We start from the raw sequence: 72,089 nt of genomic DNA, 5'->3' as shown, positions 1-72,089 counted from the left end.
AAATTCCCTAAAGAAATTGAACGGGTTGAGTTAAATCAGCATGTCTGGATGTATGTATGCTTCTTGGCCATGGTAGGTGATTCTTTCTTGGTCTTGTTTGATAATATTGGAGAAGAAGAGATACCTACTCTCTGCTTGATCTTTTACTGAGTGTGACGTGTTGTTTGTTGTGCTGGATAAGTTGTGTGATGCTCGACCTATTCCAGTGTGTTATTGGTTTAGCAGCAAAGTTGTATTTTTATTTATACTCTATCAAATGGTTTGTTAGGTCCTGTTTACTTACTTGAGAGCAAATTGGCAGTGCTTCAACTGGAGCTTGGTATACCTAGCTTGACTTTGTTCTGGTCTGGTCCTTGTTAGACTGATGTAGTACAATCAGTATTCAAACTAAAGTATTTGTCGAAGCCAAACATGTCAAAGTATTTAAAACTAAGGTTTCCAGAAAAACCATGGTATTCTCCTAAAACTCCAAAAATACTAAGCACCCAAACGCAGCCTTGGTTTAGTTTAATTAGTTTGGGTTTTTTTTTTCTGTTTTTTAAGAATAAACAAGAAAGATGAAAAAAAGAAGTAAAAGAAGAAGGGGAAGAAGAAGATGATGAAAAAAAAGAACAATAAGTAGAAGAAGAAGGAGAAGAAGAAGAAGAAGAAAGAAGAAGATGAAAAAAAAATAAGTAGAAGAAGATGATGAAAAAAAGAAGTGGGAAAAGTAGAAAAAGAGGGTCGCCGAGTGGTCGAGGGGTCAAGGATCGAGGGGAAAAGGAGTCGAGGGTCTAGGGGTCGAGGATCGACGTGTCGAGGGTTGAGGGGAAAAGGGGTCGAGGGGTCGAGGATCGAGGGGAAAATGAGTCGAGGGTCTAGGGGTCGAGGATCGAGGTGTCGAGTGGTCGAGGGTCGAGGGTCGCCAAGGGGTCGAGGATTTGCCATCCCGACCACGACACCACGACCCCCTGACCCTGACACCCCGACACAACACCCCGATCCCGCCTCGACACCCTGACACCGCGACCCTGACACAGCACCCCGACCCCGACACGACACCCACGACCCCGACACAGCACCCCGATGCTATTATTCAATTAGTTCATGTTATTAGGTATTCAATTTTTCATTATGTTTATGATGATGGTACACACTTAAATATTTTATTATGTTTATGTTGTACTAATTTCGTTTACTCTTTGTCATTGCAGGTGTTGACAGATGGTGGGCGCGGGTCGAGAGCGCTCCGAGCCTCCTTCCTCGGCGCGTGCTGGGAGGGGTGCTATTATTCCACCCCAGCACCTTCGAAGAGCGCTGGTAGATGATAACCCACAAGTATAGGGAATCGCAATAGTTTTCGAGGGTAGAGTATTCAACCCAAATTTATTGATTCGACACAAGGGGAGCCAAAGAATATTCTCAAGTATTAGCAGTTGAGTTGTCAATTCAACCACACCTGAAAGACTTAATATCTGCAGCAAAGTATTTAGTAGCAAAGTAGTATGGAAGTAACGGTAACGGTGGCAAAAGTAACAGTAGCAGTTTTTGTAGCAATCGTAACAGTGGCAACGGAAAAGTAACTGAGCAAAGATCAATATGTGAAAAGCTCGTAGGCAATGGATCAATGATGGATAATTATGTCGGATGCGATTCCTCATGCAACAGTTATAACATAGGGTGACACAGAACTAGCTCCAGTTCATCAATGTAATGTAGGCATGTATTCTGAATATAGTCATACGTGCTTATGGAAAAGAACTTGCATGACATCTTTTGTCCTACCCTCCCGTGGCAGCGGGGTCCTATTGGAAACTAAGCGATATTAGGGCCTCCTTTTAATAGAGTGCCGGACCAAAGCATTAACACTTACTGAATACATGAACTCCTCAAACTACGTTCATCACCGGAAGTGGTCCCGATTATTGTCACTTCGGGGTTGCCGGATCATAACACATAGTAGGTGACTATTGACTTGCAAGATAGGATCAAGAACTCACATATATTCATGAAAACATAATAGGTTCAGATCTGAAATCATGGCACCTAGGCCCTAGTGACAAGCATTAAGCATAGCAAAGTCATAGCAACATCAATCTTAGAACATAATGGATACTAGGGATCAAACTCTAACAAAACTAACTCGATTACATGGTAAATCTCATCCAACCCATCACCGTCCAGCAAGCCTACGATGGAATTACTCACGCACGGTGGTGAGCATCATGAAATTGGTGATGGAGGATGGTTGATGATGACGATGGCGACGGATTCCCCTCTCCGGAGCCTCGAACGGACTCCAGATCAGCCCTCCCGAGGAAGATTAGGGCTTGGCGGCGGCTCCGTATCGTAAATCGCAATGAATCCTTCTCTCTGATTTTTTTCTCCCTGAAAGTGAATATATTGAGTTGGGTTTGAGGTCGGTGGAGTCCTAGGGGGCCCACGAGGCAGGGGGCGCGCCCTGCACCCTCGTGGACTGGGTGTGGGCCCCCTGATGCTGATTCTTTCGCCAGTATTTTTCATTAATTCCAAAATGTGTCTCCGTGGATTTTCAGGTTATTCCGAGAACTTTTATTTCTACACAAAAATAACACCATGGCAGTTCTGCTGAAAACAGCGTCGGTTCGGGTTAGTTCCATTCAAATCATGCAAGTTAGAGTCCAAAACAAGGGCAAAAGTGTTTGGAAAAGTACATACGTTGGAGACGTATCAACTCCCCCAAGATTAAACCTTTGCTTGTCCTCAAGCAATTCAGTTGACAAACTGAAAGTGATAAAGAAAAACTTTTACAAACTCTGTTTGATCTTGTTGTTGCAAATATGTAAAGCCAGCGTTCAAGTTTTCAGCAAAGATTATGAACTAACCATATTCACAATAACATTTAGGTCTCATGTTTACTCATATCAATGGCATAATCAACTAGCGAGCAATAATAATAAATCTCGGATGACAACACTTTCTCAAAACAATCATAACATGATATAACAAGATGGTATCTCGCTAGCCCTTTCTGAGACAGCAAAACATAAATGCAGAGCACCCCTGAAGATCAAGGACTGACTAGACATTGTAATTCATGGTAAAAGAGATACAATCACAGTCATACTCAATGTAAATTAATAGCAATGCATGCGAATGACAGCGGTGCTCTCCAACTGGTGCTTTTTAATAAGAGGATGATGACTCAACATAAAAGTAAATAGATAAATAATAATAATAGGCCCTTTGCAGAGGGAAGCAAGGATTTGCAGAGGTGCCAGAGCTCGAGTTTTGAAATAGAGATAAATAATATTTTGAGTGGCATACTTTCATTGTCAACATAACAACCAAGAGATCTCGATATCTTCCATTCTACACACATTAATTATAGGTGGTTCCCAAACAGAATGGTAAAGTTTATACTCCCCCACCACCAACAAACATCAATCCATGGCTTGTCCGAAACAATGGGTGTCTTCCAACTAACAACAATCCTGGGGAGTTTTGTTTGCAATTAATTTGATTTGATTTGAGCATGGGACTGGGCATCCCGGTTACCGGCCATTTTCTCGTGAATGATGAGCGGAGTCCACTCATCGTGAGAATAACCCACCTAGCATGGAAGATATAGACAGCCCTAGTTGATACATGAGCTATTCGAGCATACAAAACAGAATTTCATTTGAAGGTTTAGAGTTTGGCACATACAAATTTACTTGGAACGGTAGGTAAATACCGCATATAGGAAGGTATGGTGGACTCATATGGACTAACTTTGGGGTTTATGGAAATGGATGCACAAGCAGTATTCCCGCTTAGTACAAGTGAAGGCTAGAAAGAGACTGGGAAGCGACCAACTAGAGAGCGACAACTGTCATGAACATGCATTAAGATTAATCCACAATGAGTGCAAGCATGAGTAGGATATAAATCACCATGAACATAAATATCGTGGAGGCTATGTTGATTTTGTTTCAACTACATACGTGAACATGTGCCAAGTCAAGCCACTCGAATCGTTCAAAGGAGGATACCACCCTATCATACCACATCACAACCATTTTAATAGCATGTTGGCACGCAAGGTAAACCATTATAAACTCCTAGCTAATTAAGCAAGGTATGAGCAACTATAATCTCTAATTGTCATTGCAAACATGTTTCATTCATAATAGACTGAATCAGGAACGATGAACTAATCATATTTACAAAAAAAGATAGGTCGAGTTCATACCAGCTTCTCTAATCTCAATCAGTCCATCATATATCATCATTATTGCCTTTCACTCGCATGACCGAATGGTGTGGATAATAATAATAATAGTGCATGTGCGTTGGACTAAGCTGGAATCTGCAAGCATTTAATACGAGGGAGAAGACAAGGTAATATGGGCTCTTGGTTAAATCAACAATAATGCATATGAGAGCCACTCAACATTTTCATCATGGTCTTCTCCTCTCAACCCCCAGAGAAAAGAAAAGAAATAAAACTTATGTACACGGTAAAGCTCCCAACAAGCACAAGAAGAACGAGAAATCTTTTTGGGTTTTCTTTTAATTACTATTAGTACAGGCATGGAAAGTAAAGTAGCTAAAAGCTATAACTAATGTTTTTTGGTTTTTCTTAAGGTTTTTCAAACACACAAGAAGAAGGCTTAGAAAATAAAATAAACTAGCATGGATAGTACAATGAAAAAGTATGAGCACCGACAACTAGAATGAGTGTGTGAACATGAATGTAATGTCAGTCAGAAATACATACTCCCACAAGATTAGGATTTTGGCCTAAGTTGGTCTATGCCCACGGATCGAAGCTACACTCTCCGGTGTACTGAGGAGGGTCCTCTCGGTGCCACTGGTTGGCGATCTCCTCCGGAACCCACTGATAAACAGACTGTCGATAAGGGTCAAGTGGTAGCTCAGGCTCAGGCTCTGGGACTTGTGTCAGCCTCAAGTATGCATAAATGGCCTCAGGCAAGATGAGGTACGTGCCTGAAAGTATGTTAAACAAAGAGGGTGCAGGCAAAGTAATAGTCTCACAGTGAGTTTTTATCAAATATTAAATTATACTTAAGCATCTTCTTCTTACTTTTAACAATAAATTCATGTACTACCATACTCTTATAATCTAGAAAAATAGGGGCAGCAACTTTTCCTCTTTCTCATAATGCCTAATAGGTATCTCAAAGTGTTCAGCAAGGTGTGAAGCAAAGATGCCTCCGAAGATGGGGCCCTTTGTACGGTTCAGACTTAATCGTTTAGCAACAATAGCGCGTAAGCTGAAAGTTGTATCATGAAACAAAGCATGGCGCAAAATGACAAGATCAGGAGCACTAAGATTTCCACTGTTCCCGCGACCAATTAAGCATCTACTAGCAAATATCGCAAAGTAACGTAGAACATGAAATGTATACTAGTAATTCTTACATCAGAAACTTTCCTCGTTTCCCCTACAGCAATTCTATCAATAAATCCATTCACATCACTACGATGTGGTTCCTCGATGCTGCCCACAAAGGGTATCTTGCAGACCCGACAAAAATCATGCAGTGACATCTTCTTAACCTCATCATATAAATGAAACTCCACTGAAGGTGGTGATTTCTTAGCATGGAAGTAAAAAATTTGCATGAAAATATTAGTGAGTAGGAGATACTGTTCGCGTTGGTCGTGGAGGAAGTCGGCGAGGCCTCCATTCTCAGCCAAGTAATAAAAGTCATCGTAAATTCCGGCGGCTCTCAAGAATGCATCACAAGGCCATTCGCACGGCCGAACCTCCGCAGTGCGAGGAAGATTGTATTTGGGCTTTTTATTCTCCTCATTCTGCTTATCCTTCGAGCTTCGGCTCGAAGAGCCCCTCAACAATCTCTTCATCATTTTCGTTCTCTGAAAAATTTCTGAAATTTTTTATGACTCAAAATAGAAGTGAACCAAACTCAACAAGATTGATAGCAACTACTCCCACAAGTGCCTAGAGGCTATATCATGCATTAAAACTACTATGGACCATAAAAATTTGACATGCAAGCTCAAGAACAGGGTCACCTTAGCAGCAAAAATTTGCAAAAAATAAAGCACTAGAACAAAAACTAATTGGATCATTGGAGGAGTCACATACTGAAGAACAATCCCCAAAAATAGTTTTGTGAATGGAGCTTTGAGAAAAGAGATCGAAAATGGCAGCAAGATGAGCTAGAACACGAGTTTGAGCTATGGGAGGATTTTTTTCTGGAGGAAGACGAAGTGAGTGGGTGCTGGAATAAGTGGAGGGGGTCCACGTGGGACCCACGAGGCAGGGGGCGCGGCCCAGGGGGTGGGCGCGCCCTGTGCCCTCGTGGCCAAATGGTGGGCCCCTGGTGTGTTCTCAGTCCCAGACATTCTTAAATATTCTACAAAAAATCATATTTCATTTTCAGGACGTTTGGAGAACTTTTATTTTCGGGGTATTTTTATTGCAAGGATAATTCAGAAAACAGACAGAAAATACCACTTTTGCTTTATTTAATCTAAATAACAGAAAGTAAAAGGAGGGTACTGAGAGTTGTGCTTTCTAACTTCATCCATCTTGTGCTCATCAAAAGGAATCCACTAACAAGGTTGGTCAAGTCTTGTTAACAAACTCTTTCCGAATAACACGAAACCAGAGAATTTTTTAATAACACTAGGTTACTTCAACGGGGATATGCATGTCCCCAACAATAAGAATATCATATTTGTTCTTGACAGTATGAAGAGGGAATTCAAAACCTCCAATAGTAATCGTTGAAATTTTCCAATAGAATTTATACTATGGACTTGAGGTTGTTTCCTCGGAAAGTGTACCGTATGTTCATTACCATTAACATGAAAAGTGACGCCTTTGTTGCAATCAATAACAGCCCCTGCAGTATTCAAAAAGGGTCTACCAATGATAATCGACATACTATCGTCCTCGGGAATATCAACAATAACAAAGTCCATTAAAATAGTAACGTTTGCAACCACAACAAGCACATCCTCACAAATACCGACAGGTATAGCAATTGATTTATCAGCCATTTGCAAAGATATTTCAGTAGGTGTCAACTTATTCAAATCAAGTCTATGATATAAAGAGAGAGGCATAACACTAACACCAGCTCCAAGATCACATAAAGTAGTTTTAACATAGTTTCTTTTAATGGAGCATGGTATAGTTGGTACTCCTGGATCTCCTAGTTTCTTTGGTATTCCACCTTTAAAAGTATAATTAGCAAGCATGGTGGAAATTTCAGCTTCCGGGATCTTTCTTCTATTTGTAACAACATCTTTCATGTACTTAGCATAAGGACCCATTTTACGCATATCAGTCAAACGCATACGCAAAAAGATAGGTATAATCATTTCAACAAAGCGCTCAAAATCCTCATCATCCTTTTTCTTGGATGGTTTAGGAGGAAAAGGCATGGGTTTCTGAACCCATGGTTCTCTTTCTTTACCGTGCTTCCTAGCAATGAAGTCTCTCTTATCATAACGTTGATTCTTTGATTGTGGGTTATCAAGATCAACAGCAGGTTCAATCTCTACATCATTGTTATTGCTAGGTTGAGCATCAACATGAACATCATCATTAACATTATCACTAGGTTCATGTTCATTACCAGATTGTGTTTCAGCATCAGAAATAGAAATATCATTGGGATTCTCAGGTGTGTCAACAACAGGTTCACTAGAAGCATGCAAAGTCCTATCATTTTTCTTTTTCTTCTTCTTAGAAGGACTAGGTGCATCAACATTAGTTCTCTCAGAATCTTGCTCAACTCTCTTAGGGTGGCCCTCAGGATAAAAAGGTTCATGAGTCATTTTACCCCCTCTAGTCATAACTCTAACAGCATTATCATTTTCTTGTTATTTAATTCATTGAGCAAATCATCTTGTGCTTTAAGCACTTGTTCTACCTGAGTGGTAACCATAGAAGCATGTTTACTAATAAGTTTAAGGTCACCTTTAACTCTAGACATATAATCACTCAAGTGTTCAACCATATAAGCATTACGTTTCACTTGTCTACCAACATAGGCATTGAAGTTTTCTTGTTTAACAATAAAATTATCAAACTCATCCAAGCATTGGCTAGCAGACTTATTACGAGGAATATCACCTTCATCAAATCTATAGAGAGAATTTACCTTTACTACCTGTGTCGGGTTATTAAGACCATGTATTTCGTCAATAGGTGGTAAATCCTTAACATCTTCAGCTTTAATACCCTTTTCTTTCATATATTTCTTTGCCTCTTGCATATCTTCAGGGCTGAGAAATAGAATACCCCTTTTCTTCGGAGTTGGCTTAGGAGTTCGTTCGGGAAGTGTCCAATCATTATCATTACTCAATATATTATTCAATAGCAATTCCGCTCAATAGTTCTTTCCCTGAAAACACAACCAGCACAACTATCCAGGTGGTCTCTGGAAGCATCGGTTAGTCCATTATAAAAGATATCAAGTATTTCATTTTTCTTGAGAGGATGATCAGGCAAAGCATTAAGTAATCGGAGAAGCCTCCCCCAAGCTTGTGGGAGACTCTCTTCTTCAATTTGCACAAAATTATATATTTCCCTTAAGGCAGCTTGTTTCTTATGAGTGGGGAAATATTTAGCAGAGAAGTAATAAATCATATCTTGGGAACTACGCACACAACCAGGAGCAAGAGAATTAAACCATGTTTTAGCATCACCCTTTAATAATAACGGGAATAACTTAAGGATATAGTAGTAACGAATTTTTTCCTCATGAGTGAATGGGATTGCTATATCATTCAATTTAGTAAGATGTGCCACAATAGTTTCAGATTCATAGCCATAAAAAGGATCATATTCAACCAAAGTAATTAACATAGGATCAACAGAGAAATCATAATCCTTATCAAAAATACAGATAGGTGAAGTAGCAAAAGCAGGGTCATATTTCATTCTAGCATTCAAAGACTTTTCTTTCAGCTTAGCTAACAGTTTCTTAAGATCATACCTATCTTTGCAAGCAAAAAGGTCTCTAGCAGTTTCTTCATCCATAACATAACCCTCAGGCACATCACGCAATTCATATCTAGGGGGAGAATCTTCATCATCACTTTCATCAATATTATCTGTTTCAATAATTTCATTCTCTCTAACCCTAGCAAGTTGTTCATCAAGAAATTCACCTAATGGCACAGTATTATCAAGCATAGAAGTAGTTTCATCATAAGCATCATGCATAGCAGAAGTGGCATCATCAATAACATGCGACATATCGGAATCAATAACAGGTGTAGGTGTCGCAAATTTCCGAATATAGTCATACGTGCTTATGGAAAAGAACTTGCATGACATCTTTTGTCCTACCCTCCCGTGGCAGCGGGGTCCTAACGGAAACTAAGGGATATTAAGGCCTCCTTTTAATAGAGTGTCGGACCAAAGCATTAACACATAGTGAATACATGAACTCCTCAAACTACGGTCATCACCGGGAGTGGTCCCGATTATTGTCACTTCGGGGTTGCTGGATCATAACACATAGTAGGTGACTATTGACTTGCAAGATAGGATCAAGAACTCACATATATTCATGAAAACATAATAGGTTCAGATCTGAAATCATGGCACTCGGGCCCTAGTGACAAGCATTAAGCATAGCAATGTCATAGCAACATCAGTCTTAGAACATAATGGATACTAGGGATCAAACCCTAACAAAACTAACTCGATTACATGGTAAATCTCATCCAACCCATCACCGTCCAGGAAGCCTACGATGGAATTACTCACGCACGGCGGTGAGCATCATGAAATTGGTGATGGAGGATGGTTGATGATGACGATGGAGGCGGATTCCCCTCTCCGGAGCCCCGAACGGACTCCAGATCAGCCCTCCCAAGGAAGATTAGGGCTTGGCGGCGGCTCCGTATCGTAAAACGCGATGAATCCTTCTCTCTGATTTTTTTTCTCCCCGAAAGTGAATATATGGAGTTGGGGTTGAGGTCGGTGGAGTCCCAGGGGCCCACGAGGCAGGGGGTGCGCCCTGCACCCTTGTGGACAGGGTGTGGGCCCCCTGATGCTGATTCTTTCCCTAGCATTTTTCATTAATTCCAAAACGTGTCTCTGTGGATTTTTAGGTCATTCCGAGAACTTTTATTTCTGCACAAAAATAACACCATGGCAGTTCTGCTGAAAACAGCGTCAGTCCGGGTTAGTTCCATTCAAATCATGCAAGTTAGAGTCCAAAACAAGGGAAAAAGTGTTTGGAAAAGTAGATACGTTGGAGACGTATCAGTAGACAGCATGACGACACCGGCGGGCGCTTCTTCTTTCGCCGGGAGAGGTCGGGGGAAGCCCAAGAGGGCTGCTAGAGGTGTACGTGGCGGCGGGAGAGGTAGGAAGGCTGTTGCGCCTTCCTCGCCGCCACCCCCAGCTGATACTCCGGACCACTGGAGTGCTCCGTTTCAGGTGGACACGTCAGACTTGGACCCGTCTCGGACTCCGGTCCATGAGCCTCGGGCCGACGAGCCTCGGGTCGCCGAGCCTTCGTCCCACGAGACTCGGGCCCCAGAGTCTTCGTCCCATGAGACTCTGGTCCCAAAGTCTTCGTCCCACGTGACTCCGGAGCCTAGTGGCCATGCTGATGGCGAGGACACCTGGTATGACGATAGTTATAGCGAGGGCGAGCTAGTTGAGGGGGCAAGAAGGTCTACCAGCATGGTGGTACGAAGCTCCCGGCCGTGCCGGCGACCCGCGATCAGAGGTGGTTGATTGAGCCTGATACGTCTCCAACGTTTCTATAATTTTTTATTGTTCCATGCTGTTTTATTATCAATCTTGGATGTTTTATAATCATTTTATAGTCATTTTATATCATTTTTTGGTACTAACCTATTGACATAGTGCCAAGTGCTAGTTGTTGTTTTTCCATGTTTTTTACATCACAGAAAATCAATATCAAACGGAGTCCAAATGCCACAAAACTTCGCGGAGATTTTTTATGGACCAGAAGGAAGATGTTGGGCCCTGATTGCACCTGGGGGGAGTCCCGAGGAGGGGACAACCCACCAGGGCGCGCCAGGAGGCCTAGACGCGCCCTGGTGGGTTGTGCCCACCTCGAGTGCCCCCTGGACCGCCTCTTTGCTCTATAAATACCCCAATATTCCAGAAACCCTAAAGAAATCGACAAAATATTCATCCAGCCACCGCAGAGTCCAGAACCACCAGATCCAATCTAGACACCATCTCGGATGGGGTTCACCACCTCCATTGGTGCCTCTCCGAGGATGCGTGAGTAGTTCTTTGTAGACCTTCGGGTGCGTAGTTAGTAGCTAGATGGCTTTCTCTCTCTCACTGAATTCTCAATACAATGGTCTCTTGGAGATCCATATGATGTAACTCTTTTTGTCGTGTGTTTGTTGGCATCTGATGAACTTTGAGTTTATGATCAAGTTTATGATCAGTCATATCTTTTTATATCCATGAAAGTATTTGAGTTTCTTTGATCTCTTTTATGCATGATCACTTATAGCCTCATATTTCTTCTCCGATATTTGGGTTTTGTTTGGCCAACTTGATCTATTTATCTTGCAATGGGAAGAGGTGCCCGGTAGTGGGTTCGATCTTACGATGCTTGATACCAATGACAGAAAGGGAAACGACACGTATGTATCGTTGCTACTAAGGATAAAACGATGGGGTCTATCTCTACATAGATAGATCTTGTCTACATCAGGTCATTGTTCTTATTGCATTACTCTGTTTTTCCATGAACTTAATACACTAGATGCATGCTGGATAGCGGTCGATGTGTGGATTAATAGTAGTAGATGCAGACAGGAGTCGGTCTACTAATCGTGGACGTGATGCCTATGTAATGATCATTGCCTGGATATCGTCATAATTATTTGAGGTTCTATCAATTGCCCAATATTAATTTGTTTACCCACCGTTTGCTATCTTTCTCGAGAGAAGCCACTAGTGAAACCGACGGCCCCCGGGTCTTATTTCTCATATATTTGCTTTGCGATCTATTTATTTGCACTTTTTATTCAGATCTATTAAACCAAAAATACAAAAATACTTTGCTGCACTTTATTTTATTTGCGATCTATTATTTCAATCGATCACAACTTTCTCCCGTCCACGCACCATTTGAGGCGCCGTACCCCGAAAGGGATTCCCTTTAACACGTCGGGTTGCGAGGTGTTGTTATTTGTGTGCAGGGGCTGTTTACGTTGTGTTGCTTGGTTCTCCTACTGGTTCGATAACCTTGGTTTCATATCTGAAGGAAATACCTACCGCCGTTGTGCTGCATCATCCCTTCCTCTTTGGGGAAATACCGACGTAGCTTCAAGCGGCATCAAAAGGAATTTCTAGCGCCGTTGCCGGGGAGGATCTTCAACATAACTAGGTTCCTAATCACAAATCTCATCTCCTCGCAATTTACATTATTTGCCATTTGCCTCTCGTTTTCCTCTCCCCCACTTCACAAAAATTTGCCGTTTTATTCGCCTCTCTTTTCCGTTCGCCGTTTTCTCGTCAGATCTATTCTTTGCTTGCAATCATGAGTGATTTCGGTATGGCACCAATAGATGATGGCCTAACTCCTAAGATTGGACGTACGGGCAATCTGGATGCTAAAACTTTTATCTTGGGCCAAGGGAACGTTATGGGAAAAGAATGTATCCAAGAATTTTTCAATTGTGTGGGAAATTTGACTCTTGATGATGCTCCTATACTTAAAACTACTAGATCTTATGCGGATGCTATTTCAGCACTAGTTCTGAAACTTGAAAGTAAATTTATTCGTGCTCATCCTACTTTGCAAAGATTGTTTTTTGAGCTTCCTGAAATAAAGAATCCTAGGGCTAAAAAGTTGGCCACTCTCGTTCTTATGAATGAGTTTGACTACATAATTCGGGAAGCTAGGGAAATCTTTGATTTTTATGGTATGAATCGTGAAAAACCCGTGATAGATGAAATTCTTTACAATAGTGACTATGCACTAAGGCATTTGCTTGGGGATAATAAGGTCTTTGATGAGAATCTTAAAAAGGAAGTCCCCGTTCTAGATATAATCAAACAAGTTTTCAATAATGTTAATCAACATTACTCTTGGATTGTTGCCGGAAACCCAAGGGGTTATGATGAAAACCAACTTAGAAATGTTAAAGTTTCCATGGATAATATGTTCTATGTTGTGTATACAAAACCCCATGATGAAACCACCTCTAAGAAAGTTAAGAAGAAGGATGACAAAACTTAGATCCTTGCTTTGTGCCTAGCTAAGGGAGTAAAACTATAGCGCTTGTTGGGAGGCAACCCAATGAATAAATTTTATTTTTGCTTTTTGCTTTCTGTTCTTGAGTGTTAGCACAATTATGCTACTATTATGGTTGTGTTTTTTTTGTTTTAATTAGTGTTCGTGCCAAATAGAACCAATAGGATCTTCTTGGGTGATAGTTGTTTGATCTTGCTGAAAAAGACAGAAACTTTGCGCTCACGAAAATAATTCTCATTTTTTATCAGAAAGAGTTTTTGCCCCGATTCTTTTTGCAGAAGATTAATATACAAATTACCCAGGTCGCCCTAGTTTTTCAGAATTTTTGGAGTTCCATAAGTATTCGAACAAATCAGATTGCCACAGATTGTTCTGTTTTGACAGATTCTGTTTTCTTTGTGTTGTGTGCTTATTTTGATGGCTCTATGGTTTTCTTTGATGAGTTTTTGCCATAGAAAAGTTGGAATAAAGTAGATATAATACAAAAACAGAATATGAATTGGTTTGATACAGCACTTATAGTAGTGATTTATTTTTCTTACACTAACGGATCTCATGAAGGTTTTGTTCAGTTTTGTGTGATTGAAGTTTTCAAGTTTTGGGTTATCTTACGATGGATGAAGGAAGGATAGAAGAGCCTAAGCTTGGGGATGCCCTGGCATCCCAAGCTATTATCCAAAAATGAGCAACCAACTAAGCTTGGGGATGCCCCCGAGTGGAATCCCCGCTTTCTTCCAACAACTATCGGTATTTTACTTGAAGCTATATTTTTATTCGTCACATAATATGTGTTTTGCTTGGAGCGTCTTGTATAATATGAGTCTTTCCTTGTTTTATTTTGTGTTTTAAGTCATCAATACTTGCTGGACACACCTATTTGAGAGAGCCAAAATTATGTCATGACTTGTTAGAATTGCTCTCTGTGCTTCACTTAAATCTTTTATGAGCTAGGACTTGTTGTAGTGCTTCACTTATATCTTTTTGAGCATGGTGTGCTTTAGTATTTTTGAAGAAATTATCTCTTGCTTCACTTAAATTAATCTGAGATAAAGAAAAAAATTATGCTCATGATCCTCACTTATATTTGTTTGAGCTTATGAAAAGCAACACATGAAAATTAGTCCCAAAGTGATAGATATCCAAGAAGGATATAATAAAAACTTTCATGAAGATCATTGGACAAAATAAACTTGATTCTTAATAATAGTTTTGAGATATGATGATGTGATATGTGAGTTAGGTTGATGAGTAATTATGCTTTAGTAAGAATATTGGCGTTCAGGTTTGTGATTCCCTATGCAAGTACGGAAGTCAATAGTCATGCAATGAAATTATAACCTACTTGTGGTGCATTATTCGGTGTTATTTATGCTTAATGCTTGCCTATGAGATTATCCGTTTCTTGGTTGGTCGCTTCTCAATCTTTTGCAAGCCTTCATTTTGCACCAAGTATGATCTCTACTTGTGCATCCAAAATCCTTTAAACCAGTTTTGCCACATGAGTCCATGATATGTACCTATATATGGTATTCTTTTGCCGTTCTAAGCAAATTTGCATGTGCCATCTCTAATTTTCAAAATAAACTTCTCTTTTGTGTGTTTGTTTCGCTCGCAGAGCGGTGAAGGGTGGCTAATATTTTCCATACTGGATGTGTTATTCTCACGATGAGTGTTTATTCACTTGTCATTGCACAAGAGTAAGGCAAAGGTCTTAGGGATGCCCAGTCCCAAAATGCAAAAAAATGAATTTACTTTATGTTGTCAAATAATAAATTCCTTGGAAAGTGTTGGTATGGTGGGCACCCGTGGATACGGTTAGGCATGGAAAGTGAAAGTATGGTGGAAAAAGGAATAAACTTTATTTTCTGTTTGGGAACCGCCTATGGCATATCTAGCATGGAAAGTGTTCGGAACTCTAAGTCGTTTTCGTTGGTGGGATGGATACACCTCCCAAAATGTTTTTATCTCTATTTTTTTCGCTTTGAGCTCTGGCACCTCTAAAAATCCCTACTTCCCTCTGTGAAGGGCCTTTCTTTTACTTTATGCAATTTTTATTTTGAATTTGAGTCTCCACCTTCTCTCATAAAAAGCACCAATTAGGAGGCAATATGATCGTACTTAAGTATTGGGTGTAGCTAATATTCGAGTGTGTTTCATGAATGGATCAATGTTTGAGCATGATGGGCTAGGGATAACTTATTTTAGCATTGATATTTTGAAAGACATGCTTGCTTGTTGATATGCTTGAGTATCTAAATTATTATGTCAAAACTAGACTATTGCTTTCAATCACATAGAAGTCCAAATGTCCATGCTATAAAGAAAAGAATATGATAGGACATGTTAGGCAGCATTCCACATCAAAAAAATGTTTTTATCACTTACCTACTCGAGGACGAGCACGAGTTAAGCTTGGGGATGCTGATACGTCTCCAACGTATCTATAATTTTTGATTGTTCCATGTTGTTTTATTATCAATCTTGGATGTTTTATAATCATTTTATAGTCATTTTATATCATTTTTTGGTACTAACCTATTGACATAGTGCCAAGTGCCAGTTGCTGTTTTTTCCATGTTTTTTACATCGCAGAAAATCAATATCAAACGGAGTCCAAATGCCACGAAACTTTGCGGAGATTTTTTATGGACCAGAAGGAAGATGTTGGGCCCTGGTTGCACCTGGGGGAGTCCCGAGGAGGGGATAACCCACCAGGGCGCGCCAGGAGGCCCAGGCGTGCCTTGGTGGGTTGTGCCCACCTCGGGTGCCCCCTGGACCGCCTCTTTGCTCTATAAATATCCCAATATTCCAGAAACCCTAAAGCAATCGACAAAATATGCATCCAGCCGCCGCAGATTCCAGAACCACCAGATCCAATCTAGACACCATCTCGGATGGGGTTCACCACCTCCATTGGTGCCTCTCCGAGTATGCGTGAGTAGTTCTTTGTAGACCTTCGGGTTCGTAGTTAGTAGCTAGATGGCTTTCTCTCTCTCACTGAATTCTCAATACAATGGTCTCTTGGAGATCCATATGATGTAACTCTTTTTGCGGTGTGTTTGTTGGGATCTGATGAACTTTGAGTTTATGATCAGTCATATCTTTTTATATCCATGAAAGCATTTGAGTTTCTTTGATCTCTTTTATGCATGATCACTTATAGCCTTGTATTTCTTCTCCGATATTTGGGGTTTGTTTGGCCAACTTGATCTATTTATCTTGAAATGGGAAGAGGTGCCCGGTAGTGGGTTTGATCTTACGGTGCTTGATCCCAGTGACAGAAAGGGAAACGACACGTATGTATCGTTGCTACTAAGGATAAAACGATGGGGTCTATCTCTACATAGATAGATCTTGTCTACATCATGGCATAGTTCTTATTGCATTACTCCATTTTTCCATGAACTTAATACACTAGATGCATGCTGGATAGCGGTCGATGTGTGGAGTAATAGTAGTAGATGTAGGCAGGAGTCGGTCTACTAATCTTGGACGTGATGCCTATGTAATGATCATTGCCCGGATATCGTCATAATTATTTGAGGTTCTATCAATTGCCCAACAGTAATTTGTTTACCCACTGTTTGCTATCTTTCTCGAGAGAAGCCACTAGTGAAACCTACGGCCCCCGGGTCTTATTTCTCATATATTTGCTTTGCAATCTATTTTATTTGCACTTTTTATTCAGATCTATTAAACCAAAAATACAAAAATACTTTGTTGCACTTTATTTTATTTGCGATCTATTATTTCAATCGATCACAACTTTCTCCCGTCCACGCACCGTTTAAGGCGCCGTACCCCGAAAGGGATTGACAACCCCTTTAACATGTCGGGTTGCGAGGTGTTGTTATTTGTGTGCAGGGGCTGTTTACGTTGTGTTGCTTGGTTCTCCTACTGGTTCGATAACCTTGGTTTCATATCTGAGGGAAATGCCTACCGCCACTGTGCTGCATCATCCCTTCCTTTTTGGGGAAATACCGACGTAGCTTCAAGCGACATCAGAACCTAACGGGGAGAAGTAAGTGCATTTACTCTTTTTTAACCTTTGTCCTTCATGTTTCTTCAAATTAATATCTAATGTGTTGGCCTTGTCATACTGCAGGGGTTGGAAATACGGCAATGGTGTCCGCAGGCCCAACCAGGTCCTTGGTGTGCTTTGCCGGCACCACTTCCCGGGGTGAGTCACATTGCTCGGTGAGGGTCAGGTTCCACAGCTAGCACTGAGCTGGGAGCTGTACGTGGCTGCCCCGGCCCCGCCGGAGGAGAGGGTCAACGGTTTCTTCTGCGAGACGGTGGCCGACATTGTGAGGCGGCGGTTTTGGGTAATTTCTCCTTTATAGAATTAAAAAACAACAGTACCTAGTGATTGTATTAATCAGTGTTGTCTTGTTCGATTCCAGACCTTCTACAGGTGTCCTGAGGAACACGAGGCGGAGGCGGCTAGGGTTCTCGAAGCTGAGTGCAAGCGCCTACTTCAGGACTTACGACACGAGGCTAGGGTGCAGGCTGTTCGAGACTACTACGCCTCGACTAACATTAGGAGGGCCAAGAAGAAATGTCGCGCCAAGTATCTGAGTAAGGAGAAGTACATGAAGGTAATTACCTATTCTTAAGGCCTTGTACTTTGTTTCCTTGATTTCATTCGTAGGTGTAGCCTGAAATTTCTCTTTGCCTAACTTAGGTGCCCTCGAGATGGTGTGCGGATAGGTTGGACTGTTGGAGGCATTGGTGGATGAGTGGTGCTCTCCCAAATGGCTATCCGACCACAACAGGGCCAGGGATAAGCGTGCCCAAATGCAAGGTGTGCCACACCATCAAGGGAGCTCCAACCTGTTTGAGTACGGGGATCACTTGGTATGTGGTTCGAGCCCTTGACGATTCATGCAATTTCATTCTTCATGCTAGCTTGAGCCCTTAACTAATATGTTGTTCCTCTCTTTTAGGCGAAACAAAACAAGAAGGACGTGCCACCGCTGTACGACCTCTATGCCATGGCCCATACTGCCCCATACAAGAAGGCCAAGGCATTCTCTGAGGATGACCTCGATCATCCAGAGAGCTTCACCAACATCTCCTCCCACAACAAGCTCGTGAGGTACAGATACATTGGGAAGATGAGGAAAGGGGAGACCTCAACCCGAGCCAGAGTCCTTTTGATCCAGAGATCGTGATGCTATCTGGTGACGGGAGGTACCATGGCTCAGTAGCCATTGGGGATGGACTCATATGTTGTCCTAGAACTATCCGGGAGATCAAGAAGCGCAGACGAGCTCTGATCCTGAGATACCGCCTCGTCCACGGCCAATGGAGCTCGCCATCGAGGCTAGGGCCCAGGAGCTTCTGGCGAAGGCAAACAGGAAGGCTAAGCAGAGGGAGAGGGACTTGGAGGAGACGACGGCTAGTCTGTTGGAGGCGGAGAGGAACCGGAATGACGCGTCTCACCGGGCCCTATACGAGCTCCTCGTGGTAAGTTTCTCCTACATATTAGCCAAATCATGCATGTAATGTTCGTTTCATTACTAACTAATATGACTGACTCGTGAAAACAAAATGTACAGTCCGTGTGCGAGAAAAACGGTCAGACCCCTCCGCCGATGCCCCAGATTCGTATAGCGGACACGGTGAGTTTCATTGGAATAGTCATTAGTTACTAGTATTCACATTTCAGTTGCATCATGCTAAAGAGACATTGCAAATGATCTTTGGTGCAACATTCCTCGCGACAAGCATCGACCGATCCTTCTCTGTCTCGCACTGGCGCAACCCCGACCCCGACCGGTCCTTCTCCGTCTGGCACTGGCGCAAACCCGACCGGTCCTTCACCTCCGTGATGACGGTAAGTTTTCTCTAGTGTTTTGCGTATGAAATGCACAAAGACCTAGACTTTGCTTTATTTCCTCCAAAATGCTTTACCATAATGACCTAGACTTAGCTTATCTTCCTCCAAAATGACATAATTAGCTTACTTAGCTCCAAAATGATCTATACTTAGCTTTGTTTCCTCCGAAATGACCTAAGTTAGCTCTAATATGCTTAGTTATCTCTAATATGCTTAGTTACCTAGGTTTGCTCAATAATGACATACACTTAGCTTACTTATGTAAAAAATGGCATAATTAGCTTACTTAGGTTTGAAATGGCATAACAATCTTGGTAACCTCATATATGTCATATAGTTAGCTTATTTTCCTCGAAAATGACATAATAAGCCTAATTAGCTCCAAAATGATCAACTTTACCTAAGTTAGCTCCAAAATGACCTAAGTTAGCTCTAAAATGCTAAATTAGCTCTAATATGCTTAGTTACCTAGGTTAGCTCAATAAAGACCTATAATTAGCTTACTTATGTCAAAAATGGCATAATATTCTTAGTTAACTCAAAAATGGCATAATTAGCTAGGTTAGCTCCAAAATGACCAAGTTTGCCTAGGTTAGATCCAATATGATGCATTTTACCTAGGTTAGCTCCAAAATGACCTATTTACCTAGCTTAGCTCTAAAATGACCTACACACTTAGCATTTTTACCTAGCTTAGCTAAAAATGGCATTTTTACCTACCTTAGTTAGAAGAAGAAGAAGAAGAAGATAAAGAAGAGGAGAGGAGAAAAAGAAAGAGAAGATAAATTCTTCTTCTTTTTCTTCTTTTTCTTCTACCTAGTCTTCTTCTTTTTCTAACGTTCATCTTTCCTAATTTACAGATTTGCTTTAGATCAGGAAGCTTGCATTGATGGAGTGTACTTCTCCTTGTGCTTCCTTTTGGATATGTTGATATGTTGGATATGTTGTTGGAAACTTGTTTTCGATATGTATGTATGGATATGTTGTTGGAAACCATTGTATATGTTGGATATGTTGAGTGGAAACTTATTGTTGGTATGCTTGTTGAAATTATTTTCAAATGTGTGTATATATATATCTGTGAAATTCTGTCAAATTAAATGAATTTAAGAAAAAACAGGGGCTATACAGGCACTTTGCCATCTGCTGGCAGACGGCAAAGCTTCCACGTGGCAGCTACTTGTGCAACCTGGGGTGCACTGGGCTGGCCTATTTGGCAGCTTTGTCGTCTGCTGGCAGACGGCAAAGACGCAAAGGTCACTACTAGGAAAAGGGCTATAGATGGAATGGCCACTAATGGCGCACCAGATATGTGGTGCGCCATTGCTATGTAGCAGTGGCGCACCATGCGCTGGTGCGCCATTAGTGTGAAATACACTAATGTGAAATACACTAATGGCGCACCAGACACACGGTGCGCCATTAGTAACAAATTTTATTTTTTTATATTTTGCCAGACATACTAATGGCGCACCAGGACATAGTGCGCCATTACTAGTTGTAACTAGTAATGGCGCACCAGGAACATAGTGCGCCACTACAATATTTTTTTTATTTTTTACTTTTTTGCAAAACTACTAATGGCGCACCTGGGGCAGTTGGTTGATACGTGGGACGCCGCAGAGAAAGAATATTTCCCTATGAGAGCCGCACTGCTCACGACGGTGCACGACTATCTCGGTTTCGGATATCTCGCGGGGCAGGTGGTTTCGGAGAGAAAGAATATTTCCCTCCCCCGCTCCACCGGCCGCCGCCGCCGACCCCCGGCCCGCACCCTCCCCCACTCCACCGTCGCCGACGACCCACCGCACCCTCCCCCGCTCCACCGGCCGTCGCCGACGACCCCCCGCACCCTCTCCCCCGCACCCTCCCCGGCCCGCTCCACCATCACAAATGAATGCAACTAAATTGCAAAAAAAAGCAAATTTGATTATATTTTCAAATAACAAATTTGATGATATTTTTTAAAAAATCATTACTGTTTTATAAAAAAATATTACTGTTTTTAAACAAGTTTGAACATATTTAAACACAAATAAATATCAAACAGCATTTTAAATGCATAAAAACAAAAATTGGGGAGCCTGGGAATCGAACCCAGGACCTCCTAGTGTGTGTGCTGCGTGCTGACCAGTCGGGCTAGTGGGCGTGTTCTGATGGAGATAGGGTTAGGTGGAATATAACCTGACCAGTCGGGCTAGTAAGTAAAACAAAATTCTAATGGCGCACCAGGGGGAGGTGCGCCATTAGAATCGACGTACTTATGGCGCACCAGGGGGAGGTGCGCCATTAGAATCGCTTGTTCCCCTCGCACTGTCGCCTCCCTCCCTCCCTCGCTCGCCAGATCCCCCACTCCTCGACCCCAACCGTACGCCGCCGCCCCCTTGCTCCGCCCCCTCCGTCCGCCGCGCCTGCACGTCGTCCGCCGCTGTGGTCTTGCGCTGCCTCGACGCCGCCGCCCCGACCGCCGCCGGACTCCACCCCCGCCGCCCCCCACCACTGCAGCTCCCTCGCGTCGCCGCCCCCGCGCCCGCCGCTCCTTCGCCGCCCCGCCCCAGCACGTACGTCCCCTCCCTCCCTTCCCCCATCCCCCTAGCTTCTCCTCCTCCTCCTCTCACCACCCGTGCCTTCTTCTGCTCGGAAGGTCAAGAAGGCGGCCAAGGACGCCGACGACATCATGGGCCCCTTCCTCCGGATCGCCGCCCGCAGCCTCCTCGACGTCGGCGTCCTCTAGGTCATTCCTCCTCTCCCCTCCCCTCCTTCCCCCTAGGTTTCTCTCCCCGCCGGCGTCCTCTAGGTTTTTCACGATGTACACTCAAAACTAATGACTCTGAATCTCTGCTACTGAAAATCATACATTTCAGATATGACACTGTTTGGACATTTGTAAAATCCAGTGCTTGTGTATCTGCTGTTTGGATTAACAATTATGAATAGCACATCCTAGGACATGAACTAGAATTATGAACAGGACATCCTAGGAGTAGATGAACATTTTGTGGTTTTGCTAGGACTTGCTCCAGATTTTTTAACCCTAGGATTTCTTTTCTTTTAGTTCTTTTCTTACAGAAAATTTACTGAAAATTCAGAAACTTGGAGTAACCTGTGGACTGTACTTTTGTGATCTCCTACTCCTGAATCTTACTACTACAAGCACAAGCAGTACAAATAAGGCTAGAATTTACTCTGAATTTTGACAGTAAGAAGAAGAATGAAAATTTTGACAGTAAGAAGAAGAAGAATGAAAACCTGCGGACTATCTCTGAATTTACAGCAGTACAAACATTGTGATGACCAACTCATTGATTTGTCATACCCATACTAAACAAAGGTTAGGTTCAGAGATAGTGCTGCATTGTTGAGTTTTACTCCTTTTGATGTAGTAAATTTATTGACTGGTGTTTATCTTACCCTGTTCCATTGAGTAGTAAATCATTATTGGCTTGTATAGATGTCAGCATGCTCCCTTTCTACTCATTTTAGAGAACCTGTAGATGCCAACTCTTGATATGCATGCATGCATTCTTTGCTTGTTTATATTCATTCTTGTAAAGTGAACATGCTCATCTATCTATATATGCATTGTATTTTTTTTCTTTGGAAAGTAAAGTTTATTTCCTGGCTGGCTGGCATGATGGCTCATGGATACCTCAGCTGCAGCTGCAGGTGGAGCTCAATGGATGCAACCTTTGTATCTTCCTGTAGTATGGAGTATTAAATTGCCCCCTAGGGTATAAGGTTTCATTTGGATGTTCTCCCAGAACAAAATCATGACTTGTGACAATCTAAGGAAAAGGGGGATGGCAAAACCCCTAGAGTGTGTTCATTGCAAAGAGATACAAACTGTATATCATTTATTTTTTGAATGTATTGTAGCTAGTAAAATCTGTGAAGATGTTGAAATGCTTTTCTAGGTGCCAATCGTTAACTTTGAATCTATTGCTAAGTTATGGCTTTGCAATAAAAAATACATTCACTTGAATCTATTGCTAACTTGAATTGGTCTCTTCTGCTGCTTATCAGAGATGGGGGGAAGCAGCCACCGCCGCTCTGCCTCACCGGAGTACGAGTTGGATGCTTTCGAGTTCTTCAGTGTCATACTTGGGACTTCAGTATCAGCCACGAGGCAGGTATATAAAACGAGAGATCTCCCCTTCACCCATCTCATTATGATAACTCTGTTGTTTGCTACATCACTCCTTGTCCCAAATTGCAGAGGCTGCCTAACACTTTTATGAACATGCTGGGTGAAGATCCGCCACATAATGTGAAGCTCCGACAGGCCGGCGGCGGGGTTCGCAGGCTGTGGGACGTGGAGTTGGTGATCGAGGAGGGCCACATGTACCTGTGCCGTGGCTGGGACAAGTTCTACAGTGCCTACGACCTGCGGACCGGGTACTTTCTTCTCTTCAGGTACGACGATGACGCCACAATGCTCATCGTGAAGGTTTTCAACACGACTATGTGTCGCATGCGCTACGCTGACGACGAAGATGCCAGTGCGTTCTGCCTCTTCTTATTCCTCTACATTTGGCTTTGTCTCACATCGATTGTTAACGGCCATTGTTGCATTTGGACAGGCAATGGGAGCAGCAGCAGCGACACTGGCTACAGCCAAAGCAGCAGCGATTCTGGCTTTAGCGAAAGCAGCAGCGATTCTGGCAGCAGCAAAGACAGCAAGAAGGATGATCCGGACTGGAGTGGGGGAGAAGAGGAGCAGAGTGGGGATGAGGAGCTGCAGGATGACGATGGGCATCAGGCTGAGGATGACCTAGCGCTGGTGGTGGCTGACCATGGGCAAGAGATGGTGGTGGCTGACCATGGGCAAGAGATGGTGGTGGCTGAGGATGACCTAGCGATGGTCGTGCCCGTCCTACCTGAAGGTGGCCTCGCGATGGTGGTGGTGCCTGACAATGACCACGCACCGGTGGTGGCGCCGGCGATCCCACAGCTGGGCGACATGACCACGCCAATTGTGGTAGAAGACTACATCCCACAGCTGCCTCCACCGCCTCGCCGCTCTTGGCGCATCAGGCTGAGGAAGGAGAAGGAGAAGAACAATGAGAACTGAACTATGTGAAACTTTTGTAATATGGTGTTGGATGGATAACGGTGTTGGATGAACAATGTGAAACTTTTGTAATATGTAACGATGGAACTATGTGTTGGCTATGTATGTATATATGATGAAACTTGTGTGTTGGATATGATTGTTATATGGATGCTTGTTGTATATATATGTGTTGGATATCTCATATGTGAAATAGTGACCTGAGATTAAGAAAAAATGAATTTTTTTTTTAAAAATGTTACTAATGGCGCACTTCCATCTGGTGCGCCATTAGTATACCAGTTACTAATGGCGCACCTTTGGGATACTAATGGCGCACCCGTGGTGCGCCATTAGTATACCAGATACTAATGGCGCACCTGTGGTGCGCCATTACTAAAATATTCTAGTGGCGTGGTGCTAGTGGCGCACCAGTAGTGCGCCATTAGTAGGCAAAACTGGTGCGCCACTAGTAAGCCTTTTTCTAGTAGTGGGTCTTTACCGTCTGCCAGCAGACGGCATAGCATGCCACGTGGCAGCTATCTAGGCTGGCCTATATGGGCACTTTGTCGTCTGCTGGCAGACGGCAAAGATGCAAAGGTCTTTGTTGTCTGCTAGCAGACGGCAAAGCACGTCGTTAACCCCCAAACGGACCTAACCTGCCACATGTGTCGTCCAGGCTCTTTACCGTCTGCTGGCGGGCGGCAAAGACCATTTCATCTTTGCCGTCCGCCAGCAGACGGCAAAGAACCCTTTGTCGTAGCTTATTCAGCCGGACCTGTTGCAGTCTGCGAGGCATGCCTTTACCGTCAGCCATGGCAGACGGCAAAGTGCCTGATTCCTGTAGTGTTAGTGGGAACTTGAGGTATTTCCATGGTGAATCCATTCTGCACCACGGTCCACATCTCATCATCAGTTGCTCGGAGAGGGATCTTCATCTTCTCCTTCCAGAAGGGATATTCCGTCCCATCGAAGATGGGGATCTTGAGGTGCGACTTGTAACTCAGTGAAGACACACTTGAACTCCAAGGTTGTTAGACCAAAATGAGCAGAGTCAAGGAGTACCTTGTTCTGATACCAATTGTAGGAACGAAGATTGTTTACCAGAGGAGGGTGAATGGGAGTTTTAAATTTTCTTTTGGAAACTTCAAAACTTTCGGAACCTAGTAGCAGAGCAAGTGTAGATAGGTTTCAGTGAGTGAATGTAAATTATCAAACAAGAACTAAACGCATACACCGAAGGTAATCACATGGTTAAATCCAGTCGTGCAATGCAAATCGAATGAAAAGAGGCGAAGGAATAACCAGTGATGCTCGATGGCGACAGATAATTTGGTACACCAGTTCGCCCTTCTGCACAAGGACTACGTCTGGTTGGAGGGGTTGTGATTTAACACAGAAGACAAACTATCTTCGCCCAATTCACTTCGACAATTCGTTCGTCAATCAATGCCGATCACTCATGGTAGATACTTGAGGTGATCTCTGAACCTTTACAGACTTCTTCTTTGAGAACCGCAATTACTCTTGGTTTGTGAAGAAATCGACACCTAACCATCTAGAGAGTTTGCAGCTCTTAAGAGTAATAGGCGGAGCGTAGTAGACTTAGATTCGAGTGATGCTAAACCACTCTCTAATTTTTTGGCTCTGGGGTTTTTCTCTAGGTTTTGAACTCAAAGCACTCTGGAGAGAGGGTTGCTCAACTAACTTCTCGGAATCACATGGAGCGGCCACCGGACAAAGCCGGTGCGGGTGGCTATTTATAGCCGCAACCTTCCCTGATGGGAAATGACCATTTTGGACACGCAGTCCAGCCAATGGCCAAGCGACACGTTCTCAATGGCAGGATTTGAAACAATGGTAACATTACTTGAGGAACAACTAATGCTAACTCTTCGGTCAGAGACAAATCTCTCGGAGCGAAGAAGATCACAGTCTCTTGCTGGCAAGTATTTGCTCGGTACACAAAGAGGTTTCTCTCTCAACTTTCATAGAATTGGGTTTACTATCAGAGAATCAAAGTTTTCGAACACTACACCCATCTTAATAGTATGGCGGTCCTACGACTCGATGAACAGAAAGAAGAAGAACGGAATAAATTCTACGTCTTCACTTCGTCTTCGACTTCTTTCGGCTGCAGTCAATTCCTTCGGATGCCACCGAACCAATTGCTTCACGTCAGCAATTTTAGGGGTCACTCTCAACAGTATAATCTTCATTGATAATATCGCTGCCATGTAGGATACTATCTTCAGAGTTTATATCATACTCCTCATGACTTCAGGGACCTGTTACTCTATGTACACTAGCAAACACATTAGTCCCTTACTGCTTATGTCAACAGTCTTCAAAACATAAGGAGGCAAATCATTGCACCCAACAGTTGGCATTTTTGGGCTCGTGTATTTGAGAGCATCAATGCTCGGGACACTCGGTGGCTTTTGGAGATGAAGAAAGCATGTGGGTTTCCAGGTATGTTTGGCTCAACTGATTGCATGCATTGAAAGCAGAAGAACTACTTGCGGCATGACATAGGTCGTGAAAGCCATGTGAAGAATGCCACTATCATTCTTGAAGTCGTGGCCGATCAGGAGACATGGTTTTAGCATGCCTCGATCTTACAATGACAATGTGCTTCACCGATCACCATTCTTTGCACGGTTAACCAATGAGGAAGCACCACTAGTGGAATTCCAAGCAAACAGTCGCACATACAACATGGGCTACTACCTAGCGGATGGAATTTATCCAAAGTGGGCAACATTTGTGAGCCAATTTCAAGCCCTCGAGGTAAGAAAGAACTTCACTTTCATAATGCTCAAGCGGCTGCTATAAAGGATGTGGAGAGGGCATTCAGGATTTTGCAAGCCCAATTTGCTATTGTGTGAGGACCGGCTAGGTATTGGGATTAACAATTTTTTGGTACATAACGACTGTTATCGTGATCTTGCACAACATGATAATTGTGGATGAGCATTGTCAAGATTTGGATTACTCCTTGTATGAATTCATAGGAAAGCAAGTAAGAAAGAACTTCACTTTCATAATATTAGAAGGGAAGGCCGCCGCTTTCTTCAAGTTCACCCTGAAATTCGACATGCGGATACTCACGCAGATCTTCAAAGAGATCTCATGGAGGAGTGGCGGACGAGGAAAGGGCAACAAGACCACTAATTGTACCTCTATGTTTCACATCATTTATGATAAACTTTGTGTTATGTGTGATGAGTATGTGTGTTGAATTTGAGCTCGTGGATTCATGAACTATGTAATAATTTAGTACTATTTGTGCTTTATTTGCTTCCGATATATTGACTTGAGTTTTAATTATCATATCATATTTTGTTCAATATGTATGCAATTGTGGAATAAAGATGAGAAGGGGAAAATATTGGCGCCACTTTTACATCATCTGCTAGAGCAACATCAGTTGTGGTGTCCAAAAACCTTTTCTCTCCTACCCTAATTGGACATGCTCTTACGCCCACTAACCCAGACCATGAACAATTTAAGAGATGACTCACAACATTATTTCACCAAGTCTCCTAGCCATAGATTCCATTAAGAACAGATGAAATAGAGCTCATTGGCTTGATACTTCTTGTGGAGAACCCTAACTGTCTCTTGGAGCTCACTAGACCGTGACACATGTGTTATCCCCACCTTGGATGCCTTACAACCTCAGTTCATCCTAGAGCTTGTTGCGCACACCGGCTCCTACTTATTCGACCTCCACATCAAGGAGCCAAGAGCAATAATGCCACACCTAGGTAAATCTACGTAATAAACTTACGTAACCTTCCTACATCCTCTCCACGCCCCCTGAATTCAACCCGGGGGGGAGGGGGCAGCTGCTAATCTTGGCCCAATTGATTCGGGCCACATCAGCACATAACAGTAATTACGTAGAAGGTGTACGTAAGTGTACCATTGCCCAGCCAAGAGACTAGGAGGGTCACTGTGTAGAATTTTTTGGGGGAGGTTTACATTCCCTGCCCTTAGTTAGCACCCACCCAATGGTTCTTTCCTTAGTTTTTGGATCTTGAAAAAAATCCTATAATGTTAGGTGTTTTCCTTAGTTTTCGGATCTTCTCAAATTTTTCCTACAATTTTAGGTGGTCATAAGGTTTTTCCCTTTCGTCCTTTTTTCAGTGAAGGTAGCACTTTCAACACTATTTTGCACTGTAGAACATCTTTTTACTTAGTAGCCGTGAAGTTCAAAAAAAAAATTTACTTAGGTTGCGGTGCATGACACTTGCACTACGTTCTAAGAAAACAAGGAAATAGGCTGCACACAGCCTTCTTTTTTAGACAATCTTTTTAAAGTAGTTCAAAGCGCAACCTTAACATGATTGGTCCATTACCAATTTACCATCACAATCAACCAAGTACACAAACGAGATGTTCCACAGATTGGCGGGGAACTTATGGCGGTGTAACATATGCACAGATGAATGACACACCCTGCACACACTAGCCACTACTCACTACTAGCCCCAAGCCTCAGACTCTCCACCGTCTTCCCATGCAATGTTCTAATCTCAAGCATGTTCACAGCTACTATAGGTACAAACAATAACAGCAACTACATAATTTCAATCTGGAGCAGCGAGAATCAGGTCACGACGCCACATCAGTCATGGATCGAGAAATTGAAATGATCGGAGAATGGGATCGATTCAGCAGCGGAAGCGGATGACAATGCAGGAGATGTCATCCTTGCTCTTCCTCGCGAGCGCCTCGGTCGTCAGCCGCTTTGCTGCTGCCTGGGGGTCCTTTGTCGACTTCACGAGGTCCACGGCTTCCTGGTTCTTCATCACCTGGATTAATTCAGGAAAGAGGTGCAGGTTTAGGAACTGGTTTGTGAACATAACAGAGCTGCTAAATACAGATGAATCACCCTGGAAGCAGATCATGCACTTATTATAAGATAGAAGATAAGCAAGAAACTAGAAGGTGTAGAACTCCAACCAAATGATGATTTTTCTTTTCAGAGCGCAGGGTGAAAAGAAAGAATACAATGACTGAAGAAGCAAAATGAAAAGAGGCGTAACAGTCATGATGTGGATGCCCAAATATCTTTCTCAATGATCATAGAAACTAACGATCCGAAGCATGAGAACGAATTAGATAATGCAAGAAAATGTAGATAAGCAGTTATAGTACAAACCTTCCATAATCCATCGCTGGCAAGTATGACGAACTCTATACTTGAGTTTATAGGTACATGCCTAATGTCAGGTTCTGAACTCAAGTGCGTCTTGAGGCTATGGTCACCGAACGCCCTTGCGACAGCGAGTTGGCCATTTACGCGAGGGACATCGCCTGTCAGCAAGTCAATACAATTATACCTTGTTTGACTAGGAACAATAATGAGACATAGAAAAGAAAAACAGAACAATGATGAGACAGTTACACAATAGAAATCATACCAGGAAATGTTGTGACAAAGCCGCCCTGCTGTTCAATCCTCTGCCTTTCATTAGATATATGGGGTTCATGGTCCACGGTGATCTGATTAGCAGCACCCCGTTCACATAAAACGGCCCTCGAGTCACCTACGTTTGCTATCCACATATCCTTGCCATCAACCACAATAGCAGTAACTGCTGTTGAGCCGCCTGGTCCAAGTTGCTTGGCATTTTCCAGAATATATTTGTTTGTAGAGCCATATGCATTTTTAATCGCTTCTTGAGGGTCGGTCCAGAAGAGAGGCTGCGCCAATACCGAAAGGGAAACCGTCAGCGGATTCATAATGCAAAATAAGAAGGATCAAATGTTGATATGAAATCAACACTTCTGATATTGCAGGAACTGAATAGAAAGCCAGAATTAAGAGCAAAATACCTCTTTGAGTATGTTGGAGAAAAGGTTAGCTCTCAAGTAACTGGGCACACGATCACCCAGATGGCCGTCGAATATGGCGAAGAGGCCAAGCTCATGATTCTTATCACACTTGTACTCTGCTACATGGTAGTCCTCCATGTCATGGCCAGATTTCCCTTCAACCAAGTGGAATCCATGCGTCACCTTGGTGCTTGATTGCTTACTCCGCCCCTTGCCAGTATCAGTAGATGATGAATTAAGACATGCTGCACTCTGTCACACAAAGATCAGAGAGAGCAAACGTAATGTCAGCAGTATATTAATATTCAGACTGTGAAAACAGGACCCAGGAAAGGAAAATGGTAATAACATAAAAGAGCATGCCGAAATAGCAGAAAGGCCATAAAAGAGTATATAATCTGCACCGGCAGCATATCAGGCCGAGACTCGACACCTTTTTCCGTTTCCAAAATAACGTCAAGAAACAATATGTTTCAGTGCAGGAACAGCAAGAAAAATGTCACAGATCCCAAACCTTGGAAGAAATGAGAACAGTCTCGCTCGCCCCTATCTGATTTTACTTTTTTCGAAATAGATTCACAAGCAACAGAGCTCCATGCTCATCAGCCAGGCTCCCTCCGATCCATATTACTTGTCGCTGAAATCTACATGTATTTCAGTGCTAGATAGATTCGTTTGAGCGACGAGTAATATGGATACAAAACTGACCCCCTTTTCTTTGCGAGAACAAGCTGACCATTTTAAGAGTTGAAAACTTACACCTTCCTCTGTCGATTTTTTTTTTTTACAAATCGACACAATAAGCCAGCAATTTTGAAACAAACATAGAGCACGAGCCTTCATAGGTCCTAGTATTATATAACCAAATCGAAGGTGGCAGTGCGTGATTCCTTGCAGGTTTTGCTTAAGGCTAGTGGAGTAGTAGTGGCTAGACTAGACTAGACTGGGAGTAGACGCGGTGCAAGGAAAGGAAGGGTCCAAAAGGTGGACAGGTTGCTTACGGCTGGCATGACTTGCGTGCGTGCCGCACCCGCACCCGCACCAGGTCAAAAAGTGGGAGCGATGCTCCCAAAGTCCAACTTGGCTTGGAACTTGCCAACCCAACTAAGCCTTTCAAATTGTTTTTCTTTTCCTTTGTTCTTTTTGAGAAACCAAAGCTTTCAAATCCTGTGACTCCTCCATGCTTGCACCGGTTGCAACTCTATCTTGCCCCCCTTTTACCAAATTTAATTTAACCGCCGCCAACAAGTAGTAGTAAAAAAATAACCAAACAGAAAAGCAAATCATGTGGTTGTAAATCGCTCGAAATCTCCTCTGCGCCGATTGTACGTACGAGTAGTAGCTAACGGTTGATTTTCGGTAGCGAAATCGGAGGAATTTTTGTGAGTTCACGCGCAGATCAACGCAACCAACCCAACCAAACCTCTCCTCTGTATTCAATCAATCAAACACCCCCAAAACATCAAAACAGTAGCAGTATGTATATATAACTGGGCGTTCAAGGAGAAACTTTTGCAGTAATCGCCGAGAGAAGAGGAAGCGATTAAGCCCCGGCAGGGCGGGGTTGGATGATTACCCGGATCATGTTGAGTATGTCGGGCCGCTTCCGTCCGCCGCAGGAGGAGGAGGATGAGGACGAGGCGCCGGAGGGGGAGCAGGACGCGGAGGACGTCGACACCGTCTGCCGCTCCATCCGGCCGACCATACGCCAAGCAGAACGAGCAACCGCCGCCTGCCCGCGCCCCGCAGGCCACAGCCACAACGCGGAGAGAAAGAGAGAGGAGAAAGGGAGAAACTTGGTCGAGAAGACGAGACGAGGGAGCGGCACACGGGTGGGGGTGGGAGTGGGAGAGAAGGATGGAGAGATCTTTTGGGTTTTATTGTGGACTCCGCTGGGCTGGTGGCGATGTGTGTGTGACGTCTCGCGGGACGATTCCGTGGCCGGACGACACTTGTGGTGGGAAGGCGAAGACCGGGAAAAGTTCTGCGGGAGCGGAGTCGTTGGTTGCTGCTCGGTTCGATGATTGTAGCATTTGTGGTGGGTGCCACTACAAGAGGATGAGGAGGAGGAGGAGGGCGGAAATCGGCGGATCGACCGGCAATGGCAATGCACGGCCGGCGAGGTATATATATAGGCACGCCATGTGGACTGGTTTTTCTTCCACGGCCGGTTTCTTGACATTCTTTGGTTCATTGCGCCCCGGACCGGCACCGGTTGCCTCTCCTGCGGTACATGGTCGAGGCGGACCTCATCTCCTTCCTACCATTTTCTTTCCTTCTTTGGGACGGGCGGCATACGGACGTCAAAGAGATGATTGCCGGAGGTGCCGAGCCGTGCGCCACCGATCACTCCCCCTCATAGGCACATATGTTCCCTTTGTTTTTTCAAAACCTTGAGGGACATGGTTGGATGGCCAGCTCATGTATCCGTGTCTGTGGACGTGTTGGTGGATGGATAGTGCGTCTGATTTGCTTTGCGCTGTTGGATATACCCTTAGGACGCATCTCCCACAACACGCTGACAACACATAGTAACAGTGTTGATAGGACCATGTTGGATATTTAGATGAAATCACAAGTGCAAGTATATGGTTGCAAGTTAAGACCTTAGCCCTGGCCTATTTTTCTATCATTGTTTTCTCTCGGAAAACTGTGCGACTTTGGTCCGGGAAAATGGAACTCTTTACGACGACAAAGGCTTGCGAGAATCACCTTTAAATTAGGATCCTTCCTGTGGGTTTGATACCCTTGGTCACCTATGGAGAAAAAGGCATGGACTATCTACATTCGAAACCGGATGAAAGGTAATCAAGTGCGACTGAGTGGAGTGTGCACTTCTACTTGGGTTGGATGGTGCAAATTAACCAACTAGACATACCAGAGGACCGAGTCGGGCATGCGGTCGAATAGGTGGAGAAACGAGTGGTTGAAGAACACATAGTCGACATGGCACGCCACGTGTGCCTATAACATGCACATGGATAAAAAGGGTAAATATGATACAAAGTTTTATTAAAATTTAGTAAAATGGATTAAAACCCATTAAATCCATATAAAATGCTAAAAGATGGGTAAAATGGACTTAACACTTTTTTAAGAAATATTGGATATGGTGTACAACATGACATGTGTACACTTATGTAGCTACGACTAGCATTTGGAGCCATCACTTAGTCTTTTATTGGCATAAGCGTCGTCTCCCACTTAAGAATCCACCTTGGTTAAATTGAAATACGCATGACGTCAAATTTAATGTTTGACATTCTCTTAGAAACTGTTATTTGACACACTTATGTGTTTTCACCTGGGTCGGTAAGTTTTACGGCTCTCTTTATTACATAGGTTTTGGGGGTGAAGAACAAACATCGGGGTCTTACTATGATTTAGGTTGAGAACAATGTTCTTGCTTACTAAAGCCATGGTTAATCATTTTTCAATGTTAGAACATTTTGGACTATGGGTTTATGTATTCATGATTCCATTTTTAGCCAAAAATGGATTTTTTGGTGGAATTTCAATCTGGAGACTATGTGTTTGTGTATGATTTCCATAGAATTGTCTTGGTGATGGAGGAATTGGAGGGCTATATGCAACCCCCAAGGCATGAACGAAGGCGCGTAAAGAAAACTTAGAGTTGATCTTCGAATGAATGACAAAAGAGGTAATGGAGGAGGCCAAAAGAGGCAATAAAGAAGGTATTGTGAATGTTCTCTTCGACGTTTCCGTTTCTTCCCTAGGTGTAGCAGGTCTACATCTACATTGTTTCTCCCTTCGGCTTTCGCTTCATCGAGTACTTCATCCTCACCAACCTCTAGATGTGTTGCTACTCTTCCCCTGCGAATTATTGTTGCACTACTAGGATAATGCTTATAGTGGGGTCACATTAGTAGCTGGCAGGCTCATGACCCTGCAACTGGTATCTTGGGAAGATACCAGTGGCGCGTAGGAAATTATGACCACCATTGATGTGTACACATCAGTGGCGAGCCCAAAATTTCAACCTCCACTGGTAAATTCTTAGAAAAATAGCCATGGGCTAAATGCACTAGTGATGGGCGCTCCTAGGTCGGGCGCCACTGGTGTACTAGGTACCAGTGGTGGGGACCTATCGCTAAAAATGGATATGGACGAAACTCCTTGGGATGAACCTGAAAAGGCTTAGGAGGTCACCAGGGGCCCTACGCGCCCTCGTAGGCACCCTAAGGGGGAGGCGCCTAGGCCCCAGGGCCCACCTGGGTACCTCATTATGGCTCCTGCCTTTTTCTTGTCAAAATCTTTGAGAACTTATTTTATTTTATTTTATTTTTGGGGTGACTCTGGAGTGCACTTTCTTCATGAAGGGTCCATATCCAACCTGACAACATCTACATGATTTAATTCTTCAATTAATTGCATTTCAAAGTAAAGCACAATTAAATTGATGCAAATATGGTTCAAAAGGTGTAACAGTATAATACTTATACTACAAAATTGTGATGCAAAATGCAAGTATCACCTAGCCTAAAAGGTTCGTCGTCGACGAATCAACAAAACTTGAGGTTAACCCTAGACCAAATGGGGCATCCCATATGGTGCTCATATATTGTTGAAAAAATACAAAAAATAATGCAGCTCATTTGATCGTTGAGAGAAAATAAGAGAAAACATAAGCAATAGTACCAAATGCTCATATTTCAGGCAACGATAACTAGAAGTTCACTAAAATTAACTGATATTTGAATAAAGATTCAAGACATCATCAGTGCATCATTACAACATCATAAATTGTCATGCATTTCAGACAACATTAACCCATAGTCCACTAAAAATTCATTACATCATTACAACAACAATCTGACATATTGACTAACATCAAATTACTACAACATGGGAGCTTTAACAAAGCATCACTTATCACCCCATATCTCTCTGATCTTCTTGATATTTCCCCTATTCTCCCCCCTTTCCTTTTAGAAAATCTGCAATTACATACTCAAGTTTCTTCTTCTCCTCCTTCAACTCATCCCTCTCCTTTTCTGCCTTAATCATCATCATCCTGTGTATGTCAATGTTTGAATTGCCAGCCAACTTCTTTTCCTCAAGCTCTTCCTTCACCACAAAAAGGATTTTTCTGCCAGGGCTCTCGGTCCTACTGCTTGCCACTTGTCAGCTACAACTTTGGAGAAATCAGTTTTGAACTTACTTAGTGCAGCCTCTAGCTTACTCTTCTCTCCTAATATGTTATAATTTTGTTCATCAGTGGCAAGCCTCTCTTTTCTCCCTTTCATACATCTCCAAACCCTTGCTAAGCGCATTTTAAGTGAATTTGGCCACTCCATGCCAACCCATTCCACAAATCATTGTTTATCCCTTCCTTAATAATTAACAAAAAATAGTATGTCAGAGAGACTCACATTATAATCATTTTAATTAACACAGCTCTTACATGTAAATTTACAGAGCAGTTGCACTATACTTGTTTTAATTTACTGAGCACACACGTTTCATTTAACAAATATGTTAGATCAAACAAAATTAATATGAAATGGCAATTGACAGGTCACTTCCTTTAGCAAAGCACTCCATGTCATGAACACATGAGAGCTAATTAACTTTAGTAAGAAACAATGAAAATACCGCACTTTCATGACTTGATATGTAGAACACTTGCATAGACAGATTAGAGAGGTTGCATTGGTAGCTCATACCAGCCAACAAGTTTTTGCAACCAATAATGCACATACCACAAATGCAGGACTTGAGACATAGCACTGCACTGCAATGCAGAATTTTAACTACAAGTGACTCGCATTGTCAGCACGGCCAAGAAATTTCCTCCTCGTGTCCATAGATTCAAAATACACTAGCCTTTCACAAGGTTGGCGGTGCTGGCAATGTGTTGGCACATCATTGGCTCGACCACTCCATATATTGTACTCCCTCCGTAAACTAATATAAGAGCATTTAGACTACTACTTTAGTGATCTAACACTCTTATATTAGTTTACAGAGGGAGTAGTAGATAGAGTCAGGGAACTAAAAATAAAAATAAATCGGCTAAGATATCTTACTCGTACCATAACCCTAGCAATGTGACAGAGAATTGACCACGCTTGTTAGCAATCTGTCGGACTTGACTAAGATATCTTACTCGTCCCATGAGAGCATGGTAGTGGCAGTGCCCCGGTGACTCGACGGTGGTTGTGGCGGTTGAGCAGAGTGAGAGAAAGATAGACACGATTCTGATTTGGGGAATGCGAGAGAAAAGGGCGTGTGTTGCATGATTTACCCACTCAGTGAGCTTCGCTAACTTACATCTAGTGGCTACCAGCTGCAAAAGCCATGTGGCATGGATAGGTGGTCCCAGCTGGTCAGTTCCGCCGTCAGACACGGGTCATTTCTGAATCAGTATGATTTTGTTACTCACGGGCCTCATAAGTGGTGTTTTTTTGTCAAAAGTAGTAGCATTTTGTGGTGGTTCTGAGCAATTAACTTGAGAGCGAGGAAAGTTTGTGCTTCAATTCAAGCTGGGTGGTGTGACTTAACCAACTATCAAAGCTGAAATACGAACCGGGTATGTGGTCAAATGGGTGGACAAATCGACTTTGGAAGAAAAAATAGTCGACATGATGTGCATGCGGGCCCGTCTTGAGATAGTGAGCACAAGAATAGAAAGGGGTAAGATATGGCACAAGTATTCCTAAAATGGGGTTAAAACTATAATCCATTAAATTGGGTAATCCTTATACAGAATGATACAGAGGGATAAACTAGTAAAGTGGAATTAACACAACTTTTTAAGCAATGCCACATATAGCGTACACCATAACAAAGAGGGGTAAAGTGGAATTAACATACTTTTCTAAAAAAGTCAGATATAGCGTACAACATGACATGTGCACACTTATGTCACCACATAAGTTTTTTATCAACATAAACATCGTCTCCCACTTAGGAGTCCATCTTGGTTAAATTTAAATAAACATGACATCAATGGTTTGACACACTAATTTGTTTGGGTCAGTGCGAGTAATTTTTACGGCTTTATGTATTACACATGTTTTGGGGGAGAATAAAGACCATTAAGCGGGGTCTTGGTGTGATTTTAGTCAGATTCGTGTTCTTCACTATGGTAGTCATGGCTAATTATTTCTCTATGTGTTAGATAAGTTTGGGTTTACTGCTTTTGGGCGCCGATGATTTCATTTTTAGCAAAAGAAAAGGTCCCTTTTCTCCATTTTGAATTGCAAATTGTTTCATTTTATTAAATTACTGAAGTGCCTAATCGCTAAATTAGTAATTAGCCTGTTAGGGTACAGGTTTGGGTCAAAATTTGGTGTCCATGGTTATGTAAATGGTAAGAAATAAAACCTTCATATAAGACATGCATGGACACCCTACATTACCCTTACTTGTTACTCCTAGGTCCCTCTTATTGGAGGCCCGACATGAGGAAGACATCCCCACATCTCTAGGCCATCCCATAGCTATATCTCACACAATGCAAAGCCCATACAACCCACAACTAGCTCACTCAAAAACCTACCCCCCCCCCCCGATGTATACGCATGTGTCACACCCACAATCCTCTTCACTCACAGCCGCTAGCCACCAGCCTCCATTACTCCAAACACACTTGTCGACCTATCCTCCCCCTTCTCCAGGCAACACCACCACCAGTGCACCATCTCACACTTTGGTCACCGCTCCATCACATGCCTTGTTTGTTGCGCCATCCTGTATCCACCATTTCTCCCTGAGTTGTGTTGGGTATGGGAAAAAGTATTCCCTGCGATGGGGCTATGTGTATGGGTAAAGGGCAATTTTAAACTTCACGGGTATGGGAAGAAGAAGCTTTACTAGGTCAGGTAATTACTCATTGCGAAAAAGAGGCTTTACCCGGTCAGGTAATTATCCATTGCCATGTTGAATCAAACCATCATGGTGATGGAGGCATTGGAGGAGCTATAAGAAACCCCCTGAACAATGGATGGATGTGTGTGAAGAGAAATTCAGGCTCTGCCTCAGATGAGTGACAAAACATGCAGTAGAGCGGGCTAAAAGAGGCAAAAAGGAAAACATACCAAAAATATGCTCCTTGCCATGCTCCCTGTGTAATCACCTTCGGCAGCGCTGCCCCCTTCGGCTTTAGCTTCACCGGCAACTTCGTCCTAACCATCCTCTCCGCACCTTGCTCCTTTTCCCTTGCAAAGCAACAGAGCAACCACTGTGTGCTTCTAGCTTCAACACCCGCTGCCGCCGTCATCGAAAACCTAACCCTAGATGCGGGTGAGACCGTGGGGGTTATGTGAGACTGAGGAAGGTTTGGGCCTCCTTTCGGGTTGAGTGGTGTGATTTAAGCAACTAGTTGAATCGAAGGAGGAGGGTGTGTGGTCGGACAGGTGTAAAAGGAGTTGCGAAGGAAAAACTACTTGACGGGGCTTGCCAAATGTGCCGTGACATGTGGGGCCAACTTACCAAAACATGCACAAAAATAAAAAAAATATGGCACAAGTTCTTATAAAATGGGAAAAACGGCAAAAACCTCATCGTGAAAAATGATATAAGAGCATCTACAACCATAGTTGCCTAATATGAGTCCCTATACGCCTGTGGACGCGTCCGGACACGCCCGCTGGCAGTGACCGCACAATGCCCATTTTTCGCTATCCACAACCGTAGTCCCCATATGCCCGCACCAAATCCATACAATGTATGCAACAATGTAAACAAAATAACATAGACCAACATCCATTGAGAAATTTAGGGCATAGTTCATTGGACAGACTGAATGGGACCCAAAAGACATTGTTCACCGGATTATACTACAAACAAAATAAACATAAACGATGCAGATAGGGCAAGATCACCACTTCTTGGCCGGGCCCTTGCCTTTGCGGTCACCTCCGCGGCGGTCCATCTCGTCCGTGTACGCGTCCAACGGTGGCCGAGAGGATCTTCATTGCCGCCGTCTGAGCTGGTGTTGTTGTTCTTCGATGCGGAAGAGATGTAGCCCGACAGTCTGTGGATGGCGCAACTCTGCTCCCGGGCGTGGTGTGTCGCCTTCGCCTTGGCGCTCTCCTTCTCCCTCGCAAGGCGCTCGAAAGCCTCGAGCCTGAGGCGGAGCTTCTTCGCATTCTTGCGCCGGAGGCGCCTCGCGTCGGATTCGTTCGTGGTGAGCGAGCGCCACATCACCTCGCGGAGGAGCGCCGCATTGAAGCAGGCTGACCGACCCTTCGCATGGCCTGGCCGCTGCTGTTTAAGCCGTGTGCCGATGATGCACATCTGCATTTCGTCCTCTTCGAGCTCCTCCTCCTCTCTGAGCCCCCCTCCAAATCCAGCGGTGATGCTGAAGTCATGGTTCTCTGCGCCAACAGGTGCAGGCGGTGGCGATGGCAGTTGTTCATCAGACGGATCTTGGCGTCTCCGCCCTCGCTCTCTAGGTCCGTCGGCATTCACGGCGGCCGGCTCCTCCGCAAGGAGGAGATCGTCATCTCCTCCGGCAATAAGGAGGACAAGTATCTTTAGCGGAATAACATAGAACTTTAGCGAATCACAATTCATTCACATCTTCTCATGTATTTCTAGGGTCTACTCATCAAGGTAGAAGACTGCGTTATTAGTTGGTTTATGTAAATTTAACGTTCATGTTTTGTATCACCATATATGTACAATATTGTCTATCAATTTATTGTCAAAATAGACAGACGACAATGGGCGCCATCATTGATTTAGTGTTATTTTACAAGAGGATCAGAGTAGGTACCCAATAAAAGTGAGTGGAAAGAATATACTCCTCTCTCCGTCCCGTAATACAAGATGTTACTACAACCGATATACTCACAATACTTTTGTACTAACCTTCATGAAAATCTTTTTTTTTGCGGGGAACCTTCATGAAAATCTAGATACTCACAGTATTTCACATTAAAGATTATTGATTAGATTTTGTCTACAAGTATTTGTACATACTCAATGTGCATGTATTTCATTAGGATTGTTTCTATTCGATAAGTCATATGTGTCTCCTATGGTTTGTCGTCAAAAGATTGTTGTTTTTCGATTCTTTCATTGCCAATATTTCGGCATATGTGTTCTGTAAACAATAGATTTGCTTCGAAACATGGATCTTGTGCAACTTTTTATTTATTTAAGCTGAATATTAGATATGTAAAATTGCTACATATAAAATACTTATACTGATGTGACACTTGGAACAGATCCTCACAAGTAGCACTAGAAAGTAGTAACTGACACTTGGAACATACCGTGTAGATTTTATACATGGAAAATAGTGTTGTTGGAAAGTGCAGAAGCCCCCCGCCCCAAAAAAAAGTACCCCAGCATTTAGTCTGCTGGTTTTATTTAATTTCCATGTATTAAATTGTACTGTTTTACCTTTCATAATAAAATGAAAGTTACAAGTTAGGCAATTCAAACACTGGATTTGGTGTGCTGGCTTTATTCATTTTCCATTTTGTTCTACCCTTTCTTCCCACTCTTGAAAATCTCTTTGCCTTTTCGTAGATGGGAGGCTTCCAGGAAGTTTCCTCCGCACTACCGTACATGGTGACAGTGCTATGTGCACACAGCTGTTACACTAAAGTACAAGTGTGCTGGTCTTTCTTTTCCTATGATTTTCCGTGATGTTATTCTAGTGGCCAATTTGAGAAGGTGGGCATGATTTCCATATGTCTTTTCCTTAGCCGTGTTAGGTTTGCTTCCTGAAAAAACAATGCAAAGGGCTAGCTATGAGATAAGCATGTTGGACTCTCACTAAAAGAAACTGTAGTTGTGCATGAGGCATCCACTTCCCAACAAATATTTCAATAAAGAACATAGTTTTCTCTTCCCTCTAGGGCATACCTTCTCCCATCAAATCAAAAAAAGCAGCACTTACTTTTTTCACTTGAAGCATACTTTATTCGATTAGTATATTTCTCGACTTGCCTGCAACACTTCTGTTCGACAGGTGTCTGCGACGATTTGACAGATCTAAAGATGATGTGCCGGTTCAATCTCTTAGAGATGTTCATAGGGTTAGAATATCTGTGGGTGCGTTCATAGGAATGAGTGTATGCACATATATATATATATATAAGTGTCTGTGTTTGTAGTATGCTGGAAAAAAAAAAGCTAGATGATTGAAATTACCAATTCAATAGGCCGGCCAGCTCGAGATAGGTATAGTCATTTGACCCTACCTACCGAAAGAACTCATCAACCCCTCTTGGGAAAAAGAAAGGGAAAAAAAGAACTGATCAGACCGAGCAAGTCTTTCTTTTCCCCTGTCAACTAGTACTTCCAAGATAGTAACAGTTATTTTTTGCATGTTGCAAAGTTGGGCCTTCTTTCCAGCAAAACACAAGTAGGGAACACATTTCGTTAACTCAAGTACAACAGTTTTTTCCTGGAAAAAATGGTCTGGTGGTACGGTAGTGCTATTATATTTCTAGAACACATAACAGGTGTGCAGCCATACTACACGACCAATACTTTTTTTCAGTTGACGACTAATACTTTTTGGAAACGAGTTTTCCATGACTTTTGTTTCAGGGGGAAATAATAAAATAAAATAAAATAGATAGAGTACAAAATTTTGCGCAGGGAAGCAGGCATGCATCTGGTGGCTTGGCTTGGTGCGCGTGGCAAAATGGCGGTTGGCGCTGTTGCCGGTTGACCTGCTCAGCGGCAGGCTCTCGTCGGCTACCGGGCAGTGGCGCCGGTGGGCCAGCGCGGCGGTGGACGGTAGCCTGCCGGTCATCGGCCAGCAGTAGCGGGCGGGGCCGGCCGGCCGGCCGGAGTAGCCAGCCGCATGCCCTGCCTGGTCGGCCAGGCAGCCGTCTCCGGCACGGCAGACAGGGGCGGGGGGGCCCGCCACTCCGCGTCGTCCCAGGATGAAGAGTCGTCTGATCTGGCCCGCCCGTGGCGACACCACGGGACACGTGCGGCCCCGCGCGTGCGTGCGACGCGGTCCGTGGCTCCTCATCGTGGCCTGTGGCTGACCTGAGCTGACAGGTCAGCCGTCACGCGCGGCCGGTTCAGGCAGAAGGGTCACGGGCCGGTCCGCCGGCTCCGGTCGTTTGTGAAACGAGCAGTGGTTTCAGATTCGCCGATGCGCAGTAGTTCTGTGCTGGTGGGGCCAGCGACGTCAATGGGTGAGGACCGTCCAGCTGTGCCTGGTTCAGACGTACTCCCGTACACATACTGTGGTGGTAACTTCATCTGATCATCCAGCTAAGAAAAAAGACCTCATCTCAGGGACGCGGAGGAATGGATCCCGAGCTAATATGCTCCCGCATGAACAATAAATCAAAAAAATATTAAAAAATTCAAAAAATTCCAAATTTTTTTTGAGAGAAACATTGACAAAAGTTCTAAGTGCCTGCAAAAATTCGTCGTGAAATCACATTCCTAGAAGGCATGGCAAAAAAAAAACAAAAACAGTACTCTGAAAAAGCTACTTTCAAAAGCATTTTGAAGCACTGAATTTGTTTTTTTTGCCACGCCTTACAGGAATGTGATTTCATGATGAATTTTTGCAAGCACTTAGAACTTTTGTCAATGTTTCTCTCAAAAAAAAATTAGAATTTTTTGAATTTTTTTGATATTCTTTCAATTTTACTGTTCATGCGGGAGCATATGAGCTCGGGATCAAAAGATGACTTTCGTCATCTCAACATCTCGATCTCACGAAGAGAAAAAACTGTAAAGAAAGCAAACAGTAGGTGCTCTTAAGAGCATCTCCAACAGCACGTGCAACACGCGACGCGCAAAAAAACGTCTTTACGGCACCGAAATAGTCAGTTTTTGCGCGTAACTGAGTGCTGGCTTTAGCGGCCGCTGCAAACTATAGCGCGCGAGCCGCTCCAGCAGGCGCTGCAAAAAAACAGCACGCGCCCAGCACAAACAACATATGCACTCCAAACAAAACCAAGAAGATCAAACACATAAAATATAAATCAACAATAAATACTTTAATTTTATTACAACTCAAACAAATAGTTTATCTTACAATACAATAAATAGTTCAACAATACAACATCAAACATCAAACATACAAATCATCATGCATTTTGTCGGCCATTCCATATCCACCACTCCTCGATGAGATCCTTCTGAAGATCATCATACGTTTCAGCACGTCGAATGGCATGATAGGCGGCAACAAATCGGGCCACCCTCGCAACCCTCCGCCGCACTCGCACAGGATGTCCCAAGAGCTTTGAGACTAAATCTTGGCCATGCTCATTCTCGATGATCATATTGTGCATGATCACACAAGCATGCATGATGTACCAAAGCATCTTTTGATCCCGAAATCTAGCCGGTCCTCTCACAATAGCAAATTGACCTTAGGAAGTTCTTCCAACTCCAATGCATGCAATCTATTGAGCCAAGCATACCTGGGAACCCACGAGTTTTGTTCATCTCCAAAAGCCTTGCGGCGTCTTCAGCATTGGGATATCTGAAATACTCTGGGCCAAACACTTGCTCAATTCCGACTGTGAAGCGCTTGACACACATGATGGCTTGACTCTCACCCACGGCCAAGTGGTCATCAACTAGATCAGCCGGAATACCGTATGCCAACATACGCAAAAGCGGCTGTCACCTTCTGAAAGGTGCTATGCCCGAGTTCTCCGGCTGCATTCCTCCTTTGCTTAAAAAACCGATCATGGCTCGCTAGTTTCTCTGTAATGGGCCTGAACAACTCAATGCTCATTCTAAACCGGCACCGGAAGTATGACTCGGGGTACACGGGATTATCCACAAAATAGTGCATCGTCAACCTGTTGTCGGCATCGATCTTATCCATCCAAATTTTCTGCCGACCCATAACCGAACCACCGTGCTTCGGTTTTTTATTGATGTGCATAGCTAGGATCATTGCAAGGTCCTCCTCCTCTTCAATATCAAATTCTTCTTCGGAAGAATCATATGACGAACTCGTCTACAATGTTAAATTTAAACTAGTCTATAAAAACTACAAACAACATGCACCAAATTCATGTAAAATGTGAAGTTGAAGCAATACATACCTTGCAAGCGTTTTGTCGAACACCAAGTGGGCGCCGAGCGGTAGTGGGCGGTCGGGCGCTGTTCGTCGGAGGAATGGCGCGCGGGAGGGGCGGCGGCGACTAGAGGGAGACGGAGGAAGCAGCGGCGGCGCGGGGATAGACCGGGGAAGCGCCCTCGGGTCGCCGGAGCAAATGGGATGGTGCGGGCGGCGACGCCTAGATTGGTGGTAGGTGGACGCTCGAGTGTGCAGCGCGCGGGAGCGGGCACACGAAGTAAGCGGCGCGCGATGCCGTTTCGCCCCGCGCGCTGAACCACTTATGACGCGCGCGCGTTTTTCGCGCCTCCGCTGGAGCGCCCGGAGCGGCTGCGCGTGCGCAAAAAACTGTATTTTTCAGGGCGGCGCTTATATCGCGCGGCTGTTGGAGATGCTCTAAGGCATCTACAAGGCGGACTCTCAAATTGACCGCATATGTCTGCCGTGTTGTCCGGACACAATTTGTCATCCATCGCCGCCCCGCATCGGTCCGTGGATCAGCTTGTCTATTTTTTGGTAAATAGGAAGCACACTATGTAGGCTTTGCGGGAGTCTAAACAACAGCCATGTAGGACTCTGACACCTCGGCCCATCCAAAACCACACCAGGACCCCACGTCTCCATCCATTCCCCTTTCTCTGCATCCACTTCATCCCTCACTGAAGTTACCCCGGCCGCCCACCAAGCCCTTTCCGGACCTCCACGACCTCCTCCGCTCCACCCGGTCGCCACACCGCTTTGCCTACGCCGTTGGTCCACACATCCCGTCCGTCCGCCGCGTAGGTACCATTCGCCCCTACAAGGGTCATCACGCCCGGCAACTATTTGGTGAAATGCTCATGCTATTTATTCTGTCCCTTTTGAAGTAATGGATTCAGACATGGAGTACGTGTACGAGCACTATGCTGAGTCATCCAAAGAGGAGGATTATGCGGATGAAACAACGATGATCCATGCTATCCTTGCAAACACGGAGCGTACGGAAGGGCATGTTCTCAATTTCAAGGGTCGATCAAGGGCCATCAAGTGCTAAATTGGAAAAGGGCACGGAGGAATTGGACGTTGGCGGACGACTACTTTTACTACAGGAATCAGGAAATTTGTCGTCAGCCTAAAAACAGACGGCAAAGATATTAAAAAAACACAACGCCGTTGATGGCTCCACATTTTGCGCATCCTTAGAGGTCATTTGTTGCACATTATCTTCGTATATCATGTTATATCATGTTCCATTGAGCCAATTACACGTTCATAAGCATGATTTTCAGTTTTTTACTCTTTTCACCGCGAGCATTGCATATCTTTATTCTTTGTTAGTTTTTACTAGCTGTCCTTGTCTTTGTGTGTCTTGTAGGTGATGTGGACTTCCCAGGGACTTAGCACAATGAAAGGAGTTCAAACAGTGGACACCCAGGACCCAGACTTAGCCATTTTGAAGTTGGAAAAAGTAAAAAAATCAAAGTGCTCCAAATCAAGATCTAAAACCATAAATGGACCGGCTTCGTTCATACAAAGCCAACAATCCCAAGAATGTCAAATTCCGAGTTCATATGAAGAAATGGCGGCCGTTTTACCAGAAGAGGTCGGGTCAAAAGACGACGTTCTATGCGACCGCTGCTGGTCGTTTGGGCGCCGGTATGAACCCGAGACATCACCGAAAGTCTCCTCTCGTGATGGTATTCTTCGTGGATTTCATCCCCGTTTGTTCCCACGACTTCCTTGGCCTTGGGATGATTTGGGAGAGGATTAGGCTCATCTAGAGCCCTAGGAGAGAAGCCACATCAAGGGAGGAGGCATGGGGAGAGCTCTTATATAAACACTCTCAACCCTAGCCGCCTCAAGGGGTTCGTCATTTACCATTCATCTCCATGTCTAGCCGCCGTTCACATCAAGAACACCATTGGGGCAACCAAGAGGGAGACCAGAAGGGACTGCTGCTGTCGCGCCACCATCATCGTCAGCCTCCACCACGCCATCACCATCTGCCGCGCCGCCTCCATCATCACCATCATCACCCCTTCTTCCTCCCCCATCACGTTCTCCATGATGACTTGTAATAACTCTTGAATCCCTCTTGATGTGATGTTATTTGAGTAACTGTTGGATATGGGCCGGTCAATTAGTAAGTGATTGTCTGATATGTTTAATCTATTTATGTGTGTTGCTTCGTATTGCTTATTTACCTATGCGGTAATTTAGTGATTGGAGACGTTCAATCCATTGTCGGTCGGTCCTACAATGACTACTTTATTTTGAAGAAGGATGTCATAGAAAGGATTGAATTCTCTGGTTACCGGAAGTGCACACCTTCATTGCGGATGCTTGCATATGGCACGACCGCAGATTCCTAGGACGAGTATCTACGGATGTCTGAGAGCACATGTGGAGACGCCTTGATCAGATTTGCTACTGTGGTGGTCAAGATGTTTGGACCTCAGTACTTGAGTGAACCAACTGTCGCAGACACCGAAAGAATTTTGGCAATGTCCGAAGCAAGAGAGTGGCGTGGTTTGCTCGCATCTCTTGATTGCATGCACTAATGAGGGAAGTACTGCACAAAAGCTCTACGAGGGCAATATCAGGGTGATGTTAAGATCCCACCATTATTCTAGTAGTTGCATCGCATGACCTTTGGATTTGGCAAGCTTTCTTTGGCATGACCGAGTCTCACAATGACATCAATGTGCTGCAACGGTCTCCACTGTTGTCTAGGTTGACCGATGGGCAATATCTTACTTGCAACTATACTATCAATGGGCATCAATAAAATATGGGCTACTATCTGGTTGACGTATCTATTCTCCAGGAGCTACCTTCTTCAAGACTATGTCTGAGTCAGTTGGTCAGAAAATAGCTCATTTTGCCCAAAGACAAGGAGATAGAAAGGATGTGGAGAAGGAATCTGGAGTGTTGCAAGTCCATTTTGCAGCTGTTCCTAAACCTACTAAATAATGGGATTTGTAGATCTTGTGGGAGATTTTGTGTGACCAAGCAAAACATGATCGTGGAGGATGAGGGTGAAGATCCTGCTAGAGGTCTGGAATTTGAGAACATTGATGATCCTATTCACCTTTGATATCATAATCTGGTCATATTTGATAAGTTTGTTCAAATGTATCAACAAATTTGGCATCAAACAACTCATGAGCATATGAAGATTTGATTGAGCACCTGTGGGCGGTTAAAGGGGGATAACTAGAACATATGTGTGAATTGAATTCAAATTTGAACTATTTTATTTTAAAACTTAGTTTGATTATAATATTTAAATTGGAAGTACTATCGCATTTGAATATTTTTCCTAATCCGAGATTTGATATGCTATTATTTTGAGCTCAAGGACTTAAAAAACAGAGGCGGATGTCGTTGTGGAACGACACCTATGGGATCACAAGAATCCCTACTACGGTTGCCGGGGCGCAGGGTTGCGAGGAGAGCAGGGCTAGTAGACAGCACAAGGATCGTTTACCCAGGTTCGGGCCGCGAGGATGCGTAAAACCCTAGTCCTGCTTTGGTGGGTGTATTTCTGAGAGTTCTTGAGCTCTCGAACTAGCTGTGGTCAGTGCGTGGTTTGAAAGAGCCGAATCCTTCTCCAGTATGCCATGGGCCTCCTTTTATAGTTGGAAGAGGCTGCCACAGTGACACACAGGAGGTGGAAATGCGTACAGTGCTCTGAGCTTATCGCTCGTATTACAAGACAAGACGCATTTAATGCGTAGTGTAGGTGTCCCCTTGCTTTATTGGGGACGGGGGCGAGGCCCGTCCCGTCCGTCGCCGCTCCTCCTCGCCTTGACACGCGCCCTGGCCAGTGAGGTGCGTGGTGCCATGTAGGCAGCCAGGCAGCTGAGGTGGCGCGGTGGTGGAGCCTTCACGAAGAGCTGCATGCCGCCACGCAGGCGCTTGATGAGTTGGCCTGGGAGCTGCATGTTGCCACGCAGGTGCCCGCCCAGCTGGTTGGGCCGGCAGCTGCATGGGAACGGCGGTGGAAGCTTGGTTGGCGCGGGTTTGGCGGTGGTCCCGCTGGCATCCTTGGTGAGGGCCTTGCCAGGTGGCCCGGCAAGGGTCTTGCCGTGGTGCGCTGTCGTCCCCGGCAAGGGTCTTGCTGGGGGTCTGGTAGCCTTCCTCGGCAAGGATCTTGCCGAGGATCGGTGTCTTCTAATCCTCATCTGATCTTGAATATGTCTTCACAAAGATCTGCATGCCACCACGGAGGTGCCTCCCGAGCCCTGGCCCCACGTGGATGATGGTGTTGGGGATCGTGGGCTCAAGGGTGGCTTGCTCTGTTGGTGTGGGGCGAGCTGTCCCGGCAAGGATCTTGCCGGGGCCGCTGAGGTTGCCCCGGCAAGGGTCTTGCCGGGGGAACCTGCTTCGTCCCTCTGCTCTTTGTGGTCTTGGCGTTGCTCTGATTGTCTTGGGCTTCGGTCTTACCTTGGCTCACCTCCCCTGCTCTGCTTGGTGTGACCGCGGGCACGGCTCCGACTGCCCGTGCACAGGTATTGGGGTACAAAAACGCACCCCTCTTTTTGTACACCGACAGGAGCCCCCGGGCCTGGGCCACACATAAGTGCGACACGTTGTTGGGTCAGGCCCAAAATGGTGCGCGGGCAGGCGGGGCGGTTTTTACAGCGGTAAGACTTTTTGCGCGCGGCGCTTCCCATGACCCGCGCGTGTGGCGCGGCGTGGAGGGGTGTGCGTGACGTGGGCAGCATGCGTGGGGCGGTTTTCACACACATGCGTCACATCGCAGTAAAGAGGCGGCTAGCGCCTTCCCCGTAAAAAGAGGGAGGCGTGGAGGCGCGGCTCATTTACTGAATGGGGCCGGGGCGCGGTCTTCAAGGCATCCACTCCCCGCGATCACGGGGTGGGGAGAGGTCGCTTCGCCCGTCCCCTCGGTTCTGCACGTCCGCCACGCGTCCCCCATGCACTTGGGGTAGCAAGCGGTGGGGGCGGGAAACCGGGCCGTCGCTGGTTGGGGCAGTGGGTCGGTCCCGATTCCGCGCGCCTCTGGTGGCTGGATTGGCCGAACGGGGCGGCCGAGCCCCGACCCCGCTCCTTTATAAGGAGGGGGAAGGGGGGATGGCGTCCCGCACTCTTCTGTCATCTATCTCCTCTTGCTTCTGCTTCTTTCTTTTACTCGCCATGGAGAAAGGGAATCCTGGTCCTTCGACGGTGGCAGCGAGGGTCTCCGCTCGACAACTCGTCCCTCCTCCCCCTGAGCCCGCGGTGGTGGAGCTGGCCGCGAGGGGAAGGGGGAGGGGGCGAGGCTGTGGGCGAGGCCGGGGTAGAGGTCGCAGTGCTCGGGGAAGAGGAGGACGGCGCGGCGCGCCGGCTTCGCCCCCGCCAATGATGCCTTTCCCGATGGAAGGCCATGTCGGAGACCAGCCCCGCGAGTTCTTCATCAGGCTGCGCCGGCCTCCGCGTCGCCGTCTTCATCTTCCCGCCCCGTTTGCTCGGGAGATGGAGCGTGACCGGCCCCAATCCCTCAGATTGCACATGAGGGGTTGCGGGAACGGGGGCACGCGGGTCGACGTCGACTTCCCGGCTCCTCGAGTCATGTACCTCCGTTGTGGGTGGAAGACGTTCGCTCGCATCCACAGCCTGACGGCGGGGCTCGTCCTCTACTTCAAATTAATGGAGGACGGCCTACTCTCCGTCAAGGTCTTCGGAGAGTTCGGGACTCGCCTGAAGTGCTGCGTGGAGAGCTCCTCTGATGGAGATTCTGACGATGGAAGCTCTTCCTCGAGCGAAAGTGATGAGGAGGACAGCGGGGCGAATAGCGGGGACGAGTCCGACTAGGCGTCGGACGCCCCGCGCTTGGGCGGGTGCGGCAGCAGCAACATCTGCACCTGGCCGCTCCTCCGGCAGAGGTTTGCCGGGGGCGGGGCCAGCTCCTTGAACTTCTCGGGGCCGTCTCCTTGGGCGGCTGGCGTCGGGAGGCTGCGGAAGAGGAAGAGGGCGGGCGGCAAGGCCGTCAACTCGGAGTACGCGGGCACCGACGCCTTCATCGCGTATTGCCGGTCCTGCCGCCTCGTCTTCCAGCTTCTTTCCCGACACTGTCATCACCGGCCCACCCGCGGGCGGCCACCGAGGTGTTCTCTTGGTGCTTTCTGCTGCTCGTAGCTCGCCTAGGCGCCCCTTTTTCCCTTTCGCCTCCTTGACCTGCCTCCTGAGGAGAGGGACAAGAAAAGGATTACGGGCATCTTATCTCTTTTTTAGTTTGTAAGCCTGCGGGCCTTTGTTAAATTTAAAACTTGTAATCCCCTTGCTCATGTTTTTCATCTCGCACGAACTGTACCTGTATGGGATGTTTTTAATGAAAAAGGGATGTTTGCCGGGTTTTTCGTTCGTGGGTAAATCCCGCGACAAGGAGCGAATCCTTGTTATTGTTTAAGATAAACGTTTTTGCCCGGCAATAGGCCTTGCCGTCCCCCCACTCCACTCGACCGTTCCAGCGCTCTTGGCGGAGGCAGGGATGAGGTGGGCTTTAGGCTCCTCGTTTTACCTCCTTGCCGCCGCGGCTACAACCAAATCCGGACCCAAGAAATAATCCTTAGGTATAGGAAAAAGGGGAGCACGGCAGCCTAGATATAAAAACGAGGTTTCACATACCCCAGTCCGGTTCCGAAATGCATGACAGAGGATAAAAGACTTATCTGGATCTACAGCCCCCGGCAATCTCATCTTGCCGTGGTTGTGCTTGCAGCCCCCGGCAACTCTGGTTTGCCGGGATCGGGACGCCGGTCCGTTTTCTTTCTTCCAAGTAGCTCAGCAGAAGTGCTCATGTGCCCTGCGAACCAAAAGAGGACAGAAGAGAAACAGATAGACGCACACTCGACCTCTAAGCTAGGGGTTAGTCGTTGCTGAGCACTATCAACCCTAACCAAGGAAGAGACTCGACCTAGCATGCATGCTATGACTTAGGGCGCCAGCGCTTCATTTATTTATGCTCAGGGTCTACGCCTGGCTTTGTACAAAGGGTCACGTGCCTTGCCGGCAAAGCTTGTACAAAATGTGGCTTGCCGGGAGGCCCGGCAAGCCGCGCCTTACGGGTAAAACTTGCGAAGATGCTCGATGTTCCAGGAGTTGCTCACTGGGACGACATCCTCGGTCTCCAGGCGGACTGCGCCAGGCCTGGTGACTCACATTACCCGATAAGGTCCTTCCCACTTCGGCGTCAAATTTTTGGAATTCTTGGCCGACTGAACGCGTCGAAGAACAAGGTCGCCTTCCTCAAAGCTTCGGGCATGAACCTTGCGGCTATGGTAGCGGTGCAAGGCTTGCTGGTAGCGTGCCGCTCTCACAGCCGCCCGAAGACGATCTTCCTCAAGGAGCGTCGTGTCATCTTGGCGCAACGGCTCTTGCTCAAGCTCATCGTAATGGAGCACTCGAGGTGACCCGTATATGAGTTCCGTGGGGAGAACCGCTTCTGCCCCGTATACCAGGGCAACAGGTGTCTGGCCGGTGGCTCGATTTGGCGTCGTCCTGATCGACCAAAGAACCGTCGGCAACTCATCAATCCAGCACCTTCCACTCTTGTGCAGCTTGTCAAAGGTCTTCGTTCTCAGGCCTCGCAACACTTCAGCATTTGCCCTCTCAGCTTGGCCGTTGCTCCGTGGATGTGCCACGAAAGCAAAACAGACCTTGCTGCCGAGGTCTTGGATGTACTGCATGAAGGTGTGGCTTGTGAACTGCATGCCGTTGTCGGTGATGACTCTGTTTGGCACACCAAAACGGCAGACCAGTCCTTTGAAGAACTTCACATCTGACTGAGCAGTCACCTTCCTCACTGCTTCCACCTCCGTCCACTTTTTGAACTTGTCGATTGCAACGTACAAGTACTCAAAGCCCCCGACAGCGCGGGGGAAAGGGCCCAGTATATCGAGCCCCCAGACCGAGAATGGCCAGGAGAGAGGGATTGTTTGAAGGGCTTGAGCTGGTTGATGAAGCTTCTTTGAATGGAACTGGCATGCTTCACACTTGGTTACTAGTGTCGTCGCATCCTGGAGGGCGGTGGGCCAGAAGAAACCTTGCCGGAACGCCTTCCCAGCAAGGGCCCTCGACCCTATGTGGGAGCCACATATGCCTCCATGTATCTGTTGGAAATATGCCCTAGAGGCAATAATAAATGGTTATTATTATATTTCTTTGTTCATGGTAATTGTCTATTATTTATGCTATAATTGTATTATCCGGAAATCGTAATACATGTGTGAATACATAGACCACAACGTGTCCCTAGTAAGCCTCTAGTTGACTAGCTCGTTGATCAACAGATAGTCATGGTTTCCTGACTATGGACATTGGATGTCATTGATAACGGGATCACATCATTAGGAGAATGATGTGATGGACAAGACCCAATCCTAAGCATAGCATAAAAGATCGTGCAGTTTCGTTTGCTAGAGCTTTTCCAATGTCAAGTATCTTTTCCTTAGATCATGAGATCGTGCAACTTCCGGATACCGTAGGAGTGCTTTGGGTATGCCGAACGTCACAACGTAACTGGGTGACTATAAAGGTGCACTACGGGTATCTCCAAAAGTGTCTGTTGGGTTGGCACGGATCGAGACTGGGATTTGTCACTCCGTGTGACGGAGAGGTATCTCTGGGCCCACTCGGTAATGCATCATCATAATGAGCTCAATGTGACTAAGGCGTTAGTCACGGGATCATGCATTGCGGTACGAGTAAAGAGACTTGCCGGTAACGAGATTGAACAAGGTATTGGGATACCGACGATCGAATCTCGGGCAAGTAACATGCCGATTGACAAAGGGAATTGCATACGGGATTGATTGAATCCTCGACACCGTGGTTCATCCGATGAGATCATCGTGGAACATGTGGGAGCCAACATGGGTATCCAGATCCCGCTGTTGGTTATTGACCGGAGAGGCGTCTCGGTCATGTCTGCATGTCTCCCGAACCCGTAGGGTCTACACACTTAAGGTTTGGTGACGCTAGGGTTGTAGAGATATATGTATGCGGAAACCCGAAAGTTGTTCGGAGTCCCGGATGAGATCCCGGACGTCATGAGAGGTTCCGGAATGGTCCGGAGGTGAAGAATTATATATCGGAAGTCCAGTTTCGGCCACCGGGAAAGTTTCGGGGGTTACCGGTATTGTACCGGGACCACCGGAAGGGTCCCGGGGGTCCACCGGGTGGGGCCACCTATCCCGGAGGGCCCCGTGGGCTGAAAGTGGAAGGGAACCAGCCCTTAGTGGGCTGGGGCGCCCCCCTTGGGCCTCCCCCATGCGCCTAGGGTTGGGAACCCTAGGGGGGAGTTCCCCTTTGCCTTGGGGGGCAAGGCAACCCCTTCCCCCCCTTGTGGCCGCCGCCCCCCTTGAGATCTCATCTCTTGGGGCCGGCGCCCCCCCAGGGGGCCTATATAAAGGGGGGGAGGGCAGCACACAACAGCCTTGGGCGCCTCCCTCCTCCCCTGCAACACCTCTCTCTCTCGCAGAAGTTCGGCATAGCCCTGCGGAGACCCGCTACATCCACCACCACGCCGTCGTGCTGCTGGATCTCCATCAACCTCTCCTTCCCCCTTGCTGGATCAAGAAGGAGGAGACGTCGCTGCACCGTACGTGTGTTGAACGCGGAGGTGCCGTCCGTTCGGCACTCGGTCATCGGTGATTTGGATCACGGCGAGTACGACTCCGTCATCCATGTTCATTGGAACGCTTCCGCTCGCGATCTACAAGGGTATGTAGATGCACTCCCTTCCCCTCGTTGCTAGTATACTCCATAGATGCATCTTGGTGAACGTAGGACAATTTTAAAATTATGCTACGATTCCCAACAGTATCTCCGCCAACAACTCCAGTCCTTCCTCCCGGGGGATGCACTTGAGTTTCACACCGTTCGGTCTTCTCCAGTACAGGACGTCATCGACGAACTGGTACAGGGCGGACCGACGGGCTACTTTCTCCGCTTCTTCCTGCTCCCCAGGAAGCTCCCCTGTTTGGAGGAATTGGACGGTATGCTGCGCCCATGCCGGAGCCTGGGGCTCGACGGCAAGGACCAAAGGCATCTCTTACGCCATGGGAGCGGCTGTCTCTACGGCCAGGGCTTGACGCCCCGCCGGAGCCAGTTGCTCTTGGGCAGGCTCAGCGTCCGCGGCAGCACCCTTGCCGGTAGCCCCAGGGGGCTCGGTAGGAAAGTACTTGCTGGGACCTGATTTCCTCCGCTGATGGTTCGATGGATGGTTGAGTTAACCGGAGCAAAAAGGTACCTGGTTCCACAGGTAGCTTGAATGCGTAACGCTTTGACAGGTAATCGGCGATGTCGTTCTCCACTCGGGGGACGTGCTCCGCCTGGATACCGTCAAAGCGTTCCTCCAGCTTCCTCACCTCATCTACGTAAGCTTCCATCAATGGGCTCTGATAATCCTTGTTGACCTACCTGACAGCGAGCTGCGAGTCACCCCTGACGATGAGCTTCTTAACCCCGAGGTCTGCCGCGATCCTGAGACCGGCAAGCAATCCCTCGTACTCAGCAGTGTTGTTGGTGGACATCTCCCTGGGGAAGTGCATCTGGATCACGTACTTGAGGTGTTCTCCGGTGGGTGCGACGAGCAGCACACCGGCACTGGCGCCTTGTAGCGAGAAAGCCCCATCAAAGTACATGATCCAGTCGCGGTCTGCTTCCTTGCCGGGGAGAGTGGTCTCCTGGATTTCTTCGTCAGGTGTCGAGGTCCATTCTGCGATGAACTCCGCCAAGACTCTGCTCTGAATTGTCGAGGTACTTTCAAACCTTAAACCGAAGCTTGACAGCTCCAAGGCCCATTCCACAATCCTTCCGGTTGCGTCTGGGTTGTGCAGTATCCGTTGCAACGGGAGGCGGGTGACGACAGTGATATCGTGGGCTTGGAAGCAGTGACGCAGCTTCCTTGAGGCCATAAGGAGGCCGAAGAGCAATTTTTGCACGCCGGAATACCTCGACCTAGCCCCCTGCAAGAGGGAGCTGACAAAGTAAACCGGGTGCTGCATCATCTTCTTCTTTGGCACCACCTCACTCGACTGCGCGGGTACTGCCTTGGTGGCATCAGACTCTGCCGGGGGCCGCGCCTCGTCGGCACCAGGCCCTGCCGGGGGAATCTTTGGCTTGCCATCCGTTGGTTCTGCCGCCATTGCTGCCTCCTCGTCGACCTCCCTCTGTGCCACCAGTGCGACGCTGACCACTTGATTCGTCGCCGCCAGATACAGCAGCAACGGCTCTTGTGGTTTAGGCGCAACCAGTATTGGCGTGGAGGAAAGTTATTTCTTCAGATCCTGCAGTGCTGCCTTGGCTTCTGGGGTCCACTCTATTGGGCCTGCCTTCTTCAAGATTTTGAAGAAGGGAAAGGCGCGCTCGGCGGACTTGGAGATGAATCGGCTCATGGCGTCAACGCGGCCGGTGAGCCGACGCACATCCTTGATCCGCTTGGGCGCCTCGATCTGCTCAATAGCCTTGATCTTGTCTGGGTTTGCCTCGATCCTGCGCTGTGACACAAAGAACCCGAGAAGCTTGCTGGACAGAACGCCGAAGACACACTTCTCAGGGTTCAGCTTGAGGTTGATCTTGCGCAGGTTAGCAAATGTCTCTTCCAGATCTTGCACAAGAGTTGGCCCGTCCTTGGTTTTGACCACTATGTCATCCATGTAGGCCTCCATATTTCTATGGAGCTGAGGTTCAAAACCAATTTGGACTGCTCTTGCAAACGTTGAGCCAGCACTCTTCAACCCGAAAGGCATCCGTAAAAAGCAATACGTACCACATGGGGTGATGAATGCTGTCTTCTCTTCATCCTCTTTCGTCATGAAGGTCTGGTGGTAGCCTGAGTAGGCATTGAGGAATGATAGCAGATCGCACCCGGCCGTGGAGTCAACAATCTGGTGGATGCGCGGCAACGGGAAGGGGTCCTTAGGGCAAGCCTTATTGATATCTGTGTAATCAATACACAGTCTCCACTTCCCATTCGCCTTGCGCACCACTACCGGATTGGCCAACCACGTCGGGTGGAGCACTCCTCTCACCAAACCTGCCGCTTCCAACTTCCTGATCTCCTCTGTGATGAACTCCTGCCTCTCCAGAGCCTGCTTTCTGACCTTCTGCCTGACGGGCCGCGCGTGAGGGCAGACAGCTAGGTGGTGCTCAATCACCTCCCTGGGAACACCGGGGATGTCGGATGCTTGCCATGCAAACACATCGACATTCGCCCGCAGGAAGGTGACGAGCGCGCCTTCCTATTTGCTGTCGAGGGTGGAGCCTATGCTGAAGGCCCCTCCCGTGCCATCCTCCCTGACGGGCACCTTCTTGGCCTGCGGCGGCTCGGCCCTGGGTCTCTTGCTCTTGTCGGTAGAGCTCTCTGGCACGTCCTCGACGGTAGCACAACACTCTGAGGAGGTGCGCTTGCCGGAGTGGGTGCGAGAGGTCTTGCCGGCCTTCTTCTTCCCTCCCGAGGCTTCAGCGGCAGGAGCAGGTGCCTTGGCGGCAGCTGCTGCAACTGCTTCCCGGTAGAGCTGGTCGGCGCAGATCAGCGCGTCCTTCTTGTCGGAGGGGACGGAGATGATGGTCAACGGCCCCGGCATCTTTAGCATTTTGTAGGCGTAGTGTGATGCCGCCATGAACTTGGCTAGTGCCGGGCGGCCAAGGATCCCGTTGTAGGGCAAGGGGATCTCGGCTACGTCGAAGATGATCCTCTCCGTCCTGTAGTTCAACTCTCCTCCAAACGTCACGAGCAGTGTGACCTTTCCCCTCGGCTGGCTCCTCCCCAGATTGACCCCTTGAAACGTGCCCGTTTCCTCGAGGTCTCCATCAGTATTTGCATCTTTTTGATCACGACAGGCGAGATCAGGTTCAGGCCGGCCCCTCCGTCAACCAACATCTTGTTCACTCTGAGGTTGCGTATCGTTGGTGAGACCAACAATGGCAAACACCCGACCGCGGTAGTGCGGTCAGGGTGGTCCTCGGCGTCAAAGATGTGGGGCGTGCTGGACCACTTCAGCGGCTTCTGAGCGTCGAACGACGGCTCTGCTGCCGTAATCTCACGCGCCCACTGCTTGAGCTGGCGATGAGAGGTACGCAGCGAGGCGCCGCCATCGACGCACATGGCCTCCGTAGCCTTCTGGAACCCTTGCTCACCAGACTCGTCGTCCTCGTCGTGATCATCGTCTTCTTGTTTCTTGTTGCGGCCCCGGGCGGGCCTCTCTTGCTGGTTGTCCTTGCCGGGGCGGCCTCCTTGGCCGCCACGCTTCTTGCCGGACCCCTCCGCACCGTCCTGGTCCTTCTCCTTGTCCCGCCTCTCGTACTCAGCCTTTTGCTTCTCAGCAAGCAGCTCGACTTGCCGGCAGTTCTGGAGGTCGTGGCCCTTGGTGCGGTGGATCTTGCAGTATTGCTTGCCGGAGCTTCCTGGCTTATCGGTAGCCGCCAAGGCCCGGCAGGCGGCGCACCCGGCAATCTCCTTGCCGGGGGGTGTCTGCCTTGACCTTCTTGCCAGCACCGGTGTCGTCAGATCCCTCAACGGCAAGCACGGCCTTGCCTTTGCATTTCCTGTTGCGACGCCGGCCCTTCTTCGTCGGGGTAGCGGCGTCTTCATCGGTAGAGTCGGTTTCCGCGCCGGTGTCTTCGCCGGGGTACTTCCTTCCCTCTTCAGCCCGGGCGCACCTATCAGCCAGAACGTAGAGCTCGGCCACATCCTTAACTTTGGTCATCGCCAGCTCTTCGCGCATCTTGCGATTGCGCACGTTCTGGTGGAACGCGCTAATCACAGCGGCGGGATGAACGTCGGGGATGTTGTATTGCACCCGGCTGAATCTCTGGATGTACTTGCGCAGGGTCTCCCCTTCCTTCTGGGGAATGATATGCAGATCACTGGCCTGGCCATGAGCTTGGTGGCCTCCCGTGAAGGCGCCAACGAACTCATGGCACAGATCCAACCAGGAAGAAATGGAATCCGCCGGCAAGTGCATCAACCAAGACATCACATTGGGCTTCAGCGCCAGCGGGAAATAGTTGGCAAGCACCTTGTCATCACGAGCTCCAGCAGCCTGCATCGCGATGGTGTAGATGCTGAGGAACTCGGACGGATTAGTCTTGCCGGTGTACTTCTCGCCGACGTCGGGTTTGAACGTGCGGTGGGACGGCCACTGGAACTGCCGCAGCTCACGGGTAAAGGCCGGGCAGCCCACCTCGTAAGGTAGGCCGCCGGAGTCCCCCGGTGCCGGGTGGTCCATAGCAGGTCCCGCCCGCTTGTCCGACTGGCGGCGCGTTTCGCGCCGGCGCTCGACGGTGGTTCGAGCGTCTTCGTGAGCTCGTTCCCGAAGGACCTGGCGCTGGTCGCGGAGGGTCCGCGGGTCGGATGACGCTATGGAGATGTTATCACAAGCGTCGTCACGACGGGCCGACGCCCCCGGCGGCTGGCGAGGAGGAGGAGAGTGCACCGTGGCCGCAGCTCCCCCGGTCCTCCCAGCGCCAGCATGTGGTGGCTCGGTGGAGCGCCAACCCGAGGGCCCCGCCGGTCGCGGATCGTCTTTGTTTGCGACGGCGACGAGGCTTCGGATGGTGGCCCTCCACTCGTCGAGCTTCTCAGCAGTAGGAGGGAAGTCGAGGAGCAGCTGCGCGCGCCAAAGCTTCCGTTGGCGTGGGCGGCGGTGACAGCTGCGTGGATCGCAGCGCGCTTCGACTTCTAATTACGTTAGAAGGAGCTCCGTTACGACCCAGCGGCTGCGTGCCATTTTTGCCAGCGCTTCGGCGAGCGTGTTGAATCCCTTCATCTTGCGGATGACGCACAGGGCTCTTCCCACGGCGGTGCCCAGGGTCACCGACGTGGTGACGCTGCTCGGCGCGCACACCATGGGAAGAGTGCGCGGTGGTCGCCGGTGTGGGCGTCCTGGAGGTCGCTGCACCGCCCGGGGGTGGCACAGCAACACTCCTGGAGGGCCCCGCGCCGCCTGCGGGGGGCCCAGCTCCGTCTTTGGATCTGGCAACGTGTAGCTGGTCGTCTGGCGCGCGAACAACGCCGCTCGCCAGGCTCCGACTGCCCGGGCGATGCTGGTGCTCGCGGGCCGCGGCCCGGGTCCTGTCTGCGACCGGTCCGCTGCTCGTCCGCACCGGCACGGGCCGTTCGGCTCCCAACGAGCCGATCGCGTGGCCGTCTTCTTCTTAGGAGCCATGGCGACGAAGAACTGATAGGCTAACTACCAGACCAGATTCTCACAATTGCGCCCCTACCTGGCGCGCCAAAGATGTCGGTGTGGAACGACACCTATGGGATCACAAGAATCCCTACTACGGTTGCCGGGGCGCAGGGTTGTGAGGAGAGCAGGGCTAGTAGACAGCACAAGGATCGTTTACCCAGGTTCGGGCCGCGAGGATGCGTAAAACCCTAGTCCTGCTTTGGTGGGTGTATTTCTGAGAGTTCTTGAGCTCTCGAACTAGCTGTGGTCAGTGCGTGGTTCGAAAGATCCGAATCCTTCTCCAGTATGCCATGGGCCTCGTATTATAGTTGGAAGGGGCTGCCACAGTGACACACAGGAGGTGAAAAGGCGTACAGTGCTCTGAGCTTATCGCTCGTATTACAGGACAAGACACATTTAATGCGTAGTGTAGGTGTCCCCTTGCTTTATTGGGGACGGGGGCGAGGCCCGTCCCGTCCTTCGCCGCTCCTCCTCGCCTTGACATGCGCCCTGGCCAGTGACGTGCATGGTGCCATGTAGGCAGCCAGGCAGCTGAGGTGGCGCGGTGGTGGAGCCTTCACGAAGATCTGCATGCCGCCACGCAGGCGCTTGATGAGTTGGCCTGGGAGCTGCATGTTGCCACGCAGGTGCCCGCCCAGCTGGTTGGGCCGGCAGCTGCATGGGAACGGCGGTGGAAGCTTGGTTGGCGCGGGTTTGGCGGTGGTCCCGCTGGCGTCCTTGGTGAGGGCCTTGCCCGGTGGCCCGGCAAGGGTCTTGCCATGGCGCGCTGTCGTCCCCGGCAAGGGTCTTGCCGGGGGTCTGGTAGCCTTCCTCGGCAAGGATCTTGCCGAGGATCGGCGTCCTAATCCTCATCTGATCTTGAATATGTCTTCACAAAGATCTGCATGCCACCACGGAGGTGCCTCCCGAGCCCTGGCCCCACATGGATGATGGTGTTGGGGATCGTGGGCTCAAGGGTGGCTTGCTCTGTTGGTGTGGGGCGAGCTGTCCCGGCAAGGATCTTGCCGGGGCCGCTGAGATTGCCCCGGCAAGGGTCTTGCCGGGGGAACCTGCTTCGTCCCTCTGCTCTTTGTGGTCTTGGCTTTGGCGTTGCTCTGATTGTCTTGGGCTTCGGTCTTACCTTGGCTCACCTCCCCTGCTCTGCTTGGTGTGACCGCGGGCGCGGCTTCGACTGCCCGTGCACAGGTATTGGGGTAAAAAACGACCCCTCTTTTTGTACACCGACAGCGGACGTCTCACATATCAATGTCTGCGGACAAATACATTGTCTGATTGGGGGGCTCGCATTGGAGATGCCATAACGCCGACCCTCAAAACATCCGCATCCGTCCGGACCGCGCAGTTCAAATGTGGCCATCTAACGTGGGTCTGTATTGGTCTGTCGACCGGTCCGGACGTCATTTTTCCTGCGGGAGGAGAGGGGACTTTGCGGGTGTGCGGACCTCTGCCACACCTGCTTCTGACTGCCCTGTCCCACCCAAAAACCCCTCGCGTTTCCACCAGAGCAGCTCCTCCGTATTTACGCAGACCCAGAGCAGACATGACCTCTCACTGGCGCTGACATTGAAGCGGCTCGCCAGCTGTGAGTGGTGCTCGGTGCGCAAGCCTTTACTCCGCATTGAAAGGGCATTTGTCTGCAGCCTACCTCCATTAAACCACCGCGTGTACCGAGGAACCTACTCCGGTGACCCGAGTGCTACCCGTCAGTCCCTCTGCCGGCCCGCGTTAAACACCTCTCCGGTTGACGCCTCGCATCCGTCCGCTATTTAACTGTGGCCAGGCGGCGGGCAAGAACCACACCGCACCTCCTCTCTCCATCTCCTCCTTGCACCACACCCGGCATAGCCTCCTCGATCTCCACAGCCCTCTAGGACAACCTCTCATCCGAGAAGAAGAAGGAGATCACCGACATTGCAGCCGACTGGGTTGCCCGGCAAGCCCTCCAAAGCGGGCACCACTGCCATCTCCAGGCCGTCTCCCGGCAAACCGCCATGAGCGATGTCGGCAACGCGTCCGGCAAGCGGAGAAAGAATCCATGTTCACAGACATTGACATAGCGGCAAAAGGGATTTGACTGGGGCACCGATGATGACGTTACAACAACGCGTCGGTCCCGCCGCGGCGCCACGACGACGAAGGCGGCACGTCTGTGACCGCCTATGACAACAAGGAAACGTAGAACATGGGAGGCCGCTGCCGCTTGGGTCCCATGAAGGCCGCCGCCACCGCCTCACCGGTTTGCAAAGCCGATGACTTGCCCGCTTCGCGATGGCATAGGCCACGGCGAACATTTTCTCCGCCCCAAAAACCAACTCCGATTCGTGCTTCGCGGCGGCAGAAGGAGGCTACTCTTCCCCTCCTGCTGAAGCATATCCCTCCGAGGCTCACGAGAATACGATGAGCGGGTTGCCGAACATAGGGAAGACATGGCGTGGGATTGGAGATCCGCCGCGGCCGGCATTAGACTAGTTTTAGCCTAGTCCGTTATAGTTTAGTTAAAATATGCGCGAAATGTTTTCATCCGGTTTGTATGAAAATCATACGGTTTGCATGTAATTCATCCGGTTAGTTCAAACTCAGCTTGAAATGTATGCAGATAGTTTTGGGTGGCCGTATTCCGCATCAGTGTCCACTGACGCATGCGGTGTCCGGTTTGTGGGTCGGAGATGCCCTAAGAAAACAAAACAGTTATCACCTCGGGTGAACAGTAAAATTGAAAAAAAATCGAAAAAATTCAAAAAATTCCAATTTTTTTTGAGAGAAACATTGACAAAAGTTCTAAGTGCCTGCAAAAATTCGTCATGAAATCACATTCCTAGAAGGCGTGGCAAAAAAAACAAAAACAGTACTCTGAAAAAGCTACTTTCAAACGCATTTTGAAGCACTGAATTTGTTTTTTTTGCCACGCCTTACAGGAATGTGATTTCATGATGAATTTTTGCAGGCACTTAGAACTTTTGTCAATGTTTCTCTAAAAAAATTTGGAATTTTTTGAATTTTTTTCGATTTTACTGTTCATGCGGGAGCATATGAGCTCGGGTGCAGAATGGACTTTTCCCCCGAAAGGTAGCTTTTTATTTTCAGCTCTCTTTGAAGCAAACTTTTTTTCTGCTTGGCCTTAGAGCATCTTCAATAGCCGCCCAACGCGCAGCGCGCCCATCGGCTGGAAAAGCGCGGCGGGCGGCGCTGGCTCCAGCAGCCGCGCTAAAATTTAGCGCGCGCGTAGCTTCAGCAGCCGCGATAAAATGCAGCGCGCGCTATCGCACGAACATTGCGTACATAATTTTAAATAAAAACGATACATAATAAAATTCATAGATAAAAATGATACATAGATATTTTACATAGTTCCATAGCATAGATAAAACTACGGTGCAACGACATAAAAACGACTAGATAGTGCAACTACAACCTACTCCCGGTCGTCATAATCATCATCATCCTCGCTGGTCTGGTCCGAGGTATCGAGCCACATGTCGTCCCAACGAGGATCATTAGCCGTAAAGATCGACTGCCCACCTGCTTCAACGATATCGCACTGCGATAGCGCCAGGGCCTTCCGCCGACGCCTGTCCAACCGATCCGCGCGGCGCTTTGCCGTCCTCTCCGCCCAGTAGGCTTGCTCGTTGGCGACCTCCTCCGGGTGGCGCCGACGCCACTCCACCATGCCTCGCTCGTCCTCCTCGGCGATGAGGAGGCGGCGCTGCCGCCGAGTGTGCTCCGCACGGTCCTGGTCCGTGATAAGACGAGGCGGAGGGGCGACGTCCTGCGCCTGCTGGCGCGTGTAGACGTCCTGGAAATTCATCTGCGTGTGGGGCCTGTCTAGGCGCCACGCCGCCGCGTCGTACGCGCGGGCGGCCTCGTGCGCAGTCTGGAAGGTGCCGAGGCCGAGCCGGACGTCGCCGGACCGGATCTCGGCGTAGTACCAGCCGTTGGGGCACTGGTGGACGCCGCGGTAGCCCGACGCTCCTCAGCGGCGCGGCGGCATGGTGGCGCGTCGGTGGCGGGGCGCTGGAGCGGCGAGGAAGCAAAGGAAGCTACGAGGAAGCGGATAAGGCACGCGTGGCAGTGTGGATAGCCGCGTGGCGAGCGCCGCAATTTATAGGCGCGCCGGAAGCGGTGCGCCAAATGTAGCGCGCGAGCTGCCGCCTTTTCACCCGCGCGCGTAATCGTTTCCCGCGCGCACTAGTTTTCCGTCACCGCTGGAGCGCGCAAAAACGTCCCTTGCGCGCTAAAAACCCAGTTTACCCCGCGCGTGCGTCTTTTGACGTGGCTGTTGGAGGTGCTCTTATGCCCGACCAACCCAGGGCAAGCCGCGCGCTGGCAAAGTGGTACGTGAAAGGCGGGACACCCATGCAGATGCTACGGCCGGGGATCATGTACGTCCGGCCGACCGTGGATCATCTGGAGATCAAATCACGCGCGCAGAACAAGAGCCCAGATCGTGGTCACGGATAAGCTTAGCTGAATCAAAAGGCAATCCAACCACAACAAAACGAACAAACACGCGGCACTGCAGCTAGTGCTCCGGACGCACGCACGCACGCACGCCGGACATTGACTCTCCCCAGGCTTGCCCCTGCAGTCATGCCGTCGCCACCATGGCACCACCACGGAGGATACGCGCGCGATCAGGCGATCCGTCGAGTTCAACTGCGTCGCAGTATGATTGCTCTTGCTCGCCCGGGAAGTGGTGCCAGACAGCCAGTAGGTAAGCCAGCATGTCAACGTATTCTCAGTCGCCCGACACGTCACCCTGATCATAAGGAATCCCATGTACCAGCATGGATAAACAACGAAATGGATGTGATTAACCAGGCGACCGGGAGCCGAGTTGATCAGATTAACTATAACAAGGCCATGGCCGCTACGCACCTAGTTTAATTTAATTTAATTTATGCAAAGCATCATGAGCTGCGCCCGCGATCTCTGACTGTTTTTTTTAATACAACTACATTATCTTTCGAGAAAGACTGTTCACATGATTGGTAGCAAGACTTCTATCAGCAAATTTAAAACTCCCAGCAGAGACATTTGCACCAAGCTGGTGTACGTAGTGTGTGCAACTAAGCTTCAATTTCTTTTTGGGCAACACAACATAAGAGCATCTCTAGCAGACCCCGCATCCCACCGGCCCGTAAAATACGTTTGCACTTCGCGGAAAAACGGCTTTGCGGGCCGGCGCGGACGGCCGCAGAGGTAGACCCTCCAAACGGACCCGTATAAAAGGACATTCACGGAATATATCTTTTTACGGGTCGGCTTTGCGGGGCCTGCTCTTGCGCCGCTGCATCCTGCATTCCGCCGGTCCGCAAATATCAATACCGCAGCATAAAAATAAAACAAACATCCACACTACAAAATAATTATTCAAATCACGGAAGCAAACTAAATAATTATTCAATACCAACACAATACAACAATCATCCACATTACAAATAATTATTCAAATCACCGAAGCAAACTAAATAATGCAATACAAAACTTGTCCCGAATACAAATACAAATGAATAGAAAAATGAGTTTGTTACTGTCCAGCCCTTTGCCAATGGTGCTCAATGAGATCCTCCTGAAGCTGAAAGTGGGTGTTTGCATTTTCAATCTCCTTGTAGGTTTTAAGAAAAATTCTAATGCGGTTAGGGTCTCTAGCTGGTTTGACACGGCTACCCACATTGTCGTAGAAGAACTCCAAGTTCATTCCTCTCTTATCTCCGAGAGCATGTCATGATATTTTTCAAGGTCCCCTTGTCCCAAAAATGAGCAGGACCACGAACAATGGGAAACCTAGATTGCAAAACACCGAATGCTCTTTCAATGTCTTTTCGGGCTGCCTCTTGCACCCTTTGCGAATTCACAATGTTTTCTAGGTTTGGGTGAAGGAAATATGCCCTAGAGGCAATAATAAAGTTATTATTTATTTCCTTATATCATGATAAATGTTTATTATTCATGCTAGAATTGTATTAACCGGGAACATAATACTTATGTGAATACATAGACAAACAGAGTGTCACTAGTATGCCTCTACTTGACTAGCTCGTTGATCAAACATGGTTATGTTTCCTAGCCATTGACATGAGTTGTCATTTGATTAACGGGATCACATCATTAGAAGAATGATGTGATTGACTTGACCCGTTCCGTTAGCTTAGCACTCGATCGTTTAGTATATTGCTATTGCTTTCTTCATGACTTATACATGTTCCTATGGCTATGAGATTATGCAACTCCCGTTTACCGGAGGAACACTTTGTGTGCTACCAAACGTCACAACGTAACTGGGTGATTATAAAGGTGCTCTACAGGTGTCTCCGAAGGTACTTGTTGGGTTGGCGTATTTCGAGATTAGGATTTGTCACTCCGACTGTCGGAGAGGTATCTCTGGGCCCACTCGGTAATGCACATCACTTCAGCCTTGCAAGCATTGCAACCAATGAGTTAGTTGCGGGATGATGTATTACGGAACAAGTAAAGACACTTGCCGGTAACGAGATTGAACTAGGTATTGAGATACCGACGATCGAATCTCGGGCAAGTAACATACCGATGACAAAGGGAACAACGTATGTTGTTATGCGGTCTGACCGATAAAGATCTTCGTAGAATATGTGGGAGCCAATATGAGCATCCAAGTTTCGCTATTGGTTATTGACCGGAGATGTGTCTCGGTCATGTCTACATAGTTCTCGAACCCGTAGGGTCCGCACGCTTAAAGTTTCGATGACGGTTATATTATGAGTTTTGATGTACCGAAGGTTGTTCGGAGTCCCGGATGTGATCACGGACATGACGGGAAGTCTCGAAATGGTTGAGACATGAAGATTGATATATTGGAAGCCTATATTTGGATATCGGAAGTGTTCCGGGTGAAATCGGGATTTTACCGGAGTACCGGATGGGTTACCGGAACCCCCGGGGGGTTTAATGGGCCATAGTGGGCCTTAGTGGAGAAGAGGAGGGGCGGCCAGGGCAGGCCGCGCGCCCCCTCACCCTCTAGTCTGAAATTGGACAAGGAGGGGGGGGGGCGGCGCCCCCCCCCTTTCCTTCTTCTCCTCTTCCTCCTTCCCTCCTTCTCCTAATCCAACAAGGAAGGGAGGGAGTCCTACTCCCGGTGGGAGTAGGACTCCTCCTGGCCCGCCTCCTCCTGGCCGGCCGCACCTCCCCCCCTTGCTCCTTTATATACGGGGGCAGGGGGCACCCTAGAGACACAACAATTGATTTGATCTTTTAGCCGTGTGTGGTGCCCCCCTCCACCATAGTCCACCTCAATAATACTGTAGCGGTGCTTAGGCGAAGCCCTGCGTTGGTAGAACATCATCATCGTCACCATGCCGTCGTGCTGACGAAACTCTCCCTCAACACTCGGCTGGATCGGAGTTCAAGGGACGTCATCGGGCTGAACGTGTGCTGAACTCGGAGGTGTCGTGCGTTCGATACTTGATCGGTCGGATCGTGAAGACGTATGACTACATCAACCGCGGTGTGCTAACGCTTCCGCTTTCGGTCTACGAGGGTACGTGGACAACACTCTCCCCTCTCGTTGCTATGCATCACCATGATCTTGCGTGTGCGTAGGAAATTTTTTGAAATTACTACATTCCCCAACAGTCGCATCCGAGCCTGGTTTTATGCGTAGATGTCATATGCACGAGTAGAACACAAGTGAGTTGTGCGCGATATAAGTCATACTGCTTACCAGCATGTCATACTTTGGTTCGGCGGTATTGTTGGATGAAGTGGCCCGGACCGACATTACGCGTACGCTTACGCGAGACTGGTTCTACCGACGTGCTTTGCACACAGGTGGCTGGCGGGTGTCAGTTTCTCCAACTTTAGTTGAACCGAGTGTGGCTACGCCCGGTCCTTGCGAAGGTTATAACAACACCAACTTGACAAACTACCGTTGTGGTTTTTATGCGTAGGTAAGAACGGTTCTTGCTCAGCCCTAGCAGCCACGTAAAACTTGCAACAACAAAGTAGAGGATGTCTAACTTGTTTTTGCAGGGTATGCTGTGATGTGATATGGTCAAAGCATGATGCTAAATTTTATTGTATGAGATGATCATGTTTTGTAACCGAGTTATCGGCAACGGGCAGGAGCCATATGGTTGTCGCTTTATTGTATGCAATGCAATCGCCCTGTAATGCTTTACTTTATCACTAAGCGGTAGCGATAGTCGTAGAAGCATAAGATTGGCGAGACGACAACGATGCTACGATGGAGATCAAGGTGTCGCGCCGGTGACAATGGTGATCATGACGGTGCTTCAGAGATGGAGATCACAAGCACAAGATGATGATGGCCATATCATATCACTTATATTGATTGCATGTGATGTTTATCTTTTATGCATCTTATCTTGCTTTGATTGACGGTAGCATTATAAGATGATCTCTCACTAAATTTCAAGATAAAAGTGTTCTCCCTGAGTATGCACCGTTGCCAAAGTTTGTCGTGCCCAGACACCACGTGATGATCGGGTGTGATAAGCTCTACGTTCATCTACAACGGGTGCAAGCCAGTTTTGCACACGCAGAATACTCAGGTTAAACTTGACGAGCCTAGCATATGCAGATATGGCCTCGGAACACTGAGACCGAAAGGTCGAGCGTGAATCATATAGTAGATATGATCAACATAGTGATGTTCACCATTGAAAGCTACTCCATTTCACGTGATCATCGGTTATGGTTTAGTTGATATGGATCACGTGATCACTTAGAGGATTAGAGGGATGTCTATCTAAGTGGGAGTTCTTAAGTAATATGATTAATTGAACTTAAATTTATCATGAACTTAGTACCTGATAGTATCTTGCTTGTCTATGTTGATTGTAGATAGATGGCCCGTGCTGTTGTTCCGTTGAATTTTAATGCGTTCCTTTAGAAAGCAAAGTTGAAAGATGATGGTAGCAATTACACAGACTGGGTCCGTAACTTGAGGATTATCCTCATTGCTGCACAGAAGAATTATGTCCTGGAAGCACTGCTAGGTGCCAAACCTGCTGCAGGAGCAACACCAGATGTTATGAACGTCTGGCAAAGCAAAGCTGATGACTACTCGATAGTTCAGTGTGCCATGCTTTACGGCTTAGAACCGGGACTTCAACGACGTTTTGAACCTCATGGAGCATATGAGATGTTCCAAGAGTTGAAGTTAATATTTCAAGCAAATGCCCGGATTGAGAGATATGAAGTCTCCAATAAGTTCTACAGCTGCAAGATGGAGGAGAATAGTTCTGTCAGTGAGCATATACTCAAAATGTCTGGGTATAACAATCACTTGATTCAACTGGGAGTTAATATTCCGAATGATAGCGTCATTGACAGAATTCTTCAATCACTGCCACCAAGCTACAAGAGCTTCGTGATGAACTATAACATGCAAGGGATGGATAAGACGATTCCCGAGCTCTTTGCAATGCTAAAGGCTGCGGAGGTAGAAATCAAGAAGGAGCATCAAGTGTTGATGGTTAATAAGACCACCAGTTTCAAGAAAAAGGGCAAAGGGAAGAAGAAGGGGAACTTCAAGAAGAACAGCAAGCAAGTTGCTGATCAAGAGAAGAAACCCAAGTCTGGACCTAAGCCTGAGACTGAGTGCTTCTACTGCAAGCAAACCGGTCACGGGAAGCGGAACTGTCCCAAGTATTTGGCGGATAAGAAGGATGGCAAGGTGAACAAAGGTATATGTGATATACATGTTATTGATGTGTACCTTACCAGAGCTCGCAGTAGCACCTCGGTATTTGATACTGGTTATGTTGCTAATATTTGCAACTCAAAACAGGGACTACGGATTAAGCGAACACTGGCCAAGGACGAGGTGACGATGCGCGTGGGAAACAGTTCCAAAGTCGATGTGATCACCGTCGGCACGCTACCTCTACATCTACCTTCGGGATTAGTATTAGACCTAAATAATTGTTATTTGGTGCCAGCGTTGAGCATGAACATTATATTTGGATCTTGTTTGATGCGAGACGGTTATTCATTTAAATCAGAGAATAATGGTTGTTCTATTTATATGAGTAATATCTTTTATGGTCATGCACCCTTGAAGAGTGGTCTATTTTTGATGAATCTCGATAGTAGTGATACACATATTCATAATGTTGAAGCCAAAAGATGCAGAGTTGATAATGATAGTGCAACTTATTTGTGGCACTGCCGTTTGGGTCATACACTACAGGAATCGGCTACTTTGCTGTCTGCCGCGGCAGACAGCAAAGGCAAGGATGGCGGACGACAAAGGCCTTTGCCGTCTGCCGCGGACGGCAAAAGGCTCGGGCAAAGTAGGCTACGGTAAAGAGCTTCTTTGCCGTTTGCTTTCTGAAGCGGACGGCAAAGGGGCCTTTGCCATCAGCGGCGGACGGCAAAGAAAGCCGACGGCAATAAATTCGCTGTTAGTCCGTTAGGCGTCTAACGACAGCCTTTGCCGTCCGCCGCTGACGGCAAAGAGCATCAAGCCTTTGTCGTCTGCCACTGTAGGCAAACTGACCAAATGGGTCAGCTGCCATGAAGCACAGGTGGTTGCCACGTGGCTTCTTTGCCGTCCGCCCGTTGCCGTCGGTGGCAGACGGCAAAGAGCCTGCATTGCCTCTTTTTTCTGTTTTTTCTTATACCCAACCATTTTCACAGCAAATAGATGATACATATATATTTTTCACATGGCAAGTTCACAGCAAACATATGAGATATCCAACACATATAATTTCATCATACATGCATAGTTCCATCAACCATACATAGCAAGTTCCACATACATGCATCCAACCATACATATTACGATAGTGTCATCCTACCATACATGCATAGTTCATCGATACAAAAGAAACATAGTTCATCCAAACAAGCACTCCATCTATAAAAGCACAAATGGAAAAAGAAGCACTCCATCCATGCAAGCTTCCGTGAATTAAATCAAATCTGCAAAATGATAAACAAGATGTTAGAAAAAGAAGAAGAAAAAGAAGAAGAAGAAGAAGACTATAAGAAGTAAGCATACTTAAGTAAAATGGAGCTAACCTAGAAGAAAATGAAGAAGAAGAAGAAGACTAGAAGAATACTAGAAGAAGACTAGAAGAATACTAGAAGAAGAAGAAGAAGAAGAAGAAGAAGAAGAAGAAGAAGAAGACTATAATTAAGCTTATTATGTAAACTTGGTCATTTTGTGCTAACATAAGTAATTTCGGAGTTAACCTATAGGAAACTAAGCATATTAGAGATAACTTAGCATATTAGAGCCAACTTAGGTAAAATGGAGCCAACCTAGCTAATTATGCCATCTTTGAGTGAACTAAGCATATTAGAGCTAACTTATAACTAACTTATGTCATTTTGGAGAAGAAGAAGAAGAAGAAGAAGACTATAATTAAGCTTATTATGTAAACTTGGTCATTTTGTGCTAACATAAGTAATTTTGGAGCTAACCTATAGGAAACTAAGCATAGTAGAGATAACTTAGCATATTAGAGCCAACTTAGGTAAAAATGGAGCCAACCTAGCTAATTATGCCATCTTTGAGTGAACTAAGCATATTAGAGCTAACTTATAGCTAACTTATGTCATTTTGGAGAAGAAGAAGAAGAAGAAGAAAATGAAGAAGAAGAAGAATATATGACATTTATGAGCTAATTTAGGTGAAATTGATCGTTTGTGAGCTAACCTAGGTGAAATGGATCGTTTATGAGCTAATCTAGGTAAAATGGGTCATTTTAGAGCTAACTTGGGTAAAATGCATCATTTTGGAGCTAACCTAGGTAAGATGGGTCATTTTGGAGCTAACCTAGGTAAAATGGGTCATTTTAGAGCTAACATAGGTAAAATGGATCATTTTGGAGCTAGTCTAGGTAAAATGGGTCATTTTAGAGCTAACTTGGGTAAAATTGATCATTTATGAGCTAACTAAGGTAAAATGGGTCATTTTAGAGCTAACTTGGGTAAAATGGATTGTTTATGAGCTAACTAAGCTAATTATGCTAAGTCTAGGTCATTGTGGTAAGCATATTGGAGGAAATAAGGCTAAGTCTAGGTCTTTATGCATTTGTTAAGCAAAACACTAGAGAAACTTACCATGATCATGGAGGTGTAGGAGCGGGCAGGCTCGTGCTGGTACCTGGAGAAGGATCGTGCGATGCTTGTCTGGAGTTATGTTGCACCAAAGATCATTTCCAATGTCTCGTTAGCATGATGACACTCAAATGTTAAGACTAGCAAGTAATGTCCATTCAAATTAAACTCATCGTGGTCCCAGGAGCAATCACTGGCATCGGCGGAGCGGTCTGACCGGTCTTCTCGCACACAGACTGCACATTTAGTTTTGACGACTCAGTCATACTAGTTAGTAATGAGACAAATACTACATGAATGTTTTGGCTAATCTGCAGAAGAAACTTACCACAAGGAGCTCGTACATGGCCCTTGCCTGCATGTCATTCCGTGCCCTCTCCTCCTCCAACATCTTTGTCATCCTCTCCTCCAACTCCCGCTGCCTCTCCGCCGCCTCCGCCAGAAGATTCTCCGTTCTATCTCTCTCACTCTGTATAGCAGCCTGCAACACCACTCCTCGTTACCATTTGTAATCATTGATGGAAGCACACACAATGTAATGGAGAAAGATAGCTGAGTACGTATAACTAACCTTGATGGCGAGTTGGACTGGCCGTTCACGAGGCCTTATCTCAGGAGCGGAGCTCGACTGGCGCGCCTTGATCTCCAGGAGAGTGCTAGGACAACGGATAAGTCCATCTCCAATGGCTATGGAGCCATGGGACCTCCCGCCACCAGATATCATCACCAGCTCTGGATCAATGGGACCCTGGCTCGGGTTAAAGTCCTCCCCTTTCCTCGCCTTCCCCTCATCTCTATATTTCACGAGCTTGTCGTGGGAGGAGATGTTGGTGAAGTTGTTTGCATCATCGAG

The 72,089-nt window shown here is 47.0% G+C and overlaps 2 protein-coding genes and 1 pseudogene across 2 annotated transcripts; 1 reads left to right on the top strand and 2 right to left on the bottom strand.

Annotated features, from left to right (window-relative positions):
- Positions 1–23,085: 23,085 nt before the first annotated feature.
- Positions 23,086–24,127, top strand: LOC141041233 (uncharacterized). Its single transcript, XM_073507353.1, has 2 exons — positions 23,086–23,555; positions 23,637–24,127. The coding sequence occupies exons 1-2, from the start codon at positions 23,291–23,293 to the stop codon at positions 24,125–24,127; spliced, it is 756 nt and encodes a 251-aa protein (XP_073363454.1). The 5' UTR covers positions 23,086–23,290.
- Positions 24,128–28,423: 4,296 nt separating this feature from the next.
- On the bottom strand, positions 28,424–32,050 carry LOC109770284 (probable protein phosphatase 2C 44). Its single transcript, XM_020328991.4, has 5 exons — positions 31,530–32,050; positions 29,954–30,205; positions 29,539–29,821; positions 29,277–29,431; positions 28,424–28,926 (listed from the first exon to the last, which is right to left on the bottom strand). The coding sequence occupies exons 1-5, from the start codon at positions 31,656–31,658 to the stop codon at positions 28,786–28,788; spliced, it is 960 nt and encodes a 319-aa protein (XP_020184580.1). The 5' UTR covers positions 31,659–32,050; the 3' UTR covers positions 28,424–28,785.
- Positions 32,051–62,579: 30,529 nt separating this feature from the next.
- Positions 62,580–63,158, bottom strand: LOC109770296 (uncharacterized; annotated as a pseudogene).
- Between the last annotated feature and the right edge of the window lie 8,931 nt (positions 63,159–72,089).

This window comes from Aegilops tauschii, chromosome 2 (genome assembly GCF_002575655.3).
Source record: "Aegilops tauschii subsp. strangulata cultivar AL8/78 chromosome 2, Aet v6.0, whole genome shotgun sequence".
Lineage (NCBI taxonomy): Eukaryota > Viridiplantae > Streptophyta > Magnoliopsida > Poales > Poaceae > Aegilops > Aegilops tauschii.
This window is presented reverse-complemented; position numbering and strand designations above follow the sequence as displayed.

Excerpts from the sequence above, each read along its gene's own strand:
- LOC109770284 (XM_020328991.4), bottom strand. The coding sequence starts at position 31,658 with ATGGTCGGCCGGATGGAGCGGCAGACGGTGTCGACGTCCTCCGCGTCC. Across the intron at positions 29,822-29,953 it reads TCTCCAACATACTCAAAGAG|CCTCTCTTCTGGACCGACCC; the intron begins GTATTTTGCTCT and ends GTATTGGCGCAG. Across the intron at positions 29,432-29,538 it reads CTTTGTCACAACATTTCCTG|GCGATGTCCCTCGCGTAAAT; the intron begins GTATGATTTCTA and ends ACTTGCTGACAG.
- LOC141041233 (XM_073507353.1), top strand. The coding sequence starts at position 23,291 with ATGAACATGCTGGGTGAAGATCCGCCACATAATGTGAAGCTCCGACAG. Across the intron at positions 23,556-23,636 it reads CGCTGACGACGAAGATGCCA|GCAATGGGAGCAGCAGCAGC; the intron begins GTGCGTTCTGCC and ends GCATTTGGACAG.